The sequence below is a fragment of the Xiphias gladius genome, chromosome 9, assembly GCF_016859285.1.
Source record: "Xiphias gladius isolate SHS-SW01 ecotype Sanya breed wild chromosome 9, ASM1685928v1, whole genome shotgun sequence".
Lineage (NCBI taxonomy): Eukaryota > Metazoa > Chordata > Actinopteri > Istiophoriformes > Xiphiidae > Xiphias > Xiphias gladius.
In genome coordinates, this window is record NC_053408.1 from 8,971,867 (window position 1) to 9,041,742 (window position 69,876).

Consider the following 69,876-nt stretch of genomic DNA (forward strand, 5'->3'; position numbering starts at 1 on the left):
ATGGGACACTGCGTCGGCTCAGTGTTTCATAAAGACGCAATGTGCTGACGGAAACTCCCGACATACCGGTTGTAGGGACACTGGGAGTCAAGTGCGGTGGCGTAGAAAGTTATGATCCTGCCGGAGGCCACTCCACCGTGACCAGCAGTGGAAAAATATACCCGAGTGCCTTTACTTTACTTGATTATTTCCAAACTCATGTATCTGACAGCTTCAGTTACTTTGCTAATTCACGTTATTGATACAAAATATAACAAACGCGTGAATTCTGAAGTAAGGTATCCTGGCAGCAGATCAGGTAGTTCAAATTAGTCCCACCTTTACCAGCTGTGACATTAAAGTGATGATCACATGAATGCATCAATAATTCTAATCCAGTAATAATAATAATAATATATGTTATTCTGAAATGGCTCATGCTGCTCTAGGTGTAGTTTTGCTTTTGGTAATTAAAGTCTGTTTTGATGCTAATACTGTAGATAGACACAATTTTTAATGCACTTGTTACGGAGTATTTCTATAACATAGTATTGCTTGTCACGGTTCTCAGAAAGGGGACCCAAGAGCACGACTCAGGAGGCAGATGTAAAAGTAAGCAGTCTTTATATGGGTTGGGGGAAAAAAAGGAGGGATACAAAGATCCAAGAAGGCTCAAGCAAAATCCCCCTCAAAAAAAAAAACACACGCAAGGTCAGGATCCAAACAGGCGGGCGAAGAAACAGAGCCCCCCCCCGGAAAGGTAAGGCACGCAGGGACAATCTGGCACAGGCCAAGTGGAAGCTAAATGGCGGATGAGGAAATGGGGAAGAGGTGAGCAGACAATGGGGAGGACGGGCAGGTCAGGTGATTCTCCTGGCAGGAAAAGCAGGCAGGTGAGAGTGGCAGGGTCTGAAAAGACAGCAGAATTAGAACACGCATGCACGGACAAGTGGACTGGATGATGAAAAGATGAATGAGCAGACTGAAAGTCAAGACCACAACAGTTGCTACTTTTGCTTTGGTGGACGGTAATGAAGTACATTAACTCAGTGAATGAGGATTTTTGCAGCGTCTGCCTCTTTCTATTTCTATTTACGGGGGAAATATTGTACTTCTCCATTACATTATCTGACCGCTATAGTCATTAGTCACTTAGCATTAACATTTTATATAAAAGCCTAAGATCAGTTTATAAGATAGGATACATTGCCATAGATGAGACGACCAACAACATGTAAAGTGGTTAAAATTATCCCCAGCTCAACCAGCTACATCCTTAAAATGCTGCTTACATGTTAATGCATACATAATAATATTCCACAGCAGAGCAGCATACTCTGAAAGAAGCCATTCTGCATTTTGATACTTTAAGTATATTCTGACAAGGTACTTTTACTTAATGACATTTTCAGTGCAGGGCTTTTACTAGTAACAGAGTATTTTTAGACTTTGGTATTACTAATTTTACTTAACACGAGGATTTGAGTACTTCTTCCGCCACTGGCTGCACCTATAGGTTAGTTTCATTACTAATTAAGATTTTTTCGATGTAATCGCTTAGTCTCTTACGATGCAAGAAAATGATGAAAAATGCACATTACAAATTAACACAGTCCAAAGTGCACCCCTTTTGCCTCTTGTGTCCAACTAAAACAGGCCAAAACAAAATATTACATTTACTGGGACATAAAATGGTCAAAGACCTCACAGGAGAAGCTGGAATTTTGACATTTTTGCTTGATAAATGACCTAAATTATCATCTGACTGATTAATTAACGAATTTTTTCAAAAATTAGGGAACTTTGCTCAACAAAAACAATCATAACTCCCACGCACCCTGTACTCCTCAGCCTGAAACAGTCAGATGGTTCATAAACTGGTTTCTGGTAAGCACACCGGTACTACATTCCTCCCTGCCCTGTGTAAACCATTTGAGAATGCTTTATTCATCTGCAGGCAAGAGCTAATAACTGTAGTGTTAAATAGAAGAGATATATTTGACTTGCACAATTATGTCAGCAGCAAACAGGATGTGCTCAGTTTTTTACCACAGAAGGCAAACGCTCGCCAGGGGACAGAAAATCCCCAGACAAATCCCCGTTTTTACAAAAAAAAAAAAAAACGGTGGTGGGAGAAGTATTCAGGTCATTGACTTCAGTAAATTTAGCAATAGCACAATGTAAAAATACTCCAGTACAAGTATCCATCCAGTGTGCATCCAGTGTTCCTGACGTATTCTTCATATTATTATTTCCTGACGTTTTAGTTCTATATGATATTATACTGTCTTTCTGACTCATACTTTATAAACTGATCTTATGTTTTATGTGTAAAAACGTTAATCCGGAGAGTAGCTCTGCATTTCTGATAGATTGTAGCTGATGAAAAACTACACTATTTCACTCCGAAATAGGCGTCAAATTATCCAATCGGTCACACAAAAATCCAAGATTAGAGAAAAGTGCAAAATGCGAATACACATTTGTGAGGCGGAACGTTGCTCTTGCTTCTTTCCTCTCCCCGTCATGAACCCTAAAGATTTATTTTGTGGCCCTGTGGAGGGGACTCACCCCTAGGTCAGGGCACCAAAAAAAATCAAACTGTATATAAAGTAGTTAAATTATTTCCACCTCGACTAGTTACAACAGTAAAGTGCTGCTTAGACACTGATGCACCAGCATTTAAAATCTATTATTGTAATATATGAACTAATAATGAATCAGTTACAGGGACATTTTTTCTGCATTTACTTTTGATGCTTCTGTATTTTTACTTAGATGCAGCATAGAATTTTGAACACAGGACTTTTACTTGTAATGAAGTACCTTTACATTAATGTCTTGGTACTCTTACTTGAGTACAGGACCTGAAAAATTCTTCCACCACTGTCAGCCAGAGGAGGCTGAGCGGGCTCCTTCTCCAGTACTGTTAAATGGTGGAGCCTGAACGCAGCCCCGCTCATTGCAGGACACCAGAAGCCCTGGCAGCTTCTGGCCTCATTCTTCACTGAACCAAGATTAAATGCTCCACGTTTGCAGGTGGTTTTGCCGCTCTTGTTAAGACTGCCTGCGGCAGCTGTAGCTGGATCATCCGTTTCACTTTGTGTCAAAACTGAGCCACGACAGCTTGCATCAAAAAGAGCAGAACCAAGAGGACTAAAATTGCAAGCAAGGTCAAGGTGGCAGAGAAAGCGAAGACACAGTGAGTTAAAAAAAAAAAAAAAAAAAAAAAGAAGAGCAACAACTGTTCATTGAATTACGAGTGTATTGAAAATATTGTGAATTTTATTTCAGAATTACAGTTGATATTTGACATAATCATTCAGACTGACAACCTTTTGATCCTCATTGTCATTAGGAAAATGTTGATTTCGACCCTCTGGACAGCGGGAGTTGTTTGCATGGCTTGTGATGTTTTAGTGTCGGATTTGGTAAGTGCTCTGATGATGCTCTAAACATTCCTCACAACAGCACCTTTGTTTGGAAGTTTTCTTACGGAGATGCTTTGATGGGCTGAAACTAGTTGGCACATCCCTCAGGGACCATATTAAACGCTCAGGTTTTTTAAAAATAAAAACAATGTTCGACATGGTGCTTCAGCCTGTAAACATGGACCTTGGTCAGATTTGTTTTGTGGTATTTGGGCCTTTTTATCTTAACTGACAGGACATGAAGAAGATCAGGAATGGCTATAAGTCATAAGGCATTAGGTTGTATCCTGACTCGTGGGAAAAAATAAATAAGTGCTCCAATTTTATATATTTTACGAGACAGTCTGCCAAATCTTGGAATGCAGAAACTTGTTCAGGTTAGAGCAAAATGTTTTTTAGTCAATAAGAAAAAATAAAAGAAATAAATACATAAATAAGATAACGTCAGCATTCCCCACACCAGAATTGAAGATGAACATAGACATCGATGCACCTGAAATTTTGCAACAATTAGCTTTGCAGGACTTCAAAGGGAAACCAGACCCCTGTCTCCGAAATCACCAAGGCAACAGTTCTGATGATCCAAAAGCGATGCAGCTCCACTGTACATTACAAAAATAGACGCAGTTCTGCCATTAGAGTCACCGACAAAAAGAAAAAAAAAACAGCTCACCACAACACCTACTACAGTATATTGTCATGCATGGGTGGCATGTTGTTTTGTAACACCAGAACTGTCACATGACTGGCTGCTACGTCGACCAATGAGACCTCTGCTGCAGATGTTTCAGGACAAAAGAGGGACATGTTGGATAGAATCTCAAAAAGGAAGGAAAAGCCACCGCTGCCACAATGTTAAAAAACTTCCACAATGATGTTGAGTGAAGGAACAGTATCGACTTAGTGTGCTCTAGTGGACCACAGAGATGGTTATAAATATGTCAACAACTCTTGGCACTGTGATATATTCATCAAAAAACAAAAAAGTCAATTAAACATCGCATGGTTCTAAGGTAAAATAACATTTATCATTTGCTTTGATTATCGAATGGCAGTTTTAATTTAATGATAAATGTGTCCCTAATATTGTCTTGAAAAAGCTCCATCCAATTACTCCACGGATTGAATACAGTATTCGTGTTTTCTATTTCCTGTTTTCTGCAGGAGACAACCAAGTTATTCACAGAAACACTCTGCATGACTTGGTTTCTGTACAGTTTTGGCGTACTGGTTGTCAGCATAGTCAAGTTATAAGAAGATGCTCTGGGTTCCCTCACACTTCCGTCGCGCGCCATATTTCATTAAAGCCAGCAACTTTTTTTTCTTTTATAACAAAACAATTCAAACTCTCATCCTTTGTTTTCCCCAACAGATGTTAGAGTGCTCAAAAACTTAAATGTATATCAGAACTGTAAAAACTTGCTGTAAACTGCGATAAAGGCAACAGTCATCAGTATCATACCTTATCAGTTAAAACATTGTTACCCCATATTTCAGTGCTCCACTTCTTGTCTATTTTGATTAATAATCGAGTAATACTTACATAAAAATGATTGGCTACATGACTGATCTTGCATGAAGAAATGCACACCAAAGTGGCAAAACAGCGGAGAATGAAGTTGACTTTTAAAATATATCTACTTCAAATCTAAAACATCTTTGCAAGACCTTGGCCTGACTGAACAATAGCAGCCAAGGCCAAGAGCTTAGCAAAATGTGTTTGTATTTTTTTTTTTTTTATCCATCTTGAACAATTTGTTTAGTTACAGCTACAAAAAACCACAAAAACAAGCAAAATGTGGTCAAGGCCCTCATGAAGCTGACTTTCATCCTCAGAGGATGAGAAATGTATAGCTGTCAAAGACTGTGAAGCTTCTTCTTTTCGGTTGTTTTGCCTTGAAGCTGACCACAACTCAACAATCTTAGCCACTCCGGTGGCTGCCGTCTCCGGTGCGCTGTATTCGGGCCAGTACCAGCTCATGGGACACTCTCTTGCGGTCCTTGGCCAGGCCCAAGAAGCACATGAAGTCGATGAAACAAGTGGTAAGGTTCAACTTGCAGCCAAACTCGCTGGTTGCATAGTCATAGGGAAACGTGTGGTGGTAGTTGTGAAATCCCTCACCTGTAGGGCACAGGAAACAGAGATGAAGAGATGATACCAGAAAAACAATAAAGGATTCAGACTCGGCACAGCTGGATGAGGTTTATTAGAAATTTAAATGGATTAGGGACCACACAAAACATGTCACATCAACAAAACTAACCACTTCAGTGACACCAAAGAGACTGTGTCACTATGTCATTTAGCAGGATATATGGCAAGCTATGTAACAGATGTCACTGATGTTTAATGGAAAGTTACGCCATGTGCCAGGAAAAATGTGTTTTAAGTGTGTAGAGGTGGCCATTTACTCTATGTTTCGGCAACGCCTAAATCATGACGCATTGTTGGCACAAGAGTGAAGTTCTCGTAAACCGCTAATGAGACCTACAGCAGGTTTAAGTTCAAACACAACGAACACAGTTGGTCCTATAAGCAGGAATCCAACAGTGCTGGGGTGATGTGAGGTGATTTTAGTGCAGTGGCTGCATGTGGAACTGCAGGATCACGTGTCGCACACTGGCCACAAAAGACTTTCTCCCATACACGATCACTACAAAAGAAATGACTGTAAAATGATGCGAGCCTTTTTCTCGGCAACACAAACACCTTGACATGAATTTTTCTATGATCACACTTTAATCAATTTGGTCCAATAAATATTAAAAGGTCTTGAACAGCTTATTAGTAAATTATCTTTGCGCCATCAATGGGCGTGAGGAATTAGCTAGGTCGGTCAGAGTCTCTAAGACCTAAAGATGCAGACGCCCAATGAGGCCTGATGAGCAGTTATTGTTGGAATGAACTGGGTGCCATCTTAGAGCATCCAGTTCCGAGTCTAGTTCTTTCAGTAAATCCACTGTCGTCACTGCACTAGTAACTCCTACTTTGATTATTTTACACAATCTTTAGCCCATTCGGTACATCAAATTTTGGACGAGTCTGAAAAATGGTTTATTTGTTTTATGATATGCCATACTGATTTCCCACCATCAGATACCAACTTGTCTGACATAACCTCCACTAACTCTTGAATCCACTGTAAAGCAAAACGTTGGCAACAGGTGTACGTATCAACTCTGAGCAATCCTGCAAAATGTAATGGTATTTCGCCTCTAGGTGGCTCTACAGCAAACTGATACGTTTATATTACCATAACTCACTAGTCTTACTTAACAAAAATTAACATATACCTGAATCAACAATGTAGAGACTTCACTTCCTGCATTATTGATTGAACTGTGCTGTACCTTTTGGGTTTAAGTTACTCATTGAATCTTCTCTATATCTTTTCTTTCGTTATATTGAGAGCATGCCTTCATGTGTTCTTCGTACCTATAGCGCTGAACGTGACAAACTTGTTCTCCCTTGGGTTGATGTTCTTGTCATAGGGCCTGTTTCCCCACATGTGAGCCGCGCTGTTGACCAGCCAGGTGGCGTTCAGCACCAGGGTGTACCTCAGCAGAGTGGGGATGAAGTACGCCACCCACAGAGACTCCCCCCACAGGTAAAAAGGCACGAACATGGGGACGAAGAAGCACATGAGCAGCACCGACATCTTGTAATACCTTTCGAGGAGAAGGAGTGGGTTGAGAGCAGAAAGAATGGAACTTAGTCTTTATTCAGTACAACATTTAACGCCCACAAATGTGCCGCTTGTCAGACATGGGATTGTTAACTCTCTCACCTTCCTCCATATGACAGTTTTATTAAACAGTTTAGTCGATCTCCACTTGCATGAATGACATGTTAATAGTTGTCATCTTGCTACACCAGAATGTCTGATACAACCGGCATTATAGACACAACTCTGCATCAGTGTTGGGTAAATTGTAGTAGGTGAAGTTTATTGGTTCTTCCTTTGCTCTTTGTATTACGACGTATTGACAGAAAATAAAACTGTGAAACACAGTGCTGCTTGGTTACTGTCAACACTACCTGACAAAGGAGTAAAACGCACCTTTTTTTAATGATTTAACACTTTCATGCTGGTATCTAGCTGTTAGATGAAGAGTACAAGTCAATCACTGAATGAGGCTACTTACTTCCTTTGAAACATTACAACTTTGTCGGCCAGCAGGTCACTGAGCTCAAGCTTGCGTCCTTTCTCAATGACGTCGGGGTGTTTGCGCACCAGCAGCCAGCCAATGTGAGCGAAGAAGAAGCCTCGGACGGCGTTGTGAGGGTCTGCGTCTGTCTCTGAATATTTGTGGTGAACCCTGTGGTCTCGAGCCCATTCAAAGATATCATTCTGTGGGTTGAAGTGAAGACAGAGATTACATACACCGTAGACACTCTGGTACTTAGGCTGTAATGAAAACTGCTATTATCACAACGTTAAGTGTGTGCTTGTGTGACTGTAGATCTGTGCGATCTGTCATTTTTAGTTACCTGAAATGCCATGGAGTTCGCAACACCAAGAAAGATCCTTAGTGGTAATGACGCCTTGTAGGATCTGTGACTCCACAGGCGGTGAGCTCCTGCAGTAACTCCTAAAGCACTTATCAAAAAACAAAGTACGGCTGTGGGGAGAAATGCATCAACAAATTAGTCTGAGCAAATACTACTCATCTCCTCCTGTCACAAGCACTTTATTGCACTAATACTGCACATTGCAAAGTCTTGCTTCAGACATTTACTGTAAACTGGTACTGTCCGTTAGGGCAGGGAAGGCATTCCTGCAACAACTTATATATCAGTCATCTAAGATGCATCATGAATTCTGTGTAACTGAAGGAGATCATCCCCCTAAAATAGCAAAATGGTTTTAGAAAAAGAAGAAATTATTAATGTACTGTAGGATTTGTTCACCACACTGTCGTTTACAAGGCCTTTCCTGTTTTTGAAGGCAACATATTTGTGCCTTTTGTTCCAAAAAGCTCCTAACAATACAATCAGACGCATGACCCTAGCTGTCATGCACAATATTTCAGACTGAAAATTGTCTAAGATCTGCCTCTGACTGTATTGGTCTGTACTAACTCGTTTCACAAGAAATGGGATAACCATCAACAAAACAAGGTACATTACATGGAGCTGTGACACACCCTCTCATATCAAATAATGACTAAAGGGATAAAAGCATTTGATGACTGGATGTATGATAAGACTGGAAGCGTGAGAATTGCGAAGAAAATGAGGTCCTCAAATGTCTTTTTTTGGTCAAATCAACCGTCCAAAACCCCAAAATATTCAGTTTGCAATTACATAAGACTGAGAAAAACATACACCAAAATAGACAGAACTGTTGTCAAATGTTTGGCATTTTAAATTCACAAGTAACTCCGATGATTAATCAGTTATAAGAATAGTTATTTTTTTAAAAAGACCAACTAATCAATTAATCGACAAATCGTTGAAGCTTTACTAGATTGTTACTTAATAGCAGCTCTCCGTTGTTAAGGAAAACGTGTTATTTTCCTGCCGATCGCGCACTGCACAGTTTGCAGCTTTGGGATGCATGCTGTGACATGAAATCTCTAATGACATGGGCCTCATCTACTTTAGGGCACTGGGAGGATCATGCACAGGGTCTATGCCACCACCTCTTTGCATGCACGCACCAGCGGTGAGAGAGCGGGCTGGGCCGCTGACATAACAGCTGTGATATTAGGAAAAAAAAACAAAAACAAAAACAAAAAAAAACGAAAAACAAAAAAAACAAGATGACACACACAAATGTAGCTAAACGAAAATGCCACAAGCAACACCCAGCCTGTGCAGAAATTCTGTAACAGGTAGATTTCCTGGTTTACTTACACCAAAGCAAGGTCGGAAGAGATGCTGAAGGGATGAGGAGTATGCTGTAAGCGGAACCTATATGCAAGAGAGTCATCATTATGACATTTTTCCACACGATGATCCTGGGAGGTTTGGGGCCCTCTTTCTCTTTGTACGTGTGATCAAACGTGTCTTCTCTGGTGGCCTCCGGAGGAACATTCCCGTTGCCGGACTTGTGCTGCTGCTGCTGCTGCTGCTGCTTCTCCGACGCCTCCGCCTCCGTCTCCGTCATCGCGGCTGCTGCTCGGGCGATGCTCTGGGCGGCAAAAACGCGAGATAAAATCGGTCACCTCGGTTTCTAGTGCGTCGCTAAAACACCCTCATCACACGGCGAATACCTTACGCCGTTTCAGTGCTTTCCCGCTAGCCCGGCGGGCTAGCTTTTATAGCCCGGTAGGCTAGCTGCTTCGAGCTGGATGGTCATGTAACGATGATGCTGACTTCTCGCTGAGATACGACACTCGCCGCGTTGCATAACACCGACATTACACCTGTAGAAAAACAATAAAAGGCAGACAAATGACTCACCAATGACAAGGTAGACGACTGGGAAGGGGAGTCCGGCGGTTAAACGGAGACAAAATGTTCCGTTTAACCCAAAACTACAGCAACCCAGAAAGGGAGAGCGACAGTCAGCTCTGCGGCGAACGCATCAATGGGAGTTGGAGCTGGACGTGCGACTGGCCAATCAGCGCCCAAATCGCGCCCGGAGCTCGGGCTCCGATTGGCTGCCTGTTTATCTGCTGTTCACCTTTTATTCATTCTCTTGCCAGATGTATATTTACCTCCCCGGGAGAGCAGCTGCTGTTGTCTAGACATGTAGTGGATCAACCGCGCTCATATTTCCATTCACGCATGGATTAAAAGGTATCGACAGCGTTAGAAAATGGTGTCAAAGTAGACGAGGAAGCAAGTCAGTTACTCGCTGTGCTTAGAGAGGAACCCCCCCCCCCCGCCCACAAATGCAAGGAAAATACAGGGATGCTTGATCTGTCGCGTCAATCCTTTTGTATGATGGCAGGAATATAACAGTTATATAACTGTATAACTGTCTGTAAACATTGCCATTTTAGCCTTTCTTCAAATGTTAAAGTACTGTTACTTTTTTATTTTGTGAAAAAAAAGAGGGGGGGGGGGGGGTAAACTAACTAAAAGTTTGGGCTACCTACAAAAGTCAGGACTTTTTTAACCTGCCCTTTGCCAACTTAGCATGGGCGTGGGAGTATTCTGCTTCAGGGTGTGCGGGCAGCCTGTTGCACAGGAAACACTGCCCAAATAGAGGGAAGAATTCATCCCACTAAATATCAGCAAATTCTGGATGCAAATGTCCTGCAGTCCATCAGGATAGTAAGAGTGAAAAGAGGCTCCTACGACGGGACAATGATCCGAAGCAGACCTCAAAATCCACCATGAACTGCTTGAAGAAAGCCAAGCTGAGGCTTTTGGAGCGGCCCTCGCGGTCCCCCTGACCTGAACATCATTGAAAATCTGTAGGTAGATCTTGGGTGGGTGGCGAAGGCAGACACAGGACATTCTGTGTGTGAAAGACTAAGCCTGAAAACATCTCTGAACTTGAAGTGATCTGCCAAGTGAGTGGGTGAAAATTTCAAAATCAAGATTAGACGGACATTTTGCTGGCTATAAAAAACACGTACAAGCTATGATATTTGAAAAAGGAGGTCTTGCACATGCCACAGTAACTGTTGAATTTCTTTCCATTTTTATTTGGTTCATGAAATAAGAAGAATACATTAACATTTGAAGAAGACATTTTTAATGTCTGCTTGCTGCAGTGGGTGTATTTACTTTTTTTTCACTTCAAAAAATGAAAAACTATGGAATTTGCCAAGGGGTGCCCAGACTTTCGCACAGAACTGTAAATATTCAAGTTATCTTAGAGGCAGTAAAATGAAATGTCCCAAGATAACATTTATGTCTTTATAAACCTGCTACTGAATAGGAATAAGAATGTCTCTCGTTCGTGTTGTGAATTTCAACCTGCAGCTAAAAGCTTTGCACTATTTATTGCAATCAAATCATGTAAAAAGACTATTAACAGAGTCACAGATGGATCACTGAACTGGGCAAAGGCCCAAGGGGTCAGGTGGTCCCTGGTCCAGAGCCTCTTTTTGATATGACTGTTAAGATTGATTTTCAGAAAAGTGAATCAAACTAGAAAGAGACACAAAATGACTTTACAAAAAATAAAATATAATGACAATGGGATAAAATAGCTACAAAGAGACGCATGACTGTGAGGAGACAGAAAAAAACACACAAAAATTCACTAAACAACCAAAAAGAGAGAGAAAACAAGCGCAGTCATTTTGTGTCTCCGTCAGTCTGGGGGTCTGGCTCCTATGGAGGAGCGGCGGGGGGCCTCAATGAACGGCGCTGACGCTCAGCCGAGGAGGCAGTGAACAGGCACAGTGCAACTGCGCAGGGCCCCGACGTCCATGTGTTTTCAACTTCGTGACCTACTGCACGTTTGAAAACAGACGGTTTACCGCCATCTAGCGGCGAAACGAGGCAGGGCAGGGAGCCGACGCTGTCCTCGTATCGCGCAAACGGGGCTAACCTATTTCCCAAATCTCCCGACGCCGGCGGCAGGAACCATCTGACATCTGACAAATTTATGCCACCGGTTGACACTCTTCGCAGCGTTCACATGACGGCATCAGCAGGCGCCTTTATTTACTTCTGGTCCAGTTAGCCGCCGCCGCCGCCGCCGCTGCCCCGCTGCAATGGAGGTAAACCGGGACGAGGCGGAGCGCTGCATTGACATTGCAACTGCGGCGTTGACCAACGACCAGCCCGAGAAGGCGCAGAGGTTCCTGGAGAAGGCGCAGAGACTCTTCCCGACAGAGAAGGCCAAGGGTGAGTTAAAATGGCCGTGCTGGAGTGAAAAGGCGACCCAGCCGGGGAGGTAGGTGCGCAGCATCATCACCTGCAGCATCACCTGCATCCCGGATGAGCTCTGCAACGCACGCAGCCGGGGCCTTTGATAGCACGCTAGCCTTAGCCGCTCTGTGCACCACAGCAGCTAGTGTGGGTCGCAACGTTGTCATTTCAAGACAAATCAATCAATCAATCAATCAATCAATCAAATCATCCCCCGTGGAAGCGATTGCGTATGAAAGGGTCTGCACACCCGCTGAACATGACACAGATGAGGGTCTCAGCGGCAACGCTCGTTATCGGTTGCCTTTCCATCAGCTAGCTAAACCTAGAAAGTCAGTTACCTGCAGGGTAGGAGTGGGAGAGGGACACAAAAATCCCTGGAAGCCAGTTGACCATGTGTTATCATTCTGTGATCCCTAGACCGGACCCCCCCCCCCCCCCCAGCTCCAGACCTATACAATGATACACAATTACAACATATAGCAAAACAAAACACAGAAGAGTGAGAAATACACACACACACACACACAAGAAAACACAAAAGAAAAAAATAATGTACTGTGTACGAATATGGAGTTTTAAGCACTAAAAGTAAAGAGAGGATGCTTTCAAAAATAATCTTTTAGCTTATCAATTAACTTAACATAAAAAGTGCACTAAAAGGGAAAAAAATAAATCAAATCAAATCCGTATTGGGTGTAACCAGCCTGCCTTTGAAACAGCACCAGTTCTCCTCAGTACACTTGCTCGCTGTTTTTCAAGGTCCTTGGCAGGTAGTTTGTTGGAGAACTTGCCACCGTTCTTTTTTATGGACCCAGGCGGCCTGAGTGTCTTCTGTCTCTCCTCGTGCGATCCCAGACTGACTCCATGATGTTGAGTTCAGGGCTCCTTCGGGGCCAGACCATCTGCTGCAGGACTCCTTGTCCTCCCCGTCGTCTGGCGATAGTTCCTTACGACTGTGGCTGTACGTTTGGGCTCGTCGTCTCCCTGATGGTGCTGTGTGATGTCTGTGTCCTCCAGCTACCTATCCATGAATGTCTGTCTCAAAAAATTCACGTGTGTAAATATCTCCTGCAAGCAGCAACAGTAAACCCTAAATAACTGTCACAATGTAAATATCCTGGTATAATTATTGATCGATTGAAACATTTATTAACGCGGGGGCTCTCTTTCGCAGGAATGCCTTGTTTACAGTGGTAGTTGCAACTTATTTGATAATCAGTTAGTCGTTTAAGTATTTTTTCTAGCAAAAATACCAAACATTCACATTTCATTAAAACTGACTGAGTATCTGGGTTGTGGATTGTTGGTCAGACAAAACAAGCAATTCGAAGACATCATCATGGGCTTAAGGGAACTGTGATGAGCGTTTTTAACTATTTTCAGACATTTTAGAGAACGAATGATTCAGTAACGAAAATAAGCATGAATCCATTTTCGTTACTATAATGTTACAGTATACCTCAAATTTGTGTGTGTGTGTTTTTTTTATATATCCAAAAGGCTTCATTACTTTTCTAAGGTTCTATGACTATTCTAGCTGATTGTAAAAATCTGATGAATGCAGCAGCAGTCATCCCTAAAATAACATCACAAATGTTGATAAATAATATCACAAATATTGATAAGTGTCATGTATATTGAGGCATTAGGTAAAAAAAAAAAGGAGTTGTTTGAGTTTATACTTGGGAAATATGAACAATTCAATTTAACTGCCCTTCGAATGCAAATAAATCCACAGACAGAAAAATACAGGGCTTACAACATAGGCCTTATATATTCCTAAGGTTGCCAAAGTTTCTGATCTGATCTGAATATTTCATGATATCTCCTCTCTATGTGTTACTGGACCTGCCTAGTTAATCTGACCATGATCAGAGAGAAATTTTTTTTTTTTTATTCGCTCCCTCTCTATGCACTTTTGTTGTAAGCCGGAATATCTTTAAATGCTCACAATGGTGTTTTTGTATTGGTTTGTAGTGCTGCTGGAGCTAATAGCAAAGAATGGATTTACACCCAGGCAAGGCAGCCACTCAGAGTTCGGCGGGACCTCGGGGCCTCGGCAGCGGCAGACCACCGGTGAGGACACGAGACCTGAAGAAAAGCCTTCAGACACCTCAGAATCCTACACGGCGGATCAGCTAGATGCCGTGAGGAGGTAAGGCTGGTACTCTTTTAAATCTGCTGTTGTTAGAAGGAATAGTTTTATCTATGGGTTTATTTTCACCCTTTATACAGAACCTGACATTGAAAATCATGTGTCCTCTACACAGGATAAAACAATGTAAAGACTTCTATGAAATTCTCGGGGCCCAGAAAGATGCCTCTGAGGACGAACTCAAAAGATCGTACCGAAAACTTGCTTTGAAATTCCATCCGGACAAGAATCACGCTCCGGGCGCTTCAGAGGCATTTAAAGGTAACGCACAAAGCCCTAATTAGGGGCTATAAGTGTCGTTACCACAGGTGTCTTTTAGCCCTGCTTTGTGACGCCGAAACATAATTTGACTTTTCACTTTTCAATTTCCAAAAGCTATTGGGAATGCGTATGCTGTTCTGAGTAATGCCAACAAAAGAAGGCAGTATGATCAGTGTGAGGAAGAGAGGAGACATCCTTCAAGACATGGCCCAGACAGTGGGAACTTCGAGCCAGATATTTCACCTGAGGACCTCTTTAATATGTTCTTTGGAGGAGGCTACCCGTCAAGTTAGTGCCACTGTTTTGTTTTCACACCAGATTATACTCTTCATGATCCGTCTATTAAGTGTTTCATGTGCTGCTGCTAACCTAGGTAATGCTAATGTGTACACTAATGGGCGGATGCGTCATCAAAGGCGAGAGAGAAGAGAGCGACAGCGAGATGTAAGTGTGACGTTATTATTAGAGCTCCTGCAGATATGCAGATGATGTAATGTTAGGGTTAAACAGCAGAGTGAGAAGTTGAGTAGTCTGTAATTTTACCGTTTGGGGTGAACTCTGCAATATTCGAGTGCCTTTCAAAGATATTTGAAAGAGAGGGCGGGCTGATGAATGTGTTTGGATCAGCCGTTTCTATGGTTTTTCTTCGCAGGGAGGTCTTGCTCTCTTCATGCAGGTCATGCCCATCCTCATCCTGGTCATTGTGTCAGCTCTCAGCCAGATCATGGTCAACAGCCCCCCCTACAGCCTCAGCTTCAGGCCGTGAGTGTGATCTCTGTTACGAAAGCTTGCCTAAAGGGGATGTTAAATAACACATCAAACTGTTGTTCTGCAAAATTGCAAGGGACTTAGACAAAAGATTATCTTCATTTTACATAAAACCCAGCATAATCCCACCCAGGTTCGTTTCCATGATTGTTAGTTGTTGTATTTTCATGCAGTTTCTGCACAAGCTGGAGATCAAAGATTAGTGACTGTGTTTGAAATGTCACTGATTTATAGATTAACCAGCCCCAAAACAGATTTGCTTTCATGGTACTTGAAGTTATTTTGCGTCCTAAAACAGATCCTTTGTATTGACCTTTCAGTTTCGTGTTTGACTTAGAAAGAACATCTTGATGCTGCCTCAGTTAGTTCGAAATTATCACAGACCTTCTTCTTCCTCTGTGTGCGAGGATTGCTGGCTCCACACGTCTGGCCTCTCTCCATTTTGTCTGCCTTTGTGTTACAGATACAGAGACAGGCGGTGCCAGAGCCTCTCATCCCCGCGCAGTCATGGTCGGTCATCTGATATGTCTCCCACACTTTGCCTTATCTTTACGCAGGTCAGCAGGTTACACCCAGAAGAGGCTGACTGAGAACCTTAAGGTGCCATATTATGTAGGGGAGCAGTTCTCCAAAGAGTTTACTGGAATGAATCTGAAGAATTTGGAGCGGACGGTGGAGGATGATTATATTTCCAACCTTCGCAACAATTGCTGGAAGGAGAAACAACAAAGTATGTTTGCCAGGAAAACAAATCATTGCTTATTTACTTATTTAGTCATCTTATGTAAACTGTTTGTTTCTGCCATTATCAGTACTGGGAAAACGATTAAAAACATATTCTGGTTTTTATTACCCCTCATATATCTTTCATGACTTGTTTCTGTTGTTTCCTTCAGAGGAAGGCATGCTATACAGAGCTCGCTATTTCGGAGACACTGATCTGTACCAAAGAGCACAGAGGGCTCGCACGCCAAGCTGCGCCAAGCTGTCCGAGATCACGGCTTCATTACATGGCTGAGGCTGCTTTCATAATTAAAAGCAAGTTCTCCAGACTTAGACTTTTTTTTTTTCGCCCCTGAACACATTTTGTAGTGTGCTACCTTCACGTTTTGTTTCTTTAATTTAGTCATTGTTTTCTTTTTTTTTCCTTGTTGTCTCCAGGTTTCCAGAATCAACACAAAAGATTACTTGGCTGTAAATAGAAGAGCTTCAACAATCTGGAGACTGAAGAAGAATCAACAAGCAACACAAACAAACCAGCACCAATCTGCATCAAACTGATCACACAAACTGGTTGAAACTATGACTTTTAGTATGTGAAATTTAAATATAATTTTAATATGTTTTGAAATGGAAAAGCCACTTAAAAAAGCTTGACCTCCTGACAAGATACGAGTTTGGAAAACCTCCAAGCCCCAGTTCGGAGTGGAAGCCATGACACTGGCAGAGGAGACATTATGGTTTTTGCAAGAATGCAGTATGAAACCAGAGTGTAGTCGGGTTAGATATTGTCGTACGGATGTTATTTATGCAGCAGTTGATTAGATACCACAGCGAATGCTTCCTCTCATTTTATGCAGTCAAATCAGTAAAGGAGATGAGTTTTAGGAGGGTTTGCTGATGACTTCAAATGCACATTCTGAAACTATGCAGGAATAATGTGAAACCTCTGATAAATATACATACACTTGTGTCTAAGGTTTTTCAGACATTTGAACACTGAGATTAGTCTTGTCTTCTGCTGTCCATGTGTGTGTGTGTGCGTGCGTGTGTTGGAGATAATTTAGAAATGTCCCTTTACACTTTGCCTCCTTTAATTGTGTTAAGGATAGAATTATATAATGTACCTTGATGACACTCCACAATAAATGCCAAGAGAATGAGAGATGTGCCTACCCACAAAGTGGGGCTTTAACAGGTTCTAGTTTTGGAGTGTAATGTCTCATTGGTTGGAAAAAAAAAGCAGTCTTTGTCACACTTTTTAAGTTTATAGTATGCTATTTATTCTTTGTATTGTTATTTATTTAAAAAAAAAAACTGATTATCAAACTTAAGAAACCAAGACAAATCTTGCTCACTTTTTCCACCATGTTTTTACTCCCAGCTGAAAATAAATATGGATGCTTAAAACTCGTTGGAAGTGACTCATCGCTCCGAGCAGAACAAGCACAGAATGTGGAAACAAAAGCTCAGTCAGCACATTCGGTACATAAAAAACTGCCAGCGGACTGAGACTGGGAACTGGAAACATGGCTCTGTGCACGTTCACGTTTGGGCAGACGTGCAGCATGTGCCCGGCAGAAACTGCAGCGTCACATTCTTTCGGTGCAAATGCATTCAGCTGGTTTTGGCAGATGTTGCTCCTCTGCATTCTGATATCTGACTTGCACTTTTGGTTTTTGCAAATTCCACACTTTCGCCATTGTCGTGAATGATATGGCTGGCTCGTGCCTATCAACTGATCCACATGACAATATAGCTGAACATTAGTCCTCGCTACAACAAGTATTAGTATTTTTATAGTTTGTCAACGAATGAGCATTCAGTCCAATGTATGTGACTGTATATTTAGCAGAATGAAGCACATTTTTCCATTATTTTGTGTATATTAACATTTAAAGACTGACTTTTTAATAATTTCCACAATTTCCATAGCAAACCTGAACCTGGATGTGAAACTGCAAATGGAAACATTTGGATCTGACAAATTTCACAAAAATAAGACGCCAGTGCAGAGAATTGTTTAAAAAAAAAAAAATAATTTATTTGCAATCATGAAAGTACAAAAACAGTGCAATGTTATGAGTATTTGAATATCAAATAAATAAAGTTGAAAGCAGGACAGATCTACACAGATGCAGGATAAAGTTACATTTGAAATGTTAGCCAAGGCTTACACATATACTGCACAGGGCAAGCTCTGGAAAGCCTTCGGTCTTGAATTCAAGCAGTCGCTAAGGTCCCTAGCGGTTTGCTTATTGTACAATTCGTCACTTTGAGCACAATTCAGTTAATTGCCTTGTATAAAAAAAGATCACAATGGTCTTCAAGGAATATAACCATACAGCTAGCTGCCATCGTGTGGTTTCAATAGAAACTGAGGTACGCACTTTAATAATTGCAAAAATGCCTATTTACCAGATATAGCATGATGGTTACACATTATGAGGAGTAAGTGTTGAAGCAACACCTGCTCCAGGTACCTTTAACTTCAACTCCTTTACATTCGGAATAGTAGGCTACATCTAGACAAAGTCCATCCTTACACTTCAGAAGGCATCACACACAGTAATAGTAATAAGGCCCTTCTGTGAGATTAACTGGACATTTTGAAAATGCATATTGACAGTCCCTTGCATTTCTCAACATTCCTCAACCACCAGTTCTTCAGAACAATACAGTTTCTTCTTTATCACACGGAAACCAGTACTAAGTTTAATAGCTTGTCTCACTACTGGGGTGGAAGGAGACTTTGTGCTAAAGAGTCCTTGGATTTTGGGCCACAGCCCGCCAGACTCCAGCCTCAACACCAGAGTCAGCTGAAAGGTGGGGACAAGGTAGGGGTCCACGGATAGTTGCCCCATGCTCTCACAGACAGCCCCTTGCTCCACGCAAAGGTCAATGAGAGCCCCTCTTAAACCGCAGGGCTCACTAGCTGCCAGGTGAAGGAGCTCCTGTCCGATGTGCTCCAGCAGTTTCTCGGGGATGAGCAGTTTGGTACATCGTAAGGCGCAGTCCGAGTCTTTGGCCTCTCTTAGGCTTCGTGCAATAAGGTCCACTACCTCTTTCAGGATGGTCTCCTCCAATGGACTGTAAAACAGGTCTTCATTAGATGGAGACAGGTCACTGGACATGTCTGACCCTGTTGAAAATTCACACTGGGTTAGAACTGGAACCATGCATGAAGAGGAGAATCAAATTCACCCCTGACAAAAGATTACTAGATGTGTTTTGCAGCATTGCGTACCCGAGTCTGACAGATCACTCCTGCTGCCATTGTTGTACCCCAACTCGATGCTGCTGTTGGCCGATGTGCTGAAATCAGTCAGTCTTTGCACCAGTTTGCCCCAGGACAGCCTTCTGGGGCTGCCGTCCACCGGAGACGGGGGTGAGCTGCCGATATAGGTTGATGCAGGGAGAGCAGGCATGTTTGTCCTCTTTGCAGTTGCTGCTTCTGTGCTCAGCTGTTTGTGAGGAGACAAAGACAGCAGATAAGCCCTCAACGTCAGGCTAAATGACAGTAGCTAACAGTAGAAAATAAACGTAAGTAAGAGAATTTTTAAGTAAATCTTGTTTGCGAGCGTATAAAAAAAAACCCACAGGTTTGCAGCGAGAACATCTTTGTTTTTTAGAGGTTGCTAGCAGCTCTTTAACTGTTCAAATTTGCTACCGAGCTAGCAAAACTGCCAACTTCGACATAGTACTTACAGTTTATTCTAAAACGGAGCTATTCGAGGACCGTTGTCGACGGTGAAGATAGTTGTTAGAATGGTTATTGTCTACGAGAACAACTGTCCTGACACGTCCCTCCACCGCATCTCACCAGCTGCCAAGCTCTGCAATCTGTCCCTGCAACAATGTTTATATAGGGGCTGTTAGGCCACGCCCGCGCCCCTCCATCCAGCCAATCAAAAAGAGAGGCACGCCATCTGACCTGTATCCTGCCTGGTAACATGCCAGCAGAGAGGAAGGACAAAACAGGAGGGGGAAGGTGTGTGTGTGTGTGTGTGTGTGTGTGTGTGTGTGTGTGTGTGTGTGTGTGTGTGTGTGTGTGTGTGTGTGTGTTGGGGGGGGGGTTGAATAGCAGATCCCAGTGTTGTGGAAATGTACAGGGACTTGCCTGGGCTTGCAAGGATCATATTGTACTCCTTTGTTTAATATCCCACATAAGTATAAATAAGTATCTCTGCTGTGTGCGCATCCCGACTACTGAGGGCACTGACTAAAGTCCATGCGGGCAAGGCTCGGGGGTTGAGTGTTGCAGTGCACATTATGTCATCTGTTTTGCTGAGCCATTACATCAGATTTTTTTTTTCATCTGCCACATACAGATGCAAAACAACACACAACTGGCTGCTTAACACAACACTGGGCACAGGAGGGAATGCTAATAAGAATGTTTTATATCCATAAAGACGTGTGACACCTCTTCCTGCATTTTATCCTCAAAGAGTAAAACAATGAAAACATGCAGAGCAATAGCAATGCACCAGGAGAGTAGATGGTACTATTTAATTATTTCTCTGGCTTCTACTACTGTATCAGATATGCTCTGGTGCTATCAAAAAGTGCATGCAAATTAAATTCAAAGGCACTGTCATGGTGACTCATGGTATTTCACATAGAGACACAAGCAAATAACAAGAAAACAGCAAAATTTTAGTGCTATACAGAAACATCTGCTTTGTTTATGTCCGGCAAGGCCATACTGTAACCGACATACACACTGTTTGCTCAAAGAAAAAGTTTTGGAAAGCAGCCAGATATACGCTGCGTTGCTACACGTGAGTGGGATGGACTGTTCTTTAGGTCAGGGAGGAACTGCAAGACATAAACACGTGTAGGCACAGTATGTTCTAAGGAGGATGTTATGAATTAAGAGTCGTCGTGGTCGCTAGGTTTTGGTGCAAAAAAAGAAATGTGTTCCTTTTTTTTAATACAAAGAATTTGGACTAAGGTTACAGGGTTTTGCAGTTCATGGAAAAACACTAAAACTTTTGAGAACTTTGAGCAAAGAACTTGTAAAGTTAATCCCTAGATCATGTGTTGTAAAATTTACTGTTGTCTGAAGCCTTAAAAAGGAAATTCAAGCTCCAGCGAGAGGTGTGTCTTGCAATGTCCAGGGTTGGACATGCACACTCGGAGCAGTACATTCTGTACATTCCCACCCCTCATCTGTTTGAAAACACTCATTCTCTGAGCAAAACACCACGATCTGCATGTTTCCTCACAGTGCTCACAGCTGAGACGTGACGCAAAAACAATCACGTCAGTGAGTTTCAGAGCTCATTCAAGTAACAGAAAAACATTTTCAGCAACAGCCTGGTAAATTGAGACAAAACAGACAGCACAAAGATTTAATTTTGTATCTACAACATAATAGCAGTTAGCTTAGTGTAGTGGGTTGGGACAAACACAGAGAAAACAAACGTAAACTGACCCGGGAAATGTCGAAGTAGGACTTTATTTACAAGTTCTTTGTAGCAGCGATGAGGACCCGCAGAGAGAGGAAGATAGACTGAACAGGCACCAGATTTCCAGATTTATGAGTTAAAATGCAGCCACATGCAGCAACACAATGCCTCACTTCAGGGGACTATTACGTTACCAAAGATATTCTTTGTCTGATGCTAAGAGCAGATTGGACTGGCAACACTTTATTAGCTTAAAACAGTTGAAAAAAAATCTAGTAACAATCTATTACAAAACTTTGAATTGTTTAGGCATTAGTATATGATAAGAAGATATTTGTTGACAAGGGTTTATTTTAGTATGCTGGGTCAAATGTAACAAGTTTTTTAAAAACAAACCATACTCATACAACAGTGAAAGTGATAAAATAATACATCTCACATTTAGTATCTCCAAATAACATTTCACATTTAAGATATAGAATAAAACCATACAGGGGACTATCATTTATGAACTGAAATAAACAATCTCCTTCCCTTTTCCTTAAATTTGGCTTATTTATTAACCAAAGGCATCTGGATCTCTTTATTTAAGATGGTGTAAATCCCAGTAGCTGTTCAATTGGTTTGTACCGCCACTCATCTGCTTCCAGCTCCTCCACCAAGCTTGCAAGTTTCTCCATTCGAGACACTTGTTGATCTGGAAGAATACAAGATACTTAATCAGTATACCAGTCTTTTTTTGGATCATGCAAAATAAACAATTTTAATATACAGTTACTGGCTTACCATGTTTAACCTGTTTCAGTGTTGAGGCAACTTGGTAGCTGAATACAGACTCGCATAAAAATCTGTCAGAGCCGTCTAAAAAGAAACACACAAAAGTTAAGAAGAAGTTCAGTTAAAAGACTTCTTTGAAAAACATAATTGAAACCTTGGAAAATGTCAAAGAGGCTTTCAAGCTACTTCAGAAAGAGAACTTCAGGCTAAATATTATGTAATTTCAGCCTTATGTAAAAGGGCCATTCAGAGTTTTGAATTTGTCTAAAAAGTAATGACACAAAAACAAAGAGGAACAGCTTGAGACCTTCAGCATCACTGCAGCCCTATTCACCACTTTGTTGGTTGTTCTTAACTTTGCAGCACCCTGCTCCCAAACTAACCACGTTAATTAGTGTATTTTGAGCTACACATGAAACAAAGGAGGAGTAAAGAGCCAGATGGCCTTTTGCTCCCATAAACAAATTGTAAACAAATGTGTTGTGCTTGTGTATGAAACACAAGCGTTGACCGGTACACTTGGCTGCTGGCTTACAACTGGCTTTGGGTTAAGCAGAAAACAGACAGATTCATGTTCCCTGGGAATATTTGGAGGTGCTATATGGAAATTCAGTTAAAAAGAAAGAGAACACAAGCTGCTGATGTGACATTATTTTAGTCCCAGGTGGTTCCAATCACTCAATTATCATTTTTAAATGTGTTTTCTATCCATTAAGAAAATTCAAGCTAAACCTAATTAAAAAAAAACCATGTCAAATCACTTCACTATGCATACTGTACCTATAAGGACATTTATAGTATCATCAAAGATTAGGATGAAAAATATTCTGTCAATTTACTCACTATTTATTAACCCAAATTTACACAAGTTGCAAATGTTTCTAAAACCAGTAATTGCAGTGTCTTGTATGGTGCAGGAAACACATTACTGGATTGTTATATAGAAAAACAAAAAATCTGATCAACATAGATAAATTAACCAGATAACAAAGCTTTCAATTTGGTAATGAATTGTATGAGAGAAGCAAGGAGATGTCACATCTGGCCAGCGATGGAAGAAGCACCCAGATCTTTTACTTAAGTAATAGCAGTAGTACCACAATGTACATTTACTCCATCACAAGTAAAAGTCCTGTGTTCGAAATTTACTTGAGTGTAAGTTAAAAAGTATTAGCATTCAAATATTCTCAAAGTACTCATTATTCAGAATGGCCCCCTTACTAATAGTATAAATTATGTTACTGGATTATAATTAATGGTGCATTAATCCGTAAATTATTTCAGTGTTGCAACCGATAAAGGTGGGCCTAATTCTAATAACTGTACATACTGCTGGGTAGCTAAGCCTATAATAATATATCATAATTTATTTGTTGATTATATTTTGTATCACAAATCAGGAAATAACTAGTAACCAAAAGTTTTAATATTAAATGTAGTGGAATAAAAAGTAAAATATTTCCCTGTAAATGGTAGTGGAGTAGAAGTAGAGTACAAGTACCTTATACCTGAGTAAATGTATTTAGTTACTTTCCACCACTGCATCTGGCTGCAATTTTTGTTGGCTTGAACAACTTGGGAAATGGGTTAAAAGGTCATTATTGTGAAGCCTACTGACCCCCCCCCCAATTAAATAAAAGAGGCTGTCTTCAAAACAACTGCAAGAGTTGTTAAACTATTAGTTTGTCTTCTATATATCAGTCTGAAAAAAAGATGCTTAGCTCCGTGGATCTCAATTTAGATGTATGATTTCTATATTTTTTTATTTCATCTCATCTTTATTTAATCAGGAAATCTCAGAGATTGAGATCTCCTTTTTAAGAGAGACCGGAGAAAAATAAAAACATTAATTCTCAGACAAAGATACAATTAACAAACAGATATAACTACTAATAAAAACAATTACAAGAGTCATAAAAAACATTCGGTAATAAAGTTTTAAAATCTCCAAGGTTAGGTAATTGCTGGATCATGTACTGTAGTTGCAGGATTTAAATGTTAAAATAGATGTGAAGTCGTTTGAAAGCTTTAAACAGTATATCTTTTATAAATGAATATCATGAGATGATTATTTCTTCTTGTCTGTAAGGACTTGTGATTCAGGAAACAATGATTTGTCGTTGGTGATGGAGTAAAGCGCTATGATAACCAGGATTTTGCTGCTGAAGTCATGATGGGGCAGCATGACAGTACAGAATGTCACCTTAATCAAGTACAGACATTACAGACAAAGAAACAGTCTTTAATTATATAAAGGAAACCGACGTTGATTTTTAATGTCAATCAAATGTTGAATTTGAATGTTAAAAGGACAGTCTTCTGCCCAGCCTAATTCCCAAGTGTTTGTATGGCTCAGCTAGTGTGGTATCCCCCATATCCCCTGCTTTCTTGGGAGGAGAAGGTTACCTTGAGTCCTAAGCTGAGTGTTTAATATTACCTTCCATCATTTCACCTGCGCCTTTGGGATACGTGTAAAGGACTTTCCTTGGGGGGATGAGCTCTGAAGCACTGAATCCAGAGCCAGTCACCGAGCTGCCGCTCACACCTCCCGCCGAAGAGGACGAAGATGACGCTGCCATCGCCTTAGGAAAAAACTTTAACAACACACACAAAGGGCTCAGGAGGGCAGTTAACCTTAACCAAACCAGCCTGCAAACGCTAATGTTTGTCGGTTTATGGTTCAATCAACTGCTGCAACTACTGGGTGGCTAGCAAGAAAGCTAACTATCCTGCTAACACCAATGTAGGGAATAACCATCCACCGTTAGTCTTATTAAACACAACATGGCAATAACTAACCTATTTTTCTAACAATATGACTTACCGTCTATGTCCCAGTGGATCTATAATTACTTTTAATCCACGCAGTCGATTCTGTTATTTGTTTGTGCAGTTGTTTTACCCCTAGTTTACAACAAAGCATTTTACCTTTGAAGAGATGGCGTCCTTACCACAGCTAGCGACACCTTCCACACAGTCGTCGCTCATTTCCGTTTGTAGATCTGCTACGCTAGACGTCACCAGCGGCGCCACTGAGACGTGAACGTAAACCCTGCTTGGACGCGACGACGCTGAAGTTAGCGTCCGTTTCGACAGTTAAGGGGAGAGTTGAGGGAAACTTGAATTACAGTCCTTAGCGACCGATTCTCCGTTTTATGATCCACCTATTGATGTGGAACGGTGTTAGACATTGTAGTTAAAACTTAAAACTTTAACATTTTTTAAATCCTTTTTTTATTTAAAATTCCACGCCCCCACCCCTTTTTTTTAACATGTAGACCACACTGGACGAGGTCCGGATCAAAAACCACTACACTTAGACTGGTCAAATATAGATTAGATTATCCAATAGAGGCTGATGACTCCTTAAAACATAGTTACAAATTTTAGCTTGGTTCTATTTGTGAAATCGCAAAAATATCGATTTTACTGCTTTTTTTTTTAAACATCTAGACCACATTGGACCATATCTTTCAAAACCACTATGCTTAGACTTGACAAATCTGGACCGGATTAGCCCAGGAAGGTTTAAGAATCTTTACAATTACAAATTTTGGAATTATTTGTGAACATCACTTTTCAAGCTCAAAATCTTACTGACCCTAATTTGAGCCCATAACCTTCAGCTTGTCTGGGAAAATCTAGTCCACATTTGTCAAGTCTAAGTGTAGCGGTTTATGATATAGACCTGGTCCGATGTGTCCGATAAACAAAGGTTTCACAAAATTTGAAAGTGGGGTTCAGAAAGCGTCCACGCTTTAACTTTAAATGTGTAACACCATTTCACAACAGTAAGAGGCGGAAAGAACGGGGAATCGGTCGCTCCCTTAACGTTCCCCTCAGCCACCGAGTCGGAAGCTAGCTTCAGCGTCGTTATGAGTACGTTAGCTAGGTAGCTAAAGTAGCAGCGGGCTACCCAGACACTTATCTATGTCTGTTTAGCTTAGCTTAGGCTAAGCTATCGTTATCAAGTTCACATTATGGAAGTTTTACGTCCAGTTCTGATCAATGTGAATGGAAGAATATACCGAAGAAACATGCTTAAGGAAGAACATTATGAGGAAGAAGAGGATTTCTCCTACATGGGACCGACAGGTTTGTCAGTGTATACAGATGCACTACAAGCGTACACCCACTTGGCAGTTTATAAGTCACACCAAGCTAAAGCTAATGCATTATAATACAGAACTCCTGCAATAAATCCTGTCCTCAGTAAGGTTATAGTGTTCCGTTTCTTGTTGAAACTGTGTTAAAGAGGTGTAGATTCAACTGTGTGATCATTTTTGGAGGCTTTGGTCTGTGGTGCTGTTGAACTGTATTGCATTATACACAGAGAAGTGTGTGTGTGTGTGTGTGTGTGTGTGTGTGTGTGTGTGTGTGTGTGTGTGTGTGTGTGTTGAGCCTACCCTCAATGATTTGAATGGGTTGGACAAAATAAATAGGAACACCTGTCAACATAACGCGGTGCACCACAGACTACACCCTCTAAAATGATCATACAGTTGAATCAACACCTCTTTAACACAGTTTCAACAACAAACTGAATATTGAAATTTACGTGAGGGAGGATTTACTGCAAGACTGCTGTATTAGACTGCATTAGTTCTATTAGACTGCAGTGCAGTCTTGGTAGCAGTCACATTTTCTTAAAAAAAAAAAACAATGATATGTTTGTATGTTTGTGGTTTACCATGTTTAGAGAGTGAAGAGCTTGCAGCAGATGAAACCTGTGATACCCACGTCATTGAACAGACTGATAAAGGATACCGCTGTGCCATTGACGTCCCAAGTGTTCTTTACAAGTGAGTCGTCTACAAAATGCACGTTACGCTTGTTCTGCATTTTCCTCAACTTCAAGAGCATATGAGGTTTTGTTTGTAAACGGCATAATGTGAGTGTGCTTCCTTGTATGCTCCGCTGTTTCACAGATACATCATTGGGAAAAAAGGAGAGACACGCAGACGTCTAGAGTTCGACACAAAGACATCTATCAGCATACCAAAACAAGGAGTGGAGGGACAGATTGGTGAGGTCTAAGAGCAAATCTAGCTATCATAAAACAGATGAGGGAGCACGCTCTTGGAAAAAAAAGTTTTTCTCTCAACTTTCTTCCATCTTCTGACAGTTATCACAGGTTCCCACAAAGCTGCAGTCTCGTCTGCAGTCACACGAGTTGAGGTCCTTGTTGACAGTTTCCGGAGAAAGCAGCCTTTCACACACTTCCTGTCATTCCCTCTGAATGATCCCAAAATTCAAGAAGGATTCCTAAAATTTAAAGATGAGGTGTTGCAGCAGTGTTCACAGGTATTTTATTATATACCTTTTTATATTTAATAACAAATATAATAAAATATAATATATATTTGTGCACATTCTTCATTTAGTCCTTGCACTTGTCACTTTCACATGCTTCATCTAACTGGAGTTTTCTTTGTGTATTGCTGTCCACCTCCACTGCTACACAATTTAATTATTGGTTGCACATGTCACACGTGTTTTTTTGCATTTGTCACTTTCATATATTTCATATACCTCGCATAGCATAGTCCATATTTCTTTTAAATTTTTGTATCTCATTTCACAAATAACCTAATTGTCTGTCTTCTGTTTTGCACTCTCGAGCAAATGCCAAGACATATTCTTTGTATGTTTGCATAATTGGCTAATATAAACAGATTCTGATTCTGAGGTACTATAGAAGGAAATGTAAATTTGAATAGTGAAAATGAGGGGCAGTGATGGCCATGTATCATTTAATATCAGTTCATTATATTGTTAATAAATTCTAAGATCACAAACTGTTGTAACCTGATGTGTAGGATCATGGATTAGAGGGAAGCATCTTTCAGAACCCTGCAAAGCTTCACCTGACAGTCGGCACCATGGCTCTGTTAAATGAGATGGAAGTGAGAAAAGCATGTGAACACCTCCAAGAGTGTCAAAACTTCATCAGGTAGGGGCGAGACAAAGTCGTCGTATCATACTAAGATTTCAACCGTGTAACAGAAAAATACTTTCTTTATTTAAGATTAAACAAAACTAAAATTACTGCTTGAAAGGATAAATCTGGTGATATTCTGTGCTCTTCTTATTGATTGCAAAGCCCATGAAAAACAAGAATGAATTGATCCTGCTAACAAGCACTGCCTGTGAAGCCAAACTCTGACATAATTTACTCCTTGCTGCCACAAACCTCCATTGTCAGGCTGACATGTCCCTTCATTACGATGTACTTGGGCACTGTAGTTTATTTTCAGTCAATCCCACATACGCCGTCCTGCTGTTATAAATACTCACTAGGGCACCGAAGCCTCGGGTGAAAATAGTCCCCAACAAATATAGTATTTAAACCTATTTGAGTGATGTTTGCTAAAAACTACGGTGCCCAGCTGTAGGAAATGATTTAGCCTGGTTTTCAAATGAAAGTATACATTTGTGACCTGTTTTTAAATACTTAAATCTTCAGTTGTAACTGATGAACTCTGGACTGAGTACTACACACAAGCTGGGTCAGTTAAAAAGTATTGAGAGACGGATTATTCTATTGGTTTTGGTCCATTCAATGGATTTGCTGACAATAAGAGAAACATAGATGATCACCAGCATTATCCTTTAAGAGTAAATGAACTCCTGTCTTCGTACCTTTTTAAGTAGTTAAATTGGATTAGATGTAATTAGATTGGATTTGATTGTATAGAGTAGATAAGCTTTTCTCTTGAATGTTAGATTTTACTAAAAATTTGTATGGCGTCACAGGCCAGCTCAGTTGCACATACACAGTAAAATGTGATATTACAGACGGCTAAAACACATCAGGAAACATAAGAGAAACTGTAGAGACAAACCTGAACTGTAAACCCGGTGTGAACCACACGAGTGTTCTTTGTGTTGTCTTTCATCAGAGACATCACAGAGGGAAAACCTCTGCCCTTGGAGGTGACAGGCATAGAGTACATGAATGATGACCCAGCCATGGTGGATGTCTTGTATGCCAAAGTCAATGTGAAAGACGGATCTGACAAGTGAGTGGGTCCGTAAAAAATCATGCAAAGAAATAAAACCATTTAAAAAGCTGACACCACACTGTTTAAAAATGTTCCGCCTGTTTGAATCTCTGTTTCGGTTGTTTTTTTTGTTTTTGTTTTTATTACCACACTTTAGGTTGCAGGTGATTGCAGACCGACTGGTAGAGCACTTTGTCTCTACAGGGCTGATGGTCAGAGAGTGGGACAGAGTGAAGCTGCATGGCACCGTGATAAACACTGTGTTCAGAAAGGACTCCACAGGTAAAAACATTACAAACACATGACGGGCTAACCAGCACGAATGCAAACAGCATCTGCGCCTGCAGCTTTTGTGAAAACAAAGTTATTGACCTGCTGTGATCGCATTAGTAGCTCCTGCCCTGAACCTATTTGCAAATGTCCCCTTATTATCTTTTGGCTTGGACTGGAGCTGCGGTGACGACGAAGCTGAATCTTGAACAGTTACAGGAACAAATTGCTGAAGAGAGGCAGCATCAGGCAGCTAGTTCTGTGTTTGGCCACAGCTCTGTTTACGTGCACCAAGCAGTGTGTTTTCCAAGTACTGTGACAATGGCTTCATTCATGTTGGCCATGGATCAAGTCCAACCCCAGTTCTCAAATTTGTACTGGGCTGACCAACAACACAGCACAAGAGAGGGGCCGTATCACTGCTGACCGTGTTTACCAGCATGTGGACACATCCTATTAAAATTCTGTGGGTTTTTTTTTGTTTGTCCTTAGTACCTGTTTCACAAACTAATTTCACAAACTAACGGCCCCTTGATTCTCGATTAACTATTTCACTACAACTGTGTCAGCAAGTAAACATGTTTATTTGATCAGGAGATAACATATCTGTATTTTTTTTTTTTTTTTTTTGTCCTGTGCTACGTTCTTGAGCTTGTCTTTTACACTCTGGTGTTTTTCCAGTTGAAGACGCCGGAGGCGCAGGAAGACACACCGTGAGTGAAAGAGAGGCTTTTGATGCCAGACGCATATTAAAGGTTAGAGGAAATTTACGCCTGCCTGCCCTTTCAAACTACTAAATTACACCCAGACAGACCCCGATCTACCAGATGAAAAACTACACGAGGATTTATAAATTGCTTTAAGCTATGGTACAAATGAAGATCAGAAATATTCTGTTATATACAGACAAGTCCTTAAACACCCGGTATTTGATTCATTCTTAGAAATGCCACCTTAAATGTGAAAAAATATGTAAGGTATACTATGAGAGGAATGAGAAATGGTAAACTGAAATATCTATGGAAAGGAAGTTGAGCTCAGTTGCTTTTATCGAGGCAGCTGCAGCGATATTGCACCAAACAAGTGATGCAACATTGTCTGCATACTCCACACACTGAATACAGGTTTTAGAACTGTGGTTAACATTTTCACTGCATTTTTAGTCCCTCGGGGATATGAGAGTTTGCCAGTTTATAGGCCTCTAAACAGAGAGATGTAGAGCAGCACAGAAGCATGCAAAGAGGAAAATCAGGTTAACTTTGGGGCTGATTCGCTCTTGCATACTAAGCAAAAGGTGTTTTGATTTCAGGCTGGGACTAAATGATTATGTTCCCAGATTTAGTGCAGTGTGAGATCGTTGATCGTCTAGAAGCTAGTCGTGGTTGCCCCGATTTCAGATCAAAAATGATATTTAGGTCCATCTCCTCCAGTCTGTAGTAGACAGGGAACACTGATTCATTCTGGTGTATTTTCAGTGTAATGTGCAGTTGTGTGATGTTGTGTTTTGCCTAAAACTCCCACATTGTGTTATTAGCCATGATGATTGTGTTGTTTCTCCACACTCATTATGGGAATAACATGTCAGCTGACAAAAAGCTGTTATTGCATCAAGGAATTAAACGTTATATTACTTAAAAATGCAAAAATTGCACATTAATATTTTAACATTAAACTAAAAATGCTGAAATATTGGATGCTAAAAATCTATTACCTGACAGTGAAAAGTCTGAAATATTTAGTGTCAGGTTACACTAGAAAAGAACAAGTTTGTACGTTTGTACGTTGTCCGAAAAGCGTTTTATAGTTGTTCTGAACAGCCACAGTAGAGGGTGGAGTGAAAAGCCAGCCTTCACAGAGAGGGGCCAGACACAAAGCTCATTTAAATATGGGGGTAAGAGTGCACATTTTCGGACGGTTTGTCCTGGAAAACATTCATAGTGTTGCCCTCTGCTTTAAAAGAAAAATGTCAGAAATAGTTGTGTAACCGATTGGGGGGAAAAAAAGAGATTTTGAGAGAGAAGCTTATTTTCTCACCTCCGTGCAGCCGGTCAATCACCGTGTGAAGTGGGTGTGAATGTCGGAATATTGATTTTTGTAAAGTTAAAGAAATTGTCGGACACAGCAGATGCAGCTGCAGCATCGGAAAGGTGTGGGGAAAGGGGGTGTCCAAAGCTATTCAACCATCTGAGAAGCTTTTCTGATGGAGTATACTGACGGCTTTAGAGTCTACTTCTTTACAGTATATTGATTAAACAAGTTGTTTGTCCTTAGTACACTGAAAAAGTTCAAAAAGGAAAGTTTTGACTGATTTTTGTTTTGTTTTTTTTAAAGCAACACTTGTCTGAGCCAGACTATAAAATCTTCCGGGTGACACCAAATTGGGTGACACCAAATTGACATAGCAGGTAGAAAGCTCTGAAATCGACCTTCCTTTTCTCTCTGGTGCACAGGACGTCTTTGTTTGAATACCAAAATCCTTGATTTTGTTCTCTCTGAAAATGACACAAGGGTGCCAACCAAATGCTCAGTCATCCGTAACCATGGTAACACCACGTTTGTGAATGACAGCTTGTCTTCTTCTCCCCACAGAGCCAAACAGACTTTTCTGAATCATTCAGTGGTTAGACTGTTTTGATACTGGGAACATGCAGTTAATGCAATTCAAAAATAGCTAAATTGATGATGAAGTTTTGTATTATTGAAGTTTTCATTTCATTGTATGGGAACATTTGCTGTTTTCATTACAGAAATTTGGTGCTTACCATTTTGGAGAGTTTGAGCTGAGCAATGCCCTGCTGTCCCAGAGATACTCAACAGATTGTACAGGTTACTACACCTCTGCAGGCAGCATCAGCTTCTCATGAGCTACCACAGCTGAGCATATTCTGAGGTAAGAAATGAAGTTTCCAGCTTAGAAGAACACTGAGCAGTCTCAATGGTGTAGTCCAGTAGGTGGCAGCATAGGATTTACAATTTTTTTTTTTTTTTTTTTAATTGAAGATGACGAAGATTCCTTGTTTTATGAAACCCATTGGTTTTTGTAGTGCAGAATAATTGAAATTTCAGGCTGAAGCTCATTCAAAAGATGAGACATGCATGCAAATCCATTGTGAAATACTCTAGGGAGTCGAATTTGTGTTTTTGTACTTTAGTCTCTAGACAATTGGTTCTCTTCAGGGAATATGAGTCAAACAACATCCAAGTCAATGAAAGAAAAAAAACAGTTTTATGGAACAGACAAGCAAAAGAAACCATGAAAATAGTTAGAATTTCTATCAAAACTCAAAACTGTTTACCTTACTTTTGTTTCTACTTTGAAAATAGAATGGCTTAAAGAATGGAAAGATTTTATTTTGCGTGGGAATCCCAGTAGAATAATGTTTCTTTGTGAGCAATGTTGTTCTCTTAGAGGAGAACACGATAGACTAGCTTTGAGTAGGAAATTGGATTGTTGAAAAAATAAAAGTCTGGTAAGAGTGGGACAAAAAACCGTAGATCAGTCTTGGATTACAATGTCTGTTGAGATGTGTCAAATATATAATAAGTGACATTTTATTGAACACAGTGGTGAAGTACAGGTACTTAAGTACAATTTTAAAATACTTGTAACTGAGTATTTCCATTTGTCCACTACATTTATCTGAAGGCTGTAGTTAGTTTGCAGATTAAGATTTTACACAGAAAACGTATCATCAATTTATATAATGTGATGTATTGTTATAGACTAAACAACTCAACAGTATATAAAGTAGTTGCTCAGCCTCAACCAACTGAAACAGTAAAATACTTACACACACTTACACATTAATATAAGATTAATAATAATTCAAATATATAAACATATAATAATAATGTAACACTATGAAATTTGGCATTCTGCCTTTCAAAGTGATTACGTTTCATTTTGATACTCTAAGTACATTTTTTCTTTGCATTTACATTTTGAAATCAGGACTTTTACTTGTAATGGAATACTTCTGTTTTGTAGTACTGCTACTTTTACATAGGTAAAGGATTTTAGCACTTTTTCCAACACCGGTTAAACGTCTACATTTTGTCACCTGGTAGGTATCAATATCCAAGTTACCCTACTAGCTGTCAAAAATGAAATGGGGTGCGCTGAAAAGTGACCCGATCACCGCTGGCTGGCCATTCACGTGAGGCGATTGGCCGATATATCTCATATGTTTTTCGCCTGGTCGTAAGTGATGTCAGTGTTACTGGCGTGTTGTGAATAATTTAAGAAGTCCAGTTGCACTGTCTCGCTTAAATAGCTGATGAAGACATGAGATGACAGTTGAGCATATCACGTTTCAGCACATATGAAGTCATAATAATAGTTTCAAAAATAAATTATGTGCAGAACCAGAAAGCTTTCACGCTGATCTGCTCCCATCCACACACTATTGGAAGTCATCATAAGTATTACCCATTTCCTTTCATCTCACTGCCTCATGAATGTGTTAATGCATCACCGACATGATTTATTACACCAGTCTGTGTTTTTTTATTTTTTATTTTGTTGTTGTTTTTTTTCAGTCTTCTTTATCAGTGCCGTTCCCACAGGATCAACAACTTTGTTCCCACTCCCGTCTGTTCAGTGCGTCAGTGAATACAGACGTCGGACGGCCTGGCCCCTTGCTCTTACCGTTAGAGCTTTTTTTTCCAGCCCTCCCCTCAGCTGCCGATGCTCTCTGCTTGGCATGCAGGAGGCCGATTGCCGAGTGGCCAAAAGTTACACTGATGGAAACTGAGTGCGCTTTTTGTTTGGCAGCTCTGCCATCCCTTGCTGTCCACCCTCCCATTTCAGCAGTGGCATCTTTTTTTTTCCCCCTATCCCCCTGGAGCTGTGTCAACAGACACCATTAGACAGGGACATGCTAATGTCGTCATCGGAAAACAGCCAACCACTCGAGAACCGTCAATGCAGTGACTGCTGCACTGTCTGGGCATAAAATTTATCTTTTTTAGACCTGGAAAAAAAAGGGCTAATTATTCACTCCCTGACTCCCGAGAGGATGCTTGTTAGTGGGTCAGGAGTACACATTCGGCGTGCCACTCTCAGGTAACTGATACAGCGAGGATTCTGGGATTTGCCAATACTATTGCTCACAAGAGTGAGAGAGAGAGAAGGTGGTTTGCAAGTTAATGAATTACACTGAGACTGTGCATCCTTCTTTTCTTTTGGCATGGAAATGATTAAGGATGCGTTGTGCAGATGTCCTCTCTAATGGTCGCACTGAAAACACATGTAAAGGAACAGAGGTCATCCACAGACAGGCTCAGACGCTCAAGAAAGATTTAATCTGTTAGGAGATTTCAGTATAAGATGTTTGCACTATATGTTCATTTAAATTGCCATATGTGTGTTTTGTTGCATAGAACAGTAACATATTGGACTAGGGGTGCAATGAATCAATAATGTTTTCGATTAGTTGATCAATCTTTTAGTCTAAATAATGTTAGAAAAGAGCAAAAAATGCATAACATGTAGCATTAGAACAACAGGGCAAAAACCAAAGATGCTAAATTTACAAAGATGGGAAAGAGAGAAAAGCAGCAAATTCTCACATTTTTAGACGTTGGAACCAGTAACTGTTTGGCATTTTTGGTGGATAAATGACAGAATTTATGATCGTTTCAGTTCTACACTTGCATGCATTGTCTTCACATTCTAGTGAGGAGTATAAATTAAAAACACTGGTGCACATTTGTTTTATTTCCACACCCATATATATATATATATATATATAAGGCATAATGGTTATTGACAAAATCAGGTTGCTATGCATGTCTGTGTGGGTGAGCTTGCTTACGCACTGCCTGACATATCTCTCACCCTAATTAGTCAGCTCTGTGCTTCCTGCTGTGGGAACTTCCAACGTGACCCATGAGATTTCGAGACTAGCATGTGTCCCTTTCAATAAGCCAGATAAATAAGACCTCTGTATCTGTTTGTGTTACCGCAGACCTGTTTCCTCTGTGGATTTATATCCCTATTTCTAAAGATCTGAAGAGACACAGGACCTGGATTTAATTAAAATAAAATGTTCGATGGTTTCGTTGTCTTTGCAGGCATGTGTGCATGTGCTCGTTTACATGCGCTGATGAGTCAAACAGGCAGTATGTTTTGAAGGCTGGTTCACAATGTCCACTGAAAACAAGAGTTTAGAATGTCAAACCAGCTGGGGGAAAAAAAAGGCCATTCCAATTTATTTACTTTTTTCTCCTGTGTTAAAAGTGTCGAGAGAAAAAAAGCTGTGATTTTTTTTTTTTTTTTTTTAAAGTGAAAGAAAAAGCAGTCACGTAGATGAGCCCATAAAACCAAAAACTTGCAGTGAACCATTAAGTTATGAAACTTCATATCATGTTTGGTAACTGAAGTCTTGTGTTATCTCAACAAGAATTGTTTTGGCTTCAATCCAATTTGCATATTTAATTTCATGCCTGTTTTCAAAGTAGCCTTTTTTAATGCAAAAGCTGTTTGAAATAGGTCTTACTTGATCAATGTCAAACTTTGTTAGCACATTTTGGGTTTTTGATATTCAGAGAAGCACTGTGCAATTTTTCATAGTGTAATTACATGTTAAGCTGTCACTCAGGAAGACTAGTGCTAACATTGGCTGGGGAAAAAAAGATGATGCTTGACAGACGTGACCTTGTAATAGAGTAGATATGTTTGATTTGCACGCTTGGAGTAACTAATAACATGCATGAAATTGATTAAGCGCCAGGTTGCCTTTTTAGGTAACAGTAAGTTCTACCCACTTGTGCCTTTAAGCGCGAATGTTGATAGGTTCAATTTAACAGGGCAAAATATAAAATATTTTGAACCAAACCCAATTAACCGAAAGGAATGAATTGACTGTGCCATGTTTTTTTTTTTTTTTTTTTTTTAGCAAGCTTAAAATCTTCAGATTGTTTTAAGGAGGTATTTGATTGATCAAACACATCAATCCATGAGAAGTTACAAAGGTGCCCTATAAAGGCTCATGCCAGACAAACCAAAAAAATCTTCCAAATTGGATATTGTTAGCTGAGAAGTATGACAGCATGCCTTCCATTGTTCGTTCTACTACGTTGGCTGTAACCACGTCACCACCGTTCGAAGTTCACACCAATCACTCTTTCACCAATGGCACGAGCAGCCTTGATGCACAGGCACGGCGAGAGTATTTGAAATGTCTAATCGGTGTCTCCAGCGAGGAAGGCAGGTGATCCCTGCAGCAGCTCTTTATCATTCAGAGTGCCGAGTCTGGAGGCTGCCTGCAGCTGTCCACATCTGTTTACTGCTGGAGGCATTCAAACAGAGAGGAGAGGCGCAAAGCCGAGGGTGTTTGAACAGCAGGTAGTCATTCAGAGCTGCTGTTTACTTTACGTGCACCCTGCACAATAAGAATTTAAAATAGGGCTGCGACAAACTTTCATTTTCAATTTATCTCTTGCTTCTTTTGTGATAATTACGTTCCACTAAAATCTTTATCAACCGAATCGTTTCATAGTGACATAAAAGCAGTTTACATAGCAGTGTCAACATAAGGACTGTAATGGTAGTATTTTTTTTCTCTTTTAGATTAAATTTCAAATTAATTTAGTCAGTCAGGACATTAAAACAGCATTAACTGACATTTATGGTCACTTTGGGGTAAAAGAACAAACGGTGGGAACACAAATTTAACATATCATCACCTTTATAGAGATGTTGTGGTAAAGATGTTAGCAAACAGTCGCCTGAATACACATCCAGCAGTTATGGAGCAACATTAGTATTCATTTGGAGTCGGGTTTTTGGCGACCTGACGAATACAAATCCACATATTCGTTTCATCCATTGTTAAAAAGTATTGATTAGTGCAGCTTTAAAGCATAATCTAAAATAGTGGCAAAGGTTGATGGTGGGACATCAACACTGTAGTGGCTCAGTTTTCTCTTGATCATCTGAACATTTCAGCACCGAAGTGATTGACTCCCTCACCGTGATCAATACACATTTAATATGCAAAAGTAATGATTTACTTTTGTAAACTCTCTCTATATTTAAAGCTCTAAATTGTTAAACAAATCCTCCTCCTGACTTGTGTTCAAACGTTTTATCCATCCACTCCAGTGTTGCAGTGTGACATCCCTTCACACAGACCCTAATGCTGTTTCTTATTGGTAGGATGTAGAGTTAAACTGATGGGGATTTGACACTTAGAGTAGCTGGCATAAGCTTCATAATACAGACTAAAAATGGATCATCTACTGAGACTGATCATGTCAGAAGTTCAGAATGTTAGCCAGCTTCTGTCCTTTGTGTACATTTAATTGAAAGAGGTGCTGCACTCTCTTCCACCCCTGCTGCAGCTGCCCGCAGTGCAAAACAGCAGCTACAGTGCCTGCAAACTGCTGTCAGACTGCGCTCAACTAACTTTGCACTTTTAATAGCTGTGTGACCCAGTTTGAATCCAATTGAATTAAATCTATACACATTTATAGCAGCTCCACTTACAGCTGTAAATCACTCGAGATTACTCAATAAATGCTTGCCGATGTGGTTTATTCTCTCCTCAACTTTCAAACTAACTTCTTTGGATGGTTCTCCTATCCAGGAATGTGCTTTCAGGCTATGATTTTTTTTTTTTCATGCACGCTTTACCATGGCAGCATCTATCACCAGCAGTAGCTGCTTCACAAACAAGCATCAGTAGTGGCTTTTGTAAGAAATACAGACAAGAATGTGTTTGTTTTTATTGTGTCATCAGTGTTTTATGCTTCAATATCCTTTTTGACCAACTTTTTTCCCTTTTTCATTATTTAGACTTTACATCACTGGTGCATGCATACGTATGAGTAGGAGGGGAAGCAGGAAATAAATTCGCAATAAAGAAAATAATCCCATCCTCGTAGGTCCATGTCCCCTAAGAGTCCCCTTCCCCACTCCGTGTCACATTTCTCAGGGGTTCATATATACAGGCTTGCACTTAAAAAATGTAAATCAAATAAGACCATTAAGGCAGTAATAATAATAAATCTGTATGTCCTCTATACAGAATCTATACACTCTCATACACTACATATCCATACACAAAGACACATACATATAGTATAGTGTGAAAGAGGTATCTCTCTATTGAAAGAAAATGCCAGAAAGCAAAGTATACATGATTACAGATGCAGAACACAATGCTTTACCCAGTAGCAACAAATTAAGTTACAAATTAAGAAGTTAATTGCTTGTATTAGAATTAGATAGATATGCTGTCATCTAACCTTTTCTGTCGTTTATTGGGTTTTCTTATATAAACTGCTCGTACTGTTCTGTATGTCAGTGTTTGCAGAGTACAGTATCAGTAGTAGATTATTGGATTAGTTAATCAACAGACAGCTGAGATAATCGATTAATTGTTCTAGCCATTTATCAAGCAAAAGTGCCAAACATTCACTGGCTCCAGCTTCTTCAGTGTGAGGATTTGCTGCTTTATTTTTTTAAGGTCAATGTAAATTGAATATCTTTTGGATTTGAAAGGTTGGTTGGAGAAAAAAAGCCATTTTAAAACGTCACCACTGACTTTTGGAAATTGTGATGTGAAAGCCTCACAATTTTCTGACATTTTATACACTTAATAATGTCAGTTCATAAAAAAAAATTCATTGATAAAAATAATCCTTAGCTGCTGCCTTAGGATGCCTTAAAGTACAAATATTGATCACTGATTATGTGTTGCAGGTCATTGATGAACATGGCAGCAGGACAGAAAGTGTTTACTGATCTTGGCTGATGAAGGAGCCCTCGGCTGACATTAAAGCACTATGGGAAACAAGTTTCCATCAGATGATGAACATGAATGGACTTACAACAAATTGTCACTGCATCGTTGCTGCATCTTTTGTTGAAATGAGTTGGAAAATAACCATTCGTTTGGCTTGTGTTTTCCTTCATGGTGGCAGGAGGCGCTACATTTTAACGTTCTGTATAAATTTGGCAGAAATAAAGAAATGTCTAAAGCATCCACCCTTGGCCTGTTGCAATTAATTGTTGTGTATCGGGAATTCCTGAAGCGATACTTACGGATATGTAAAGCCTTGATAAGCAGTGAAGCTCGTGTTAGTCCTCACGATCTGTTTGTAAGACAGAAAAAGGGATGTGCTGTGTTTACATTTGTAGACAGAAAAATATTTATAGATAAGCAAGCCTTCAAATTTTGCTGCAGTCTTGTCTGATGTAATTCAAATGAAGCTTCCTACCCCTGAATTCCTTTTGTGAAAACTGATTATGCTGGGTGAGCAGTATAGATAAGTTTTATCAACATCTGCCTAGAGAGGAACTGGGGGAACTGATGACATCAGTTAATCCCTATACAATTACAGGCACTCTTCCACAGGGCAACTAAGATATGTAGAAGAAGATGTTAAGGAAGTGGTGTGGAGCTGCTTCCACGTGTAAAATATAAGAGGCTGCATGTCACGTTTTTGTCCTGAATGTGTGATTTTAGTTTTGTTCAAATCAACTCGACCAGTATTGCTGAAGGGGTCGTTAGGGGAGTGTTATGTCATGTGACAATATGCACGCACTCAATAAGAAAATATAAAAAAAACAAAAATAAATTCACCTCAAGTATTAAAGCCACCTTTAGTGTCTTTAAAACCAGGACTTTGACTCACTCGTGAACGTAATTAGTGATTAACTCACTGGTTCCAGTCCTCTGAACCTATGTCCCGGGCCAGCAGGCACTCCGCTGGCCACCAACGGTGTTAGATGTTGATATTTGGTTAAATGTAGGTTGTGATGTCGGGGCGGCCAAAGCTCAACGTCAGGTCAACGTCTGACATTGAACGTCAAGAAATGGGGCAGTCATCTTCCTACAAAACTTGCTAACTACGTAGCTACATTCACGAAAAAAAATTGACAAAACTTTTTGCTAACATAAACAAAATGTCAGGCTGAATGATGAAGTGAAAGAAAATGGCAATGCAATTCTGGTTCTCAGGCTATTTGTCATCTGTCAAATATAGCTCAAGCTCCGACTGAGTTCTGTTTCTATGATAACTATTGCTGCACACCGAAACCTGCAGCAGTTTGTTTTACTTCAGGTATCGTAACATTATGAAAGAGCCGCATCCCAACAAGTCAGTTGTAAGGAAAAAAGGCAGCTCGTGCAGGATTTTAGTAAGAACACATTTGAATTTGTATTAAACCCCTTGAGAAATCACAACTATTACCATCCAGGTAATTACGTAGAGAATGCACTTTTCTTAAATCAGAGAAAATCTATAAAATATCATAAAATGATTAGAAAATGAAAACATAGATAAGGGCAAAAGTGCCACCACTGCCATTCCCTAAGTGACCTAATTTTGTGGTCCTCTGATTAGATAAATAAGAAGTATACCAGCAGTAAGATGGAGGGTGTGCAGAAGTTTTGCACACCAACAACACACATATCCCACCGATACCCTCCGATAGAAGCTGACAAAAAGTCGCAACTTTTCACTGGTATTTTCTGTCGGTATTTTAGGATAAATACGTCTTTACCGCCACAAATTTGAGCACCTCATCTTTTTGACCAAATACAGAATTACTATTTTTAGCATTCAACAACAACATCACGTGACCCTCGGCCCTCTGAAATGGCCGTCGGAGCCTCACGGGAGCATTAGAGCTCTACGCTAACACGATCATCTGAGACGTTCAAATGCGACTAAATTTCATCAAGGTTGCTCACCGCCGTCATCCGGACTGAGAGGCACAAACGGCCGCCCAGTAATTTGAAAAGTAAATCTATTTGTCGAGTGATTCTCGGTAAAGCAGACGTAATCTAATTTGAGAATTTAGAGGGGGATCTAAGGTGGTTCCCTGGTGCTGTTACGAGGATGTAGGACATTGATTTCTGAGAACTCAGTCTCATCATTTAAGCTCAAACTTGCTAGAAAATTATTTTTTGCCTGTACCATGTGTACTGTAAGTATAAAAATGGTTTGCGGTGATTACAGGTCTTTAGGGGGCCCCTGGTCACTGTGCCGCTACCTCAGATACTGATGGAGCGGAAGAGGCGAGCCCATAAGAGCCCTCTGCAATAAAAAAAAATAAGGTCCTCTGAGTCTTGTCATCCCTAAACCTAACCTAACCCATCTGAAGTGATGGACAACTCAAAGCCCTTCATCGACATTTTTTTCCATTTGCTGTTGCTGTTCTTGCACATGCAGGATTCCCGCGGGAGACTTCCTCTGCCACAGTCCAGAGCGGGGCTTCCCAGTATCATCTCAGCTCGAAAACAATCCTTAAAAGCTAATGATGCGAAGCCGAACACAGTCTTTAAATGCTTCCGAGCGACCCATTTCAGCTCTGTGACCATTAATCTGCAGCACATCCATCCTGATCGTGGCTTGACTGATGACGACCTCTCGATTATCACATCATGTCCAACTACTTGTACTGGTGATGTGCACAGCTGCCTGATGCTGCGGGACATTTCTCCCGCCGCCCTTGCCTCTCATATCTGGAGCTCTGCACGCTCGGGAAAGCCTGCATCTGCCACATCGACTATTCCGATGCCAGTGTCAGAGTTAGCTCGGCCAGCTAAGCAGCGTCACAGGAATGTGATCCGGCCCCGGGCTACTCGGCCTCATATTGGTAACCTTAAACTCAAATGAATCAGTTCAGAGCGCCGGATTATGTTTATCTTCATGGGGATGAAATGGAGAGCGGAGGAAGCGAGAGGGAGAGGGCATTGAGAGTTTAGGGAGCAGCAGGAATAACGTGGCTGGACTGGAAATGATGTGCAGGTACAGCACAACCCTAGGTCACAGATTGTTGAGGAAAAAGTACATCACTTTTTACTTCTTCAATCCCACAACCCATCCTTACAACATAACTTTTTTTTTTTTTTCAGACGAGCAGTGTTCAAAACCAATGAAAGACTGTTTTCAATGTTAGTCAAGACCTCAAGGTTCAGTATCAAATAGGCTTACGTCATGCCGATTCACAGGGACGAGCGTGAATGCATAAGACATTGAGAGTTTTCCATTTGATGTAGTGCTGAAATTATACAGTTAAAAACGTGGTCTTATTTTTTAAGAGAAGTGAAGGATGAAACGGTTGCCTTGGTTATAATTGATCCCCTTAATGATCTGCTTTAGCAGACAATATAGACAATACGAAAACAATAAAAAACTGAGTTGATTTTGAATAGTTTTATACAGTTTATGCAGAAAGCAAGAAAAGTGAATCATTGGACTTCCAGAGATGTTTCCTGAATGACAGACAGTACCATCTCTGGAGAAACTGACCCACACCGTGCATAAAAATCTCTAAGGATTCATCAATAGATGGCAACCGCCACTTGTATATCCATGTATGTTTAAAAGTTCTCTTCCTTGGACCTTGAAATAACATTCACAAAGACTTCTGAAGCAAGTCGTATGATCATGGCTGGATTACTATCCGGGCAAAGCAGGCAACTGCCCCCAAAACGTCCGGGGCCAATTCTGTGTCAACTGTTCTGTGCTCATTTAATTGAAAATGTGGTTTGGGAAATGCACGGCTGAAGTGCAATACCAACTCATGAAGTCCTTAATGGCATATTTCGACATTAAGGGAAATATGCTTATTGACTTTCTGTCATAAGAGTGACATGAGAAGAACGATATCACGTGTCTGCCCGTTAATTAAGCGGCCAGCATTCAGTTATCTTAGCTTTGCATAAAAGCCTGGAAACAGAGGCAAACAGCTGGCCTGGCTCCATCTGAAGTTAACAAAATCTCTAAAGCTCAGTAATTAAAACATTGTATCTTCCTGTATCTCTACAAAAATATTTTATGACAATTTACAGACCAAACAATTAATCGGTTAATTAAGAAAAATGCAGATTAGTCCATAATGAAAATAATCATCAATTGCGGCTTTACTGGAGTTGATTATGGGAAACGGTCTTGTGTCACCTATAGTCATGCTTTTATTTCTCAAGGAAACAGCTTGGCTCTGTCTTTGTACTTGGATCGACTGTGTTTTAAATACAACGAGACCTTTCGCTCTACCGACAATAAGTCTGATGTTGCCTCTGAAGGTATATGTTGTTAGACCTCAGAGAAAACTTAGCAGGAATATTGGGTTCACATTTTAATGTCAAATTAGCACAACTTTAAAATAAATAAATAAATAAATAAAAAGCCAGTCATTGATACAGGAGTTGTTGTTTAGACCACAGAACCATAACGAAGGCTTGCTCCAGGTACTTGTGGATTCAGATTTTACAGCAGGACACCTTACAGACACCTGTGAAGTCAGTCACTCTTGCACATTATCTCTCTGCGCTGCTATTGAATAAGTTAAGAATGAAATGGTGCTCATTTGAAAATAAACTGCACCTTGTCCCCCCCCCCCGAGGCCACTTGGGAGCCCTTCAGTGACCCTCGGCAGTCTGGGGAGCCCAGCTTGGGCACCACCGCCTTATGGCTTTTAGCTCAATTGCAGCAATTTCCCTCACACATTGTTCAAATTGACTTGTCCATTTCGCCGTCCGGTGCCGGATCCAGTGAGTCTCGCCGGCATAGACACTAGACAAGCACTGGCCCTTTGCCAGAACCGTTTGAATACAATGAGTAAAATCTGATTGATCATCAGCACAACAATAAACATCTGTTCCGCTTGCATGACTCATTTGCAGCGTGACTATCGGGACTTCTGGGAGAGTGTCTGCTGGCTGCTTAAAAACAGAAGAAAAAAAAAAATGAATTCAAGTAAGCAAGAATAAATGATTAGTGCAGAATCTAATCTCTCCTTTAACTCCCTTTCTCCCTCCTCCCTCACTCTCTCTCTCTCTCCCTCTCCTCCTCTCTCTCTCTCTCTCTCTCATTTCCATCCAGTCTGTTGGAGCAGCAGCAGCAGCATCAGAAGCAGCAGCAGCAGCAGCAGCAGCAGCAGCAGCGCTCTTGTATGTGGATCCTTGGTTAGAGGACAGTAGCAGCAGCAGCAGCAGCAGCAGCGGGAGGCGGAGGAGGATACATCCCAGAACCCAAGCGCCCGAGCAACATGGTCGCCGTGCGAATCGCCGCGTGCCTGTCCCTGCTGGCGGGCCTCTCGCTCCAGGTGGACGTGAAAAGTGGGAAAGAGGCGGGGAAAGCGGGGAATTTCATGGAGGACGAGCAGTGGCTGTCCACCATCTCCCAGTACAGCCGTAAGATCAAGCACTGGAACCGCTTCAGAGACGTGAGTGCCGTGTTTAGTGTGATCATACTTATCTCCTCATGTCTTATCTCATCCGCGCTGGCGTTGGAGACGCTGCCTGTGGAGGTAGCGCGGCTTGTTTTCTCAGGTGATTTTGCGCACAGTTAACTGTCGCTCTGAAGTGCAGGTACGCGCAATATTAGCACTTAATACATCATGAATACTTAAAAAAAAAAAGGATAAGGAAAAACTATAACACACGAGAGTATGTTTAAAGATTTAAAATCTTAGGCAGATGCGAATAAATGCACGTGCACGTGCATGCGTGTGCTCGCGCCTTATGAAATGTTTTGATACATTTACACATTTCCTTTCATTTTTTTTTCAAGGTGCCTTATTTTCTGAAGATATTTCATGAATTGGCAACCCTTTAATTGGCTGGCGTGTCGAACGGGCTACTATTTTAAAAATGTATTTATGCGGTTAAATCGACACTTTTACCTATGGACCTTCTTATGTGAGAGCGAATAACATAGAGCGCAAAGGAAATCTTCGACATTAGACCAAGTCTCAAAGGCCATTTCCGAACTCCTGCGGGGTAACGGTAATATTCCCGAACCGTGTCTGTATTCGCTGATCAATAGTCATTGATCTGCCATACTGCACAGAAAATGTGGGGCTCGCAGTTGGGAGGCTTCCAGAGCTCTGAGACCGATAAGCCACAGATCAAGAGATCAGATTTGTGTCCTCTGAAACGCGAATATCAAGTATAGGGCAAGAAACAATTCTTAATACTCGTGTGGATCTGTTGTCCAGAGTGATTTCTGGGCTGTAAAGCTTTGCAAAGCTTTGTTTATTCTGTTCAGTCATGCCAGGAGGACTATTCACTAGAGATGGACAATAGAATAATCTATAAAATTACAGAGGGTATGTATTTTTCAAGCAAAAATGCCAAACATTTGCCAGTAGCTTGTCAAATGTCAGCTTTTGCTGCTTTTCATCATCAAATATGATGGTAAATAGAATATATTAGGGTTTTGGACTGTTTGTCCGACAAAACGAGCAATTTCAAGACATCACTTTAGACTCTGCCAAATTCTGAGGAGATTTTTCTTTCTTTCTTTTTTTTTTTTTTCTTTTTTTTACTTTTTTTCGGGGACTTTTCAGATTAACAGATTAATTGAGAAAATAATCAGAAGATTAATCAAAAAATGAAAAGAACTATTAGTGGCATCCCTACATTTAAGTAATACATTTTTTGATATGAGAATGACAAAGGGCATTTTATGAGGTCACCCAGTCAGTGCACTAACCCAGGTTACAGGTGGGTGATACTTATAAAATCTTCTGTCATGGTACTCTGTGATAGCTATATAATGTATATTGTGACGCAGTAAAATTTCAGGACATTGAACATAATAACCATTTTATAGATAAAATAGCCAGTTGCGAAGATACCTGTTTTGGGTGAATCCACTGAATTAACAACCTGATAAATCAAGGTTGTGCAAAATCCTGTAAATCCAATACAGCTATATAGCAGTCCTGCTCATTAAATTGCACCATTTCCCACAATGGCTCAATATAAACGCAGATATTACAGATATAGCCACCTCAGTGTAGACAGAATACCCAACTGGTATGCGCTGATCCAGGTCTCTCAGGGTGAGAGTTTCTTTTGCCTCTCATGCCATCAAACCGTTAAAGGCTCAGGTCTAGTTTTAACCACTGAGGATTGGGTGGAATGATGATGGCTAGATGTCCACCAGGTTTTATGTCATGCTGTAAACAATGCATTTTGTTTTACACATTTTTGTGTTTCAACTGGCTACAAGAGAAATTTCCCCTCCAGGACATGAAGTTAAAGTTGAGCTGAATCTAACTCTGTCCCGTCTAATACAGATTCTGGAGCCTCTAGACAAGGTATTTGCTGTTAGGGAGTAATGATCTGATAATAGTGCTCTCTTTTCCCCAAACTGAAATCCTGTGTACATCACCTTGGAGTCATTTTTATTTAAGGTTGATATGAGATCAGGGAACGGTGGTAAAAACTAAAACCACTGGGACTGAATGAATGTAATTGCTGGTGGAAATACTAAATTTTATGCGACATTCGACGAAAATACTTTATTCAACGTGGGTAGGAGGTTGCTTTAAGTCAGAATCGTGCCAATACTGATCTTGAATATCAGATCGGTGCATCTCTAATAACAATTTCTGTAATGGTATACAAATTTATTTCACCTCATGGCTTTTACTGCCATATCACACAACTTCAGCCCAGTCCAAAAGCCTGTTATCTTTATCTGGTCTCAGTAATCAGGAAAAACATATCAGAAGTGAGCTAGGAAATATGTGCATTAATATACACCCCAGTTGCCAGTTTATTAACCAGCTAAAACCAATGCATTTTAATGTAACAGCCCTGCAATTAATCCTATCTTTATGGAGGTGATAATGTTGTTGAAACTGTTTTAGAGAGGTGTTCATTCAACTTTATGGTCATTTTGGAGCCTGATATCGGCTGTTGAATTGTATTATGTTATTCTGTAAATGGGGGGATTTTAAATTACCCAACCTTGCCTTAAGCTCTCTCCTGTCAGCATCAAAAACACAACCAACCAGGGGCTATGCGGGCGACGGCAGAGACAGTGAGCATGGTAAGGGGTCAGGGGGTTATGACGCTGAGTTTGCCACATCGATACAGCGGTGACAATTGGTACCAATGGACAGAAGACATGGCATGAATCAGGATGCTAGACATCTCTAGGGAGGAGTCGGTCAGCAATAGCTCGGATCCAAGCCCCTACTTTGACATCCGGAACTATGTTTGATCTCATAGCTGGGTAACATCACCTTATCAATCTTATCAGTGTCAACCAGACAGTAGCTGCATTACCTTTGCGCGTGTTTGGTGGCATGCAGGAATTTGTCTGACAGCCCTGGACCCCCAGGGGCATAGAAGGCCCTGTTAAAGAATTTGAAATCGAAATGCAAATTTGTGCTGTCATGCAAATTTAAATATGATCTTTTCTGGTTTTTGGAGTGGTTTACTTTACCTGTCTGGTTGGATCAGTGCTTGCCTGACAGAGGTGGGTGAACAATGTGGAATGGGGCCTTTAGCACCATATGTGGGGCACGCTGACCCACAATGTCCTGACAAGATTTGTTTGAGATCTCCAGAGGTTGGGTATTAGATGTGTTTTCAATCTATCTGTTTTTAGCTGCATGCGGAATCTAAATTTGACACGTGCAAATGTTGGAGGGCATCTTGACCTCATTGTGTGATTAAAACAAACCTAGAAATAAACAAAAAAGATATTGAATGATTTATTTTTTTGTCTAAAATCAGATATTTAATATAAAATGACTTAATCAATCCCTGAATCAATCAATGACTCAGTTATAGATCATTCTTTTGTTGCTTGTCTGAATGATTAATGTACTGTTGTTCAATCACCACTGCTGTCTGACTTTTTCTACTTTTATTGTTTTACAATTTTGAATCCCAGTGGATTAATTAGGCTTTTCTGCGACTGATCATCAGAGAATGTCTCTTAAATGTCAAAGCAAAAACAAATCTTTTGATCAGTTTCATTAAAGCTTTATTAATCTGCTGTGATTCAAATTCGTAAAACCATAAAAGATGAAGAAGTCACAGTTGGGGGGTGGATACTTTTTATGACCACTGTGTGTGTGTGTGTAGTCAAATGTTTGTAGTGGTATTTAGTCAAGACCTCCTCAAAGGTTTAGCATTTGTATTCAAACAAAAAATACAAGTAAATACATAATTAAAGTGAAGTAATTATAGCAACATGTTGAAGCTGTATCTGTAAGCTAAATATGGAGTTAGAGCTAGCAAGCGATTACCTCAACTTAGCATAAAGACGCAGAAAATATACCTACAAGCATATCGAAAGCTCACTAATTAACTTGTTGTATCTCATTTGTTTAATCGGCATGCTACACCAAAAGAAATGTGAAAACAACAGTTTGTCTTTTAACGGGATATTCTGTAACTATTTCCTGGCGACTAGCGCTAACTAGCACTTAGTTAATTGCTTCCCAGCTTTACCTACATGCGTAGCATACAAACATGTGATTGGTATTGGTAATTTTGTCATCTATTTTGCCAGAAAAAGCAAATAATGTAGTTGTGGGCTTCTTGTACTTTCATTTTCAGCTATTTTATTTCACCATTTTGCTCTGGTTTGGAGGGAGATCACATGCTGAGTAAATAACAGTTGTGTAGATTTGGTTCATTGTCAGTCTCAGTGGTTTTGATAGGATTTTACTAGCATGGGAAATGTTTGTGCCCTTGCTCAGTCCTGCTTCTCCGTGTGAATCAGAGCAAAAACTCGAGGAGATTGTGGAACCACAGCACATGAGGAGCTGTGATACTGTAGGGAGACAGACGGCCAAGTTGGCTCGGCTCTGCTCAGATAGGGCTATTCTCTGCTGTACCGGGCAGTGAGAAACACCATCTGAAATGTGGCGGGTTTGTATTTGTTTACTAGTCCTGGTGCAAAAACAGCAAGCAGGAATATTCATACGGCATCTAAATAGAGCGGAGGGGAAAAAAATCTCCCCGTGGGCTTTATAAACACATTGATGGTGGTTTGATTGATCTGATTGGTGTTTAAATCGGACCAGTGTATATATGATTATCTGGCATGGGGACATAATGAGGAAATGTTGTAAGCAAGAACAGGTGCAGAGGCAGGGATAATCCACAGCAGTTTACAGGGTGTTATACAAGCTCCATTATGACTGGCATCAATGTTTGAAGCTGTACTGCAAATTTCAAGACATTAAATCTCACGATGTAGGTGCTCCCTCACAAAATTCACCCTCACAAAGCAGGCCAGGAGGTTACGAATGCACAGTCTGCAAGCTAAGCTTAGCTATAGTTAGCGGATTGCATCTTCCCGAATCTGCTCATCGGTTAAACAACTTCTTTGTCTACTTGATGTATTTTTTTATTTCATCCCATCACAAGTTCTGCTTTGCATTCTGGTGTTTTCGGGTGGATCTGCTCAGTGGGAGCTCAGGCCACCGCTCATGTGAACAATACTGTGCTGTTCATTCACGGCCAGATTCTCCCGTCTCTCTGAGCAGTGCAGAGAGGGATCTCATTAAGGAGCTGTGCAGCCTCTCAGCCAACCACACAGGGCTGCTTAAGGTTTGCACCTGCTCTACTGCCTGCCCCGTTTTTAATGAGGAACCAAACCTAATAATAATCCGTCCAATAGCTTATGAGACAAAAGTCCAGCTTCACAGAACTGTTAGCGTGGCTTTACACTCTTAGTCTTGTGTCAATTATAAAGTGTAACAAAAATATTGAAAAAGGCCCATTACGTGCTTCCAGAGCTAAAGGTTACTTCTCTAAATTGTATTTTTTGTCCAAAATACAAAGACTTGAGATTTACAATGATAAGACACAGAGAAGAAAACACCAAATCCTTACATTTGAGAGAATTTGCCATTTTTTGTTTGGCTTGAACATCTCAAAATTATCTTGACCATTAAAATTCTTAACATTTCATTGTCATTTCAGCACTCGACTGTGCTCCAGCCACGGTGACATAGAAGCCCTTTATTTCAACACATACATAAGGATAGCAAGCAGATTGGATGAACTAACTGAGCTCTAATACGCAACCTGATGACTCATCCAAACATGGATCAGAGCCATTATTTTTGCTGTTTGTGAGATGATGGCAATGGCCTGGTCACTGATCATACATCAGCTCAGCTCCTCCGTGAGGGCTCTTTGATAAATGCAAGACCAGGGTTCACTCTCTTTTTCTGTAGATGAACAGCGAATGTGATGCTGTTTCATCCTAAGTGACACTGAGCTCCCTTAGCTCAAAGTCACACCGCCAGCTGTGGCTTTTTCTGTTCCTGTCATCAACCTCGGCCATTTATTCACCTCCCACAGGATTTATGGTCCAGCGCTAGCAGCCAGTGTAATTACGGATATGAAATATTAGAAAAATTAGAGTAAGAGGACAGTATGCAATTGTAGACTATATAAAGATGAGGCCTATTTGCAATTAGAAGTGAATGGCAGTGTGGGGGGTTGAACATTAAGATGGGTGAAACCATAATAGTTAGATGAGCTATTAGTTATCTGTATTTCCTCTGCTGTGTGAATCTGAAGATCAACCCATCAAATCAACTATCTGTGGAGATCTGCTCGCTGCACACTAATGAGATCAAAATGGCAGTAGTGGCGGAATGAGATGCTTTCTTGTTTCTTGTTATTACCATGTATGTCTTTTACTGGAGGTGAATGTCGGGGGGGGATTTGCTGCGAGTATTTGGACTGCTCAGATAAGATTCACAGTGGAAACAGAGAAGAAAGGGGATCCTGCTGGCTTCCCAACACAGGCGTGGGTGACTCTTAATTGAGTGGAGAGGCTGTTTTGTGTTGTCGCTCCTGTGAAAAAGCCCGATAGCAATTTGTGCTTCGCAAAAAATGCAAAGGAAACACAGAGAGAAGCTCAACAGCTGCCTTGAACAGCAGGAAAGCTTTTTCATAAGCAAAGCCATGTTCCGCAGCCCACAGATTGTCCAAATATACAAAATCTCTTTCCCTCTTCCACCGTGGCTGAGCACGAGGAAACTACTTGTGGTAGGACAGTACATGTAGATTAACGTGTTTCATAATGGAGCCTGGTTGCACCTACTACATCAGCGTATGAACACACAGCAACAGCAATGAGAGTTGCTGAAATGTCGAGCTGAATAATTAGCTGTTCCAAGGTTCTTCCTCTGGCTCTATTGTTCATGCATTATTTATAGTGGCATCTGCCTGAGAGTTTTCTCTGTGCTGGTGAAGCTCCTCTATTCGTTGCTGCAGGCAGAGCGATAAATGCTGCCACTCGGGTTGTGTGTCCATCTTCATTCATGGCTGGCATGATGGCACCGCAAGACTCAATCGATGATCCAGCTTTTTAACAAACAAACTGAACTATAACATCGCTGACTATGAGTTGATAGAAGAAACTTATGGAAGGCTGAGTTTTCATTGTTCACAAGATCCCCTTTAACCCCTGTAACTGCCAGTGTGATTGCTAGGCTTTCCGGGGTCCATGAATACACAAATGTAACAATAGACAAGAAACAAACAAAAGATAGATATTAAAAGTTGAATATAATTACATAAAGGTAAAAGAACTAAAAAAACAATTCTGAGAGTCCACAGCAATGCTAGCAGCTCCATGGGGCTGTACTTAGCACAGTGGATCTTTGAGCTAAATGCTAATGTCCACATGCTAGCACGCTCACGGTCATGTTGGCATTGGCTAATCAGCAATTAACACAGTGTACAGCTGAGCCTGATGGGAATGTCATTAATGCCATTGTTTTGACAATTTAAATTTTGACCTGATGATGGCACTAGATGAATGTCTGTACCAAAATTCATACCAAGCCATCTAATAGTTGTCAAGACATGAAAGTTAGAGGACAAAGCCCTCTAACTTTCAAAGTGGTGGACTATCCAAACTACTAACCGACATTACCATCTCTTGAGCGGCGCTCCTAGTACAGCAAAAAAGCAAAAACAGAAATGTAAAATGCAGCAAAAATAAAAGGATAAATTAAATTAAAAATAAAAGGATGGCCAAAAAATAAAAAAGTTGACTATTTATGTTAATAAAACACACATCCTGTTTATATTGTAAAATACAGCATTTGATGTGAGTGGTAAGAGGCTCTGTTTAATATCATCTTTTGGATGATTTGTTTTAGGCCTGAAGAGAGTTAACTGACCCCTCTTGGCATTCCTAATAAGTCAGAGTTTGTATATTTCCTGACGTATATTTCGCTTACAATTTCAAGCTCTCTGTGCAATAATTGAAATGTAAATTATGTTAGTTGTAAACAGGTTCCAGTCTGAAGATGCTTGGCATAGACCTCTATTAGTCAGATAATGTTAGGTTTGGGCAGAGATTATTGACCCTTCCTCTTATGCCTGGTAAGATTTAGATTAGTAGATTTTCACTAAAACTAGCTGAGGCCCCTCCCTTAGAAATGCATTTCACAGGTTGGTAAAATAAAATCTAATATATATCATTACAGACAAGAGGAACTTGACAATAATAAATCCACCCGTATTTATTGTCAGCTGGAAATTCATCCGCCACTTGACTACAATGACATCCCTATCTGTTTATCTGCAATGACCTTTATTGTTATCGCTCACACTCACGAGGCTGAATCAGTTTACCCTTCACTGGGTAAACACTTTAGAAACGGCTTCACCTGCTGAAATTTCCCTCCGGAAAAGGTGCAGTCATGGGACCTGTTATTTTAGTGGAAATTATTAAACTTGGGGAAAAAAAGCATACAAGCAACTTGGCATATCTGTACTTTCCTGAATATACTCAGGTCTGCCTTGGGTGGTTTTATATTTTTGATAGATGTGTGTTTGGGTCCGCCATTATTGTTATGAATTGTCCAGGACCAAGCTGCACTAAACACGGGGTCTGAGCAAACAGTCATATCGCTTCTGTTCAATAACAACACGTGTAATAATACGAGCTGCACAGGTTCAACCTGGCAGTGATATATATTCTTTGCTTTAGGCCACAAATCACTCACTGTTCAAACAGCAAGGCAAGTACTTTACAATTAGGCCAGGGAGCCACTACAACTTTGAGGACATGCTCTTGCCTGGGGAGAATAAGCCCTATTTTACAGTCTTCTGTATGTTTGATTTTAACGGTGGATGAGAAAGGCGCCCGGTCGCCTTTGGCCCGACCATCCCAGAGCTTTATACGGAGGAGAAAGGTGAGCTGAGCCTCCTCTCTGTATTCACGGTCAGAGTGAGAAGGAGGTGTCAAGGGCATCCTTGGAAAGGACTGTGATCCTGTCTGTGTACAAGCTCTATTTACTATGTGTGGTGTGTGGAGGATATATTTGTTTCTGTGTCCCTGTGTGTGTGTGTTTGTGTGTGTGTGTGAGAGAGAGCGACAGAGACTGTTAATTTATCGAGTTTGCAGGATAATGGATACACACTACAAAGTCATATTGAAATGACCTTAATCAAGCAAAACGTATAGTAGGGATAGGGTGCAGAGCTAAAGCGCTAATAGCTTTTTTCTCAGTTGAAAGAACCCGACAGAATTTCATTTATGCGTGATGTAGTCCCTCCTAAAGCCATAACGTGACATCTCAATGTGGCTCCCCGTTTTACTGTAATATCCTGCTGCCATTGCAGGAGATTAGCATTATCAGCAGCCACAACAACCCAATTTGTTCTCATTGCCATGGCAGACAGGGGGAATTAAATGTAATCAGCCAGCTAGCGTATTTAACTTAGCTATCCCTGTGAGCTGTCCCATTCAGCTCCCTGCAGCATCGCAACTGGTTTGGTTATCATCATTATCTTCTCTTAACCATGCTGGTGGTTTCTAAACCGACGTTCAGTTCTAAAAGAGCTCTGCAGCTTCAATGGACTTGTCTTTGGAGCGTAATTAATTTAAAGAGCAGGCGTAGCTGTTAAAAATTTGGAAACTGCAAAAAACATAATAATCATAGCTCAGATAGACAGTGGTAAAATGATATTGTAACCCCAGTTTTTGGAGGTTTGCTGAACACACATGCTGACAGTGCACTACAACAAGCTCAAATGGTTGCACAGCGTTTCAGCACAACCAAAATCTTGACGCTCGACTGTAGTTAACATAACCTTGAATTAAACAATAAACAAATGTGAATATAGAAAAATAAGTGGTTTAATACACCATGGACTTTGGACTAAAGAAATTATTTCAACCGAGCTGACAGTGACATCAAAACACGGGAAAACATGTTGTAAAGAAATACTGTATTTAATGATGTACTGTTTGATGACGTATTTACCACGTCTAGCAGCTGGGTAAGATACATGAATATACATAATACATACATGATGCTATACTTGTACATGGGTTTGGCTTTTTCTTTCTTGCTGTTTTTGCACAGCTTCCTTGGCGTAAATTAAATTTCATGAGGAGAAGCAGAATTGAATCTGGTCCTTAAAATGTCTGTTTGATCCCTGAAAATTTCCAAATCAGTCACAACTTTGTAATAACCAGTTCATAAAGACGGCTTGTGTTTTAAGTAGCAAAACCTTTCAAGGCTTGTTTTTAGTCTCCAGGGAAACAAAGTCAGTTTGTTAGAGTCTATTGGGGTGGAATTTATTTTCTTAGCCTCCACCACATTCGATATTGATTTAAGTTTCCTGGGTTAGATAAGTATGCCAGGAACAAACAAGATTTGAGCTTATTCTTCTATTTATGCATGCAGATACGTTTTTGTTTTTGCAGATCAATATTGATGAGTCTAGCTACTACATAGTGAATATAGAAAACTGGCATCAAGTATTTTTGTTTGTGTGGAGCCAAATGCTTAAGCTTGTCTTACTATGGTTTTTTTTCCTGCTATTATATACAGAAGCAGCATGGCTCAGCACAGGGAAGGAGGCCTGCATTAACTGCAAGCTCCCTGGGGCATCTGGAGCTCAACCTGAAGGCTTGCCTCTTCTCTTTTTGCTTCTTTGTTTTGCAAATGGATGGGTGGTGTGTGTGTGTGTGTGGGGGGGTTCCAGGGTTCTGCTTGGCTCAGCAGTGGGGTCCAACAGAATCCATTTTTCTGAATCCGCTCTGTCCTCCTCCTCCCCAATTACTGCATCTCTCAGAGCATGCAATGGCTCGATTCAAATATGGAGTCTGCTACAGGAAAGTGAGCCTGGCTACTCTTTCATGTACCACTTCACGAGGGATTTGGAGACCACAGCTTAAGGGCTCCAGAGAATGGAAAAGGTTCATTTTCTGTGATGCAACTTCTTGAAATGTAGTCTTATTAGCCGATGGCAGCAGCTCCAAAAAAAAAAAAGCCTCTCGTCAGAAGGTCTTAATGTTTTTAGACTCTTGTTTCAGGTTGAACAGAGCCTCTTTTATTCTAACCATACATGTGACTTGGAGTCCGGTTAGTTCAATCATCTGCATTTGGAGGCAGGACCTAAACCCCCCAGTCGGCCTGGTGATTTCTGCATTTCTGTGCAGTGCAAATGTTTCAGATGGATGCAAGCTTGACAGTTGGCTACTTCGTGGCTTGGGAAGAGAGACATGCCCTTCAGTGTGCAGAGATGGCTGCAGATTGTGCCCTGTACTGTACTGCATTGCAGGCAGGCGTCTTACCTTGTGAAACAATATGCGTCCTTCGCCTGCAGGCACCCGAGCATTCTGGCTCCGATGATCAATTTGATCCAGCTCTGTGTTGCTGGGCTGCGACTTAATCCCATAATGCTCCGGTGTTTTCTTGCAATCGAGACACCCCCATTTTTCTCTGTGGGTTTCTTATTTTATCTTTGGAGTGTGATGAAAATTCTCAAACTTTCATATACACAGCATGTAATCACCTTAAACAGTCTGAAATACAACCTTAGATCATGTTAATGTCTGTCAGAGCAAATGGTGTAGAAATTTTAGACCCATCACGTTTCAGTAAGTATCTTACGTATCTAAAAGTATCTGAGGAATTGATTGTATATACAGCCATAGGAACCACATGAGTTGGTATGTGGATTCAAAGGAGATGTGAAAATATGTCCTTAATTGATTCTGTGTGATTTTGTGCCTCATGTTCAAGTGAAAATGCAACGTTTTGCTACTCTAAAGCCAGGAGGTTCAGGCTGAAAGACGCAAAGTGTCATTTTGGAACACTGTAATGCATTTCTAAGTGGTTCAATCTGCGGTGGGTCTGCGCCATTAGTGTCTCTCCCATTTCTCTGTCGTTTTCAAAGGCGGTGGGGTGCAAACAGAGCGAGACATTACCTCCACTACTCAGGCCCCAGCATGCTGAATCGGGGCGCCATAATGACCCGACAAAGGCGAGATGCACTCCCGCTGCTCCCTGGTAACTACAGAGAGACAGAGGGTGGAATGTAGATTCACAACAGCCTCCGCCTGTGTGCCCTTTTGCAAGGATTTAAAGTAGGGAGACGTAGCTAATTCGGCTACATTAATCAAGCAAAGCACATTACTGTGCAAATGTCGGCCCGGTGAATGATGAGCTGACTATGTCCTGCCAGTCGGGGAGGCAGATACACCTCAGTGACCTGATCAGATGACACGGCCCCGGCCCAGAGCAGAGAAATCAGCTGAAGAAAGCCTCTCGCAGGTCTCCTTTCATTACAGACCTGACCCGGATCACCAGTCCATCCGTCAGCCTGTGTTTATCCAGTTACTGCCGGACTAAATGACTTCATGAAGCTGATTAAATGACAACTGGAGGAAAAGCAAAATGTCCAGATCTTCATTTAACCTCTAACTCATATCCTGCTGCTTAAATTATGTCTTTACTGCAAATATCATCTTAAGAATATAAATAAGGACTATTGCGGAGGATGAAGCACACACTAATTGCCCTGACAGAGAGGGATTTCATCTGAAAAGCAGAGCCTCTGAACTAAAACTCTTGGAACTGTGTGTGTGTGTGTGTGTGTGTGTGTGTGTGTGTGTGTGTGTGTGTGTGTCTGTGTGTCTGTGTGTCTGTGTGAGTTCAGCATAAATCTGAATCTGGACCCAGAAAAACTCAGATAGAGATAAACATGCTGATGGGCAGCCAGAGCTTTTTAAAGAATACATCCCGTCTGTATATTGATCATATTGCTGTACTGCCACCTAAAAGCCAAATGCCATCAAATTTTGCAGACTCGCTTGAAGTTGGTATGTGCAGTTGTCATATATATTTGCCATAAAAGTTTGGAGGCCAATTTGTGGAAAATTTTAATGTTTTATCACCCAAATGTTTGGTAATGATTGGATGAAATCTTTACTGTAGGAGTAGTGAAGAAAATGTTTAGCACAAAATGAAATGGCAGGAAATGTTATCGACACAGCAGGATGGATTAATTTTGAAGCAAAGAATTTAGGGAAAAGAAAGTAGCTTCTAGGCCTAACAATTCAGGAGTTTCTACAAACATACTTGGCCACATGATGCCACTATTGGATCTAGATGCACACTAAAAAAACAATTACAGTACTTATCAGTGGCCTAAACTAAATTTCCACCAAAGTTCACTGAAAACACATCATAAAACATGTCAAAAATCTGCTGACATGTTTTGAAAAGGAATAGGTTGCCATTTTGGGAAATACATGCAATCCCTTTCTTTTCTTCTTTTCCTTATCGTTTTTACACTTTGGTCTTTGTACAAATTAAACAGATGAGATGGAAACAGTTAATCTGGCCCTATCCAATCGTAATAAAATATACCAACCAGCACCTCTAAAGCTCACTAATTTAGCACTATATCTCTTGTGCAATCTGTACAAAGACCAAAAACTTGCTTCTGGACAGAGCTACTCCTACCTACTTCCAGTCTTTGTGCTAGGTTAAGCTAACCAGATGCTGGCTGTAGCTTCATATTTACCGTTCAGACATGAGAGTGGTCTCTATCTTTTTCTCAAACCCTCTGCCAGAAAGTAAATAAGCGTATTTCCCAAAATGTCTAACTGTTCATTTAAGGCAGGATGACCTATTCATTGGAACAGGCTGTTAGGACCCAGTGTCTGTGGATAAGGAATCACTCTGAATTAGACAGGGAAATATGATGTTCTGTGGGCAGAGAGGAGCTTATCATTCCTTCAGCTGTAGTTGAGAAGATAGATATATATTTGTGTGTGTACAGGGTTGTGTGTGTATGGAGGTGGTCTGGTCTGTAAAATGTGTAAAATATATATAATATATCGTTTGATTTCAAATGTTTTCTCTGTTTCTGGTAAATTCTCTGCAGCAGACTTGGGTTGAAGGTGTATGTGTGTGATATATATCTGTGTGTGTGTCGAAGTTTAGGGTTGGGTTTATGTGTGTAAGTGTCCTTTAGCGCCCAGACTGTACCGACCCTGTCACATTACAGCGACAGATGAGCTGCAGTGACGGAGCGAGCGGGCTGCATGCACAGGATGGATCATTGCAGCAGGGCGAGGAGATGCAGATTTTCACTGTGACATTTTTTTTTACCCTGTGAGCATTTCTCTGGTGAGCTGACGTGAGGTCGTGCTCCAGCAGCTCTCGAGCCTGCAAGCTTCTCTTCCAACATTTCTGCTTGGGGATTTTATCTTGAATGTACTCTTTGGAGATGAATATTCCCTTCATTTTTAGATTACTACTTAGTTTGTATTCCGTGTTCGAGGTGCCAAGGATGCAGGGCGTCGCTTGTGAATTGCACTTGACCTCTAACACTTTGCTGTGGGTAAACCTGTGTAAACATTACAGATGGCTAAACTCTACTTTTTCAGATACAAATTACAAATGAGTATCTGCTAATACTTTTACTAATCCAGTACTCATCTCTTTCTTCTACTAAGCTCTTCATAAGCCACTAAAAATGTGATGCATCTATTTTAAGATACTTATATCACATAAGTTAATGTACATAATAATCATTCAAATGCGAATAGAGGTTGGTCATCCATCAAAAAGAAAATGCCATTATTTTCTCTGCCTGTTAACTTTGCTTTGTTGCTGTCTGGAGGCAGTTTCTGAGACTCCCAAAGACACCTTCCAACAATCTTTGTTTTTAAGGCAAAACTTTTCTTGTCGGCACTTGTCCCCACACTCTTTTATTTATTTTACATAACCACAACCTTTCTCTAACCTTAGCCATGCCATGGATGCCATATGCAGATATTGTAGAAGGCTCAAATTAAAATGTTACCATGTAGCGAAATCTGAGGTATTGCACAATTGTCCTTTTGACTTTCTTGTCTAACGACATGATAACTTAGACAACTAGGCCACCTTGACGTCCCTTTTAATGTTTAATTTTATTGTTTTCCATATTTTTGTCTGGTATCCATTTCAGTGTTTTTGCTACTGTAGTAGCGGACCAATGCCGAAGGTAGCTACTAGCTAGCTCACATACAAAAACAGCGTACCAACTTCCTTGCAAAGTAACAGACATGCTGTGAAATGGTTTACGGGTTGAAAGTTCAGCTTACCCCCATGGTTATCATGCAGAAGTGGGATGTGTATGAACACTTTGGTGTCACTCAGGACAGGTGTGTGCGGGTTACGTTGGGTTTTGGTGGTTCAGGGTTATGGCGGTGTTAATGTCACCAGCAGACAGGGTTCGGTCGAGGTCAGATAGACATTAACTCAGAGGAGTGCAGTCAGGCTTGCAGCAAAATGCTGTCAGCCTAATACCACCAAGCGTTCCAGGAGGAGTACTCGCAGCATCTGGATAGTCAAGCTCCATTAGCCTCCCGGCTCTGTTTTACACAGGCTGCATTACAGCCTTGTTGACAAATGGCAGAGGAGGTGATGTGTGTGATATGAATCACATAACTCAGGGGACCTCCACCATGAATATCATACCCCCATGCTCCCTGATTCCCCCCCCCCTTTGTCTGGGCTTGCTGTGAACTGTAGGAGCAGCCTGGATGGGATTCAGTGGGACAGCATTAGTTCTCAACCTTGGTGAAGGACTAAATGCAGCCTCAGCCTTGCGTCCTTGCTGTCACACTGCTGCTGGGAGAAGATAAGCACTCCAGCCTTAAGGACACGTTGTAGGGCTCCCTTTGGCCCCTGCAGCACTGTGAGCTGGGTAATTGCGGAAGCACTGCGAATAATTAATGAAGTAATCATTACCTCCGACAAGTGACATGTTGGAGTCGGATTTTTGATGATTGGGGTGGCTGTTTTGGCTGGATTTTATGATTTGCAAAAGCAGATTCTGCGCCTGATTTAAGGGTTTAGCAGTTATTTTGGCTCTCTTTATGCTGCGGTGTCACCCTGAGAGTTCAGTGTTATGGCTATAACCCCTAAAAATTCCATGTAAAGGGGCAGATCAGAGGAGAAGGAGTATGGAGGTGTTTACATTCCATACGACATGTTAAAAGTTAATACTTTTTCTTCTCACATGATTCATTGCAGACATCCAGCTGATAAAAGTGAACAGTAATATTGCCCTTCGTGTATTTAGCACCTGGACATTTTCCCTGCTACAGAGAAAATATTTACCTCCAAGAAACATCCATTGTGGTGAAATCTAGAGTCCTGCTACGGCTCATTTATGAATTCCTGCTTCGGCCTTTTGGAGCCTTCAGCTGGGTTTTGTGCTTGTCCTTGTGTGGCCTGTAAATTGTTCATAGTGATATATTAAGATGCCGTAACAGACATACTGTTAAGTAGACAGGTATGGCTGTGTGTGTGCGTGTATTACAATTAGGTTTATTGACTGGGTTGAGTTGTTGAAATAAACCATGCAGTGCTATATTTCTCTCAAACACACTGGAGCATTGAACGATGACACACACAGGGAGAGGCTGTGGTGGGTTTTGATGTGTAATGCCCCTGGACCAAAGCCAAGACGCTGCAACGGAATGAAAGGAAAGTAGTCACTCCCCTGTTAACTCAAGGTTGTACTTAAAGGAGCTATATCTCTCTGTGATGTCAATGCTACGCTTAGTAAATGTGCTCCGTGTGTCTGCTGCTGCAAATATAAAAAAATAAAAAAAAACATCTAAATCAAATCTGCCCGTTGACTTTGAAGATTCCCACCACTTTGCCTGTATTTTTCCAAGGCTGATGCAGTATGTCATGGCTTATCCACAACTTCTGAGCTGGTGGGAGGCTGGCATTTGGCACTCACTTGTAAACACAGGCATAGAATGAGCCCTTAGTGATCGGGACCCCTGCCAGCTCATAGAAGTGGCAGCTGATCATCCTCGGTTAATAGGCACTCCTAATCCTCTGTGAATGTCTTATGTTGTCCCCAGAGAGGAGCGAGACTAAGGCATGTATTTGCAATCAGTGTGCATTAAGGGCTGACAGTTTAACCTGCTGCCATAACTATAATACACCAACCCACTGTTTGCATGCTGAATGGAAGGAAAATGAAAACTGTCAAGTGTTTTTTTTTTTTTTTTTTAATCTCTAACAATGGCTCTCCCTTTCTTTCTCCCACACTGCTGCTTGTCATTGCCACAGGAAGTCGAGGTTAGTGTCTCTTTTGTTGTGTACAAAGCACTGTCTGTCTTTCCTTTCACATCTCTTTTATGCTGGAGGTATGACCTGCTCAATGAGTGAGAGCTGATTTTGCCTAAAGAACAAAAAATACAAACTAGTGAAGCGACATTGCCTGCCGTGGTGTAAATTTGTCTTGGACTACAGCTCAGCAGTGTAAGACGTCGCAACATAAAGACAAAAAGGATTACAAACAATATGTGAAACAGAAATAACAGTTCCTAGAAAATAAGTAAAAATATCAATAAGAATACAATAATATTTGGTAAGGTACCATCAATTCAATGCAGAAAAACAAGTGTAAATACAAAAACTATTCCTTTAACTCTGCGCACAGTATTTAAGATGCCTTCGGCTATACTTGTTCAGCTTGACTTGAGAGCTCAGTCTTCGTGTCCCCTGAGCAGAATAAGACCAAGCTAAACTGAACAGACCTGATCCTCAGGGTCCTCTCTGGGCCTCGTGCCGAGTAGTAACTGCTTTATAGTTGATCCTCTCTGTCCTGACACGGAGAGAAATGGGTCAGAATGGATACGGCAGGGGGATGCTGAATTTTTATTATCATTCAAGCGCAGCGCCGCCAGGGACATAATCTAAAAACCAGAGTTAGTTTGCAAATATTCCCTCTGCACCAGTGCGGGAGCTAAGATCGTCCAAGTCCTTTTATGAGACACATTTAAGCTTTCAGAGTCTTGTTGTGGTCGTTTATTTAATGTTAGAATGTGCATTTGCAATGGGAAAAACCACAATAGTAATAAAAAGGAATATAATAATCATGGTGTTTATTCTGTATGTCAAAATAGTGGGGAAACAGCTATCCTGACTGTTCAAAGGTAACAAAATCTGCATAGTAGCACCTCTAAAACTCACAATTTAACACTTTTAGATCTCTTTTGTCTAATCTGAACAAAAACTTAAGTGTAAAAAAAAACCAATTCAACAACTCCTTAAAAGGGGGAACAACCTGGAGGGTGTGGCCTGATGATTTCAAGCTGCTGATTGTCTTATATAAGGACAACAGGTCTGAAATGAGATTGAGGTTTGTTGAAAGATTTGAACTTCATGCAGTTTTTATTAGGAAATTTCAACAATTATTTTAAGTTTTTAGAGAAAAGAAATTGATACATGAATAATTATTTGGAAAACTGAGGGGAAATCTAATTTGTGTTTTAATCTGGAGGACTGCTGTTTTTAAGTCCATAATTAAAAAATTAGACACGATAGTATTTGTTGTTGCACAGAAGACGAATAAAGGTGTTACAGCAGTACAGGAAACAGAGCAGATAAAAATAAGAAAGGAAAACAGCAGATACAAATAAGTAAAAATATATATTGTTTTGGTTGATGAGGAAGTGCAGAATTTGACTGGACGGTTATGTTATTATCATGACAAAACGTTTATTCATCCACCACTTAAAGTAATTAAATATCGTATAGGAAAGAATAATTGAATGTCATCAGCAAAAGAGCAGAATTTTATAGCGATAGTGATTAGGAGTAGGATATATGGGAGATAATCTCTCTTTGACCTGATTCATTATTTTGTGGCTGTGTAAGTACTTGCTTAGATTTGTGTTTCCAGTGTTTATTATTTATTTTAACTCCAAGACTGAAATAGAGAAGATTCGTAAATCAATGGAACATACAGTATATAGTGAGTAAAAATGCTCACAGAAATTAACAATTTATTTAAACCGTGGATTGAAGGTTTTGTGTGTTATGATAATATGCTTTTAGCCCACTTGCATTCTCTTAAAGCCCATCTATTCAAGAGAGAGAGCTACATATTTCAAACAGCTAAAATCACACTCACATTTAAACTCATTCACTGCGTGTGGCAAGGTTTCTGTATAATTTTGTATGTCTGTTATTCTCCTTCATTATTTATGCTCTTCTGAATTATTCTCTTAATGGCTGAAAAATCATGACACATAAGAGCGAGAGCATACCTTCTGCATTGTGTTGCCTAAAATGAATTATTAAATGAATTGATGCAAATATTTTTCCCTTCCAGGATGACTACATCAGAAACATTGAGGAGAACATGGGTTCTGATGAAAGTAAGAAAAATGTATTTTATCTAATTAGAAAAGATTTTTCTGCAGACATATAATGATGATGGCTGTGGGGTTTTCCACTTTCTTATGCTGCTGTATTATACTTAAATGGTCAGTTCTACGGTAAAGACAAAAAAAACCCCAGCTGTATATCAGATTCTACCTGCATAATCAATGCTAAGAACTGTTTGCCTTTATACATTAGCTCCAGATAGTGGAATACTGTGGTGCACATTATCGAAGTGCTGGCTTCTTGTAATTGCAGAAGTTGTCTGATTTCATCCAGCTTGTGGTGAGCGCAGGTCCGAGGTGTCAGAGCTTGCGTAGGGTGAGAACGCAGTTGTGATTCAGGAAAGGCGAGGCTGAGCCTTCAGTCAGATCCATTAGTTTGAAAAGCCTTCCATAATTGCCTTTGTTGCTGAGGGCTCAACTCAGAACTCCCACCAGGCTCTATTTACTTCCATGGGGTCTGTTCCTAGTAGAAGAAAAAAATCTCACTCGTAGAAAATCAGCTGTGGAAGAGGAATGGGGACTATGGGAGCATGTTGAATAGCTCTTTGCCATTTCAATCAAATGGTTCTAATTTATAATCAACGGAAATGAAAAAAAAATACAAGAAAACACTTAGAGACTTCATATATCTGCAAATGTTGCAGAATCTTCCAAATTTGTAATTTTAAATAGTCAGATTACCCAAGTCATAACAAAATGAACGAGTAGAATTGAGTCAAGCATTTGAAAATTTCAACATCAATGTGTCTTTCCAGGGACATGCTGATTAACTCAGTTTTTCACTTTTTTTTGCATCCAGTAGAAAATACGTATGTAGTTCCCACTGAAAACTACTAATGATATGAAACCTAACTGCTATGGTTTAAACCAGGCTGCCACTAGAAATCAAGGTATCTGACCTTTAAACTAAACATGCAGCATGATCAAAATTTTTACACCAACAATGGATCACAAGACTACAGTTATGTGAGGTTGCTTGCTTGAAATGATGAACCCACAGAGAATAACCATGCGACTTTGGAGTTCCCCAAGCTCTACAGAGCATTTTAACGTCTTTCAGCTCATTGTTTTGGTTTTCTGGCCCACAAATGTATTTCTTTCACTCTCACCGCTTTCTTTAGCTTTGTTTTTAGCTGCATCAGGCACCCGCCTTTAGTGAAACGCCTCTCATGAACCTACTATATGCTACAAAGCATATGCTACAAAGTTAACGAGTAGCTTGTGAAAAAAGTGTAACATAGCAAGAAGAAATTATGAAGGGACAGAATTTTTAAATCTGTTTAGTATTTTATTTTAGTGGCAAATCATTTCACAATATGACTTACAGAATAATAATCATGGATATTTGATCATCATAAATTCAATGTCTATAAAGTTAAAACATAGAGTATATCCCTCCTTTCTTAATTATTTCCCCAAGAAATTAATTAAATGGGTAAATTGTTAAAACCAATTTTCAAGACAAATAAGAAATTAGATTGTACAGCGGCATATTTACACCACTGATATGTTACGTTGCGATGACTCACCCGCGTTGGCGGATTTCAAAGTAACTCCATTGTGCATCCGGTTTAGCTGCAGTTCAGCTGAACAGATGCTTGTGTCAGCAGAGCAATAGCACTGATATTGACATGCAGCTGTGGGCTATTAGCACTGGTTTTACTTGATTAAACTAGTCAAATGCTAACCCTTCTATGGTGGAGGTTATGAAGTGAAGTATGAATCATCCCACAGGTCAGGTTATAAAGGTACTACTCCTACATGTTGTAGGCAATTTGGCAGGACCTTAGGGTTACCAGTGTGCTCCTGTTGCAAGGTGTGTGTGGGGGGTCAGGCCACAGCCCCAACGCCTCACTTAAAAGTATTTGAAGGCCTAATTCTGCACACCTATTTGATCAAGGTCGTGGTCATTGCAAATTCAACAAGACAGAGGCAACACCAGCAAAGTGTACCTGCAAGCCCCGGACAGAACAAATAACCTAACAGGAGACCTCAGACACCCCGGGGGCTAATTGAGACGTCAGCTCCGGGGCTTTTTTAATTGAGCTAATTGAGACGTCAGCTCAGCTCTGCAGAGTGCAGAGTTGCTCCGTGTTTGATGGCCATTTCAAAACAGTAAGGTGCCCTCTGCCCTGACTTAACAGAGGAGCTGTCACACTTGACCTTGACATCCTTTATTTGTGCTGATAAATTAGACTTCTTTTGTGCCTAGAGACAAATTGTACTAATTGGTTCATAAAAACAAGTGAGAGTGATTATGCATCCATTTGTAAAAAAAACGTCAGGAAATGATTCAGACATACTGTGTTTGAATTAGAGGTGAGCGTGTATGTTGTATCCTCTTTTATTAAAAGTGAATTTTATAGCTCCATTGGAGTTGAATAAAAGCTACAGGCTGCTTTAACTCAGCGGCCACCTAAGTCGAAGGATATAAAAGAGTCTTCGGAGATGACAGTAATTGCAAATCCAGTTGAAACTAATTTACTTAAAGCTGTCAGATGGGCCCATCTCTCTCATGCTTTTAATATTTATCAGAGCTAAATCTTTTCAGTTTCAGACAAGTGCTACTATTTTTGGCAGCCATTTAGCAGGTCTTTGCAGATCTTTTTTTGTGTGTGTGCAGAAACACTAAAGTACTTTATTAAATGCACTTTCTTACAATTTGAATGTAAGACAAATGGTTGACGAAAAAGATTTTCTTGGAGGATGCTGTCCAACTGCAAGGCGTCATGCTCAGTAGAGAATTCAGATGTGACCACAGACAACAGGGAGAGAGCTGATCATGGGTAAGAGAGCAGCCGTGTTCTGATGTGTTTTTTATCGCAGTGCTATAATAATAATAATAATCTCGTAGAGATTGGATGCACGCTCAGCGCAGTCACATCACCTTTGTTGACATGATTACAGGAGGTTTTAAAACCCATAATGGCCCTTACACGTCCCAGCCCTGCACTGATTTCTCAATGCAGCACGATACGAACAACAAGCGGGAGAGCAGGCGAGGTAGAAAACACACTTGATCTTCAATGCAAATTAAATCCTGTGTTTGAATTTCATTTTCAATATGTAGGAGTTGTAAAAGAATACTGTATGAGGGATGTTTGGTTTTAAGCTGTTTCTTGGAGGCAGACTTAGAGTAAAGGTGCTCATAAATACTGAACATGCGAGCAATGAGAGAGCTGCAAATCACCATCTGAAACTATACTGAAAACACCAGGCTGTGTTACTATGGGAACATACAGTACAGTAATGTTGTGTTAGTTAGCACGATTAGAAAATATGAGATTTAGTCAAAGGTTCGGCCATGGTCCATTTAACGTGGAGTGAGGCACAGAAACAAAATTCTGTAGTTTGTTGGATTACTTCATTTAAGATTAATCTTTCAGTATAAGACATGGCCGTTTACTTTAAAACTGCTATAATCAACATTTTTTATATGGACAATGGATCAAATGTGTAATGTGAAAGGGGTCACTCAAAGTAACAAACCCGCTGTGAATCACCACCTGACACTGCAGTTCCCCTCGGCTCTACCAAACGTTTTAGCACTACTCCATTCATTGTTTTGGTCTTCCCGACTTGACTGTTGTGATTGAGTCTCACCACTCATTAGCATCGTTTCCAGACACTGCAGCAGCCAGATGTTTTCAGCGAGAAAGCTTTATTAAACCCACTGTACACTACCTGCTGAGCATTAAAACAGCAGACAGACAGACTGAAAATGTTGTTTATTTGTTTTTTTATATTCCATTTTTTCTTTAATGGGTTGCCAAATCTTTGTAGGTGCAGCCTATTTGACCTAAATTGCCTAAACTGTAAATAAACCAGATTTATATTACATGTGTACATGTCAAGGTGATCCAGAAAATTTTGATGGCGTTTCATCTGCGGCTGGTGCAATCATAGCAATGAGATACATTTACAAAGTCAAGACTCAGTGGGACATGAGTCCATCTCTCTTGAAATTTTGTAAAATTCAAGCCTCAAAATACACCAACAGGAGATAGGTATTCTGCAGAAAACAATGTAGTTTGGAGGTCTGATTGTCTATCACCATGTGTGTTTTAAAGCAGATCCGGATTCACATGCAGAATAAAAATGTTTTATTATTTAAATAACATGAAGAGCTTTGGTGGAGGCTTGCTCTTCGAGTGCTTTCTGCTTTTATTTGATATATTCAGCTGGTTCAGTGCACGGCTCGCAGCACAGCCTGTAACATTGGTTTTTCTGTGAGTGGACGGCAGGTACAGCAACTGCTATGTGGTTAAAGATAAATAAAATTCCACACATGAAAATGGAAACAGTTTAAAGTATATTGCACCACTAAAAATGAATAGGAAAAAAAAAAAAAAACAGATTGGTTCCCTGCCCCCATAAGAGTTTATCCTCCATGACTGGAACCTGTGTTATCGAAACCACCGCCAAAATATACAGCGACAGTCTGCGTAAGATCGATCAAAAGACAGCCTGAGAAAAACCTGAGTGATGAGTTTCACTAAAGATAACTGATGTGATCTATTTAGGCGTACAGAAAATGGGAGATGACTTCACTTTCTTTGTTGTAAAGAAATGGTCAAAATGATCTGTCCAGTGACAGTTTGGGATGATTTTCGGGAGGTTTTATGTGTTACAGGAGAAGCAGGAGGCAAACGTGGCGTCAGCCTTGGAGTCTGGATATTGTTCCGCCGCTGGGGTTAAATCATGACGGAGCAGAATACTTGTTGGAACAGATGAACAGAATGAAAGTCAAGTGGTCACAAAATCTTTTATATGGAATGACTGCTCCATGTTTATGAGCTATCAGCACTGCCTGAATCCAGCTGTCTGTCTTTGAGCTTTTGTGCTGAGACTAAATGCTGCGTCTTGTATTTTTCAGTTTCTTCCCCACTGAGAAATGGATTTTAAATAAACACGTTTGTAATTCAATTATGATAGTAAGCAAAAGTAATACCAGTCCATATGTCACTGATATTGATTTCTTTTCTTTTTGACTACTTACTGGTCATTGCCTGCTTTATATGGGTACTGCTATCTTATTTCTCTGCTAATACAGCTGAAATCATGCTCTACCTGAGACTTAGCTTCTATTATATGAACCTCAAAGTATTTTTTACATACAACTGAGGGTTTCTTTAATCTTTAGCTCTGTTAAGATAAACTGTGGGATCATATTGTAACTACTACTGTACATCCTAGTAAAATCTGGGCACAGATAACTATAGTATCATTTTTAAGTCAAAAGATATACCTGTGCTAAGGCTGAACAGTCATCTAAATTTGTTATTTTAGTAATAGAAAATGGATGGAAATGTTTAATCTGTATCTATATCCAGATATGCATCAAAATACACATACTGATAGACATTCATGTGATGAACATGCCAAATTTTTATTTGTGTAAGTGCACAACGTGAGCAGAAAATTGTGGAAATCTCAAAACATCTCAAAATGTTTTGAGAATAACTGCACCCAGTCTAATAACCCTGCTTGCCTTGTCAACTAGTGGTTAAAAACAGGCTTTTTTCCAAACCCCGTGCGGCGATGTAGCAGGGTACATCACAGTGTGACCACACCAAGCTGTGAGGTTGTACTGGTGAGAGGTTACAGAGACTCCTACCTTTCAACCCAAAGGGGCCACTGCAGCTGTGTTTCCCATTATAATTTTCCTCCTGAATATACTGTAGATTTACTCTTAAAGCAATTCCAGGATCTGTACCAAAAGCCAATCAATTGCTCCTTGGATCATGGCCTAACTTTTTACCAAATTAAAATGAACTCTGTAAACAAGTTTTTGATATGCCCGACGCCATTTTTGAAATCAGTATTCCGTCAGTTCCTCCGTGATTTAGTCACAAAGCCTTCCCCTCGCAAACCTTAGGAGAAAAATCAGAATGTTCTTTTATGAATGTTTGCTGTCATGTGGCAGCAGGATGTATCTTCAAATATATATTTTTTTGACCCCACAGATGCCCGGATTACATTAGCTGCTTTGCTCTGCTCTTCCTCTTTAGTAAAGTGTTTGTTAGTCCGCTGCACGGGAAGTGGAAGTCCTTGGAAATGATAAGGAGTTTCA

At 40.5% G+C, this 69,876-nt stretch overlaps 6 protein-coding genes across 12 annotated transcripts in view; 3 read left to right on the forward strand and 3 right to left on the reverse strand.

Moving 5' to 3' along the window:
- Positions 1–3,246: 3,246 nt before the first annotated feature.
- scd (stearoyl-CoA desaturase (delta-9-desaturase)) lies at positions 3,247–12,591 on the reverse strand. 4 transcript variants are annotated; one of them, XM_040134632.1, is made up of 7 exons: positions 12,534–12,591; positions 9,635–9,782; positions 9,271–9,547; positions 7,903–8,033; positions 7,557–7,762; positions 6,847–7,079; positions 3,247–5,532 (listed from the first exon to the last, which is right to left on the reverse strand). In XM_040134632.1, exons 3-7 carry the CDS (start codon positions 9,521–9,523, stop codon positions 5,333–5,335), a joined length of 1,023 nt encoding a protein of 340 aa, XP_039990566.1. In that variant the 5' UTR covers positions 9,524–9,547; positions 9,635–9,782; positions 12,534–12,591; the 3' UTR covers positions 3,247–5,332. The 4 variants fall into 4 exon arrangements, with proteins under 4 accessions (XP_039990566.1, XP_039990565.1, XP_039990567.1 ...); XM_040134631.1 differs by having other exon boundaries at positions 9,630–9,782; XM_040134633.1 differs by lacking the exon at positions 12,534–12,591 and adding an exon at positions 12,239–12,323 and having other exon boundaries at positions 9,630–9,782.
- Positions 12,036–17,509, forward strand: dnajb12b (DnaJ heat shock protein family (Hsp40) member B12b). Its single transcript, XM_040134629.1, has 9 exons — positions 12,036–12,168; positions 14,173–14,350; positions 14,466–14,611; positions 14,726–14,899; positions 14,985–15,055; positions 15,264–15,373; positions 15,937–16,109; positions 16,276–16,417; positions 16,541–17,509. The coding sequence occupies exons 1-8, from the start codon at positions 12,036–12,038 to the stop codon at positions 16,395–16,397; spliced, it is 1,107 nt and encodes a 368-aa protein (XP_039990563.1). The 3' UTR covers positions 16,398–16,417; positions 16,541–17,509.
- A 928-nt stretch (positions 17,510–18,437) lies between these two features.
- On the reverse strand, positions 18,438–19,936 carry ddit4 (DNA-damage-inducible transcript 4). Its single transcript, XM_040134634.1, has 3 exons — positions 19,808–19,936; positions 19,347–19,563; positions 18,438–19,241 (listed from the first exon to the last, which is right to left on the reverse strand). The coding sequence occupies exons 2-3, from the start codon at positions 19,525–19,527 to the stop codon at positions 18,742–18,744; spliced, it is 681 nt and encodes a 226-aa protein (XP_039990568.1). The 5' UTR covers positions 19,528–19,563; positions 19,808–19,936; the 3' UTR covers positions 18,438–18,741.
- A 1,609-nt stretch (positions 19,937–21,545) lies between these two features.
- anapc16 (anaphase promoting complex subunit 16) lies at positions 21,546–25,347 on the reverse strand. Of its 3 annotated transcripts, none has more exons than XM_040135170.1 (4): positions 25,242–25,347; positions 24,728–24,884; positions 22,300–22,374; positions 21,546–22,210 (listed from the first exon to the last, which is right to left on the reverse strand). In XM_040135170.1, the coding sequence occupies exons 2-4, from the start codon at positions 24,867–24,869 to the stop codon at positions 22,101–22,103; spliced, it is 327 nt and encodes a 108-aa protein (XP_039991104.1). In that variant the 5' UTR covers positions 24,870–24,884; positions 25,242–25,347; the 3' UTR covers positions 21,546–22,100. The 3 variants fall into 3 exon arrangements, with proteins under 3 accessions (XP_039991104.1, XP_039991102.1, XP_039991103.1); XM_040135168.1 differs by having other exon boundaries at positions 25,219–25,344; XM_040135169.1 differs by lacking the exon at positions 25,242–25,347 and adding an exon at positions 25,115–25,239.
- A 90-nt stretch (positions 25,348–25,437) lies between these two features.
- Positions 25,438–39,545, forward strand: ascc1 (activating signal cointegrator 1 complex subunit 1). The gene is made up of 10 exons (XM_040135167.1): positions 25,438–26,385; positions 26,990–27,092; positions 27,219–27,316; positions 27,416–27,594; positions 28,110–28,243; positions 29,193–29,312; positions 29,452–29,576; positions 30,246–30,319; positions 32,312–32,454; positions 39,274–39,545. Exons 1-9 carry the CDS (start codon positions 26,271–26,273, stop codon positions 32,426–32,428), a joined length of 1,065 nt encoding a protein of 354 aa, XP_039991101.1. The 5' UTR covers positions 25,438–26,270; the 3' UTR covers positions 32,429–32,454; positions 39,274–39,545.
- A 4,999-nt stretch (positions 39,546–44,544) lies between these two features.
- The window catches only part of LOC120794891 (testican-2-like), a 39,869-nt gene continuing 14,537 nt past the window's right edge, over positions 44,545–69,876 (forward strand). The window contains exons 1-3 of one of the 2 annotated variants that reach the window (XM_040136297.1): positions 44,545–44,751; positions 61,699–61,707; positions 63,749–63,794. In XM_040136297.1, coding sequence (XP_039992231.1) covers positions 44,575–44,751; positions 61,699–61,707; positions 63,749–63,794 — 232 coding nt within the window. In that variant the 5' untranslated portion in view covers positions 44,545–44,574. The remainder of the gene's footprint in view (positions 44,752–61,698; positions 61,708–63,748; positions 63,795–69,876) is intronic. The other variant, XM_040136298.1, reaches the window with a different exon arrangement.

What these genes read in the sequence shown, in the direction of transcription:
- ascc1 (XM_040135167.1), top strand. Translation starts at nt 26,271, where the DNA reads ATGGAAGTTTTACGTCCAGTTCTGATCAATGTGAATGGAAGAATATAC. An exon ending in TGTTGCAGCAGTGTTCACAG is followed by an intron (nt 27,595 to 28,109) that starts GTATTTTATTAT and finishes CCTGATGTGTAG; the next exon opens with GATCATGGATTAGAGGGAAG. An exon ending in GAGTGTCAAAACTTCATCAG is followed by an intron (nt 28,244 to 29,192) that starts GTAGGGGCGAGA and finishes GTCTTTCATCAG; the next exon opens with AGACATCACAGAGGGAAAAC.
- ddit4 (XM_040134634.1), bottom strand. Translation starts at nt 19,527, where the DNA reads ATGCCTGCTCTCCCTGCATCAACCTATATCGGCAGCTCACCCCCGTCT. An exon ending in GAGTGATCTGTCAGACTCGG is followed by an intron (nt 19,242 to 19,346) that starts GTACGCAATGCT and finishes AATTTTCAACAG; the next exon opens with GGTCAGACATGTCCAGTGAC.
- scd (XM_040134632.1), bottom strand. Translation starts at nt 9,523, where the DNA reads ATGACGGAGACGGAGGCGGAGGCGTCGGAGAAGCAGCAGCAGCAGCAG. An exon ending in TCTTCCGACCTTGCTTTGGT is followed by an intron (nt 8,034 to 9,270) that starts GTAAGTAAACCA and finishes TTCTCCCCACAG; the next exon opens with CCGTACTTTGTTTTTTGATA. An exon ending in GTTGTAATGTTTCAAAGGAA is followed by an intron (nt 7,080 to 7,556) that starts GTAAGTAGCCTC and finishes TCTCCTCGAAAG; the next exon opens with GTATTACAAGATGTCGGTGC.
- anapc16 (XM_040135168.1), bottom strand. Translation starts at nt 25,278, where the DNA reads ATGAGCGACGACTGTGTGGAAGGTGTCGCTAGCTGTGGTAAGGACGCC. An exon ending in AGGACGCCATCTCTTCAAAG is followed by an intron (nt 24,885 to 25,218) that starts GTAAAATGCTTT and finishes GTGTTGTTAAAG; the next exon opens with TTTTTTCCTAAGGCGATGGC. An exon ending in ACTGAAACAGGTTAAACATG is followed by an intron (nt 22,211 to 22,299) that starts GTAAGCCAGTAA and finishes GTATTCTTCCAG; the next exon opens with ATCAACAAGTGTCTCGAATG.
- dnajb12b (XM_040134629.1), top strand. Translation starts at nt 12,036, where the DNA reads ATGGAGGTAAACCGGGACGAGGCGGAGCGCTGCATTGACATTGCAACT. An exon ending in TGGAGGAGGCTACCCGTCAA is followed by an intron (nt 14,900 to 14,984) that starts GTTAGTGCCACT and finishes CTGCTAACCTAG; the next exon opens with GTAATGCTAATGTGTACACT. An exon ending in TACAGCCTCAGCTTCAGGCC is followed by an intron (nt 15,374 to 15,936) that starts GTGAGTGTGATC and finishes ATCTTTACGCAG; the next exon opens with GTCAGCAGGTTACACCCAGA.